The 60,948-nt window shown below is 33.0% G+C and overlaps 1 protein-coding gene and 2 pseudogenes across 1 annotated transcript; all 3 read right to left on the bottom strand.

Annotated features, from left to right (window-relative positions):
• Positions 1-4,798: 4,798 nt before the first annotated feature.
• Positions 4,799-15,445, bottom strand: LOC116423633 (olfactory receptor 10R2-like; the record flags this gene model as incomplete). Its single annotated transcript, XM_031968680.1, is given in 3 exon segments — positions 4,799-5,764; positions 15,372-15,413; positions 15,416-15,445. Coding segments are annotated over 3 exon segments (1,038 nt in total), but the record flags the coding sequence as incomplete, so codon positions are not given.
• Positions 15,446-31,183: 15,738 nt separating this feature from the next.
• On the bottom strand, positions 31,184-41,169 carry LOC100929235 (annotated as a pseudogene).
• A 16,767-nt stretch (positions 41,170-57,936) lies between these two features.
• Positions 57,937-60,948, bottom strand: part of LOC100929493 — a 9,438-nt pseudogene continuing 6,426 nt past the window's right edge.

The raw sequence follows: 60,948 nt of genomic DNA, 5'->3' as shown, positions 1-60,948 counted from the left end.
GTAAGAACCCATTGATCCACAAAAATTTTAAGGAAAACTGGAAATCAGTGCAGGAAAATTAGTTTTATTTTTGTGGTTTTTAAAGAGTTGAATATACATTTATATGCATATGTATGTTTGTATAGACAAATATATATGCTCAATATGAGTCTTATAAAATTAATATAATCTAATTTTTATTGTAATTAATGTGATATTTTGTTTATATGATTTCTAATACTGAACTAGTTTTGTATTCCTAATAAAAATCCAACACATTAGTATAAATTTTGTGATAATTTGCTATAGTATCTTTGCTGACATTTTATTTGTTTCCACACTCATTAATGATATTAGTTCACAGTTTTCTTTCCCTGTTTTAACATTCTAGGTTTAGATGTTAATATCATATTCTTATTATAGATGGAATTTCTCAAGTCACTTTACCCCCATTTTTTTTTTTTTTTTTTTGCTGAGGCAATTGGGGTCAAGTGACTTGCCCAGGGTCACACAGTTAGGAAATTTGAAGTGTCTGAGGCTGGATTTGAACTCAGTTCTTCCTGACTTCAGGGCTAGTGCTCTATCGACTATGCCATCTAGCTGTCCCTACTTTCCCATTTTTACAAAGAATTTATGTAACATTGGAATTAATGTTTTTTGAATCTTTGATAGAATTTGCTTATCAATACAACTGATCCAAAAAAGTTTCCCCCCCAACCTCACCTCTTCATTTGGTAACTCATTTATGACTTGTTTAAATTCTTTTTCTGAGTTTATTTAAATTCTCTCTTTATTCTATTAATCTATATATTTTATATTTTTATAAATATCCATTTCATCTAAATTGTTTATTAATTGACATATGTAAGCAAAATTGTTTCTAATATTTTGCTTATTTCTTCATTACTTGTTAATTCTTCTTTATATGTGTGATTCTAATACTTTGGGTTTTGTCGATTTAAAATTAATCTAGTCATTTATTAATTCCAGAAGATATTTTTGGTTTTTATTCCTATTATTACATTTTGATTTCCAAATTTCAATTTTGTTTTTAATTTGGGTTTTTAAAATTTATTAATTTTCTTATTTTTTTTTTTACTTTTGTCATTTGGTTTTATTTCTTTGATTAGTTGCATGCCCTAAGGACTTTGATTGCTTATCAAAGATACTGGAATGTTCTCATTTTTGATATTATCTTTAAAGAAATTTTCTCGTTTCATGATTTATTCTTCAACTCATCAATTCTTTAGAATTTATTTAGTTCCTATCATTTTAATTGTTTTTTCAATGGAACTTTATTGAATATACTTTTTTTGCATTGTCATCAATAAAGCATTTGTTTATTATTTCTGGTTTTCTATACTTGTTCATGAAGGTTTTATGCCTTAACACATAACCATTTTCTGTGTAAGTGTTAACAGCTGATAAATGTGTACACTCTTTTTCAGTTTTGTTCAGTAATCATTAGAGTTCTAAGAAATCTAATATTTTCAAAATTCTGATTCCCTATTTGTTTGAAAGTATTTCTGTATCAAATTGTGTGTGTGGGTGTGGGTCTGAGTTCATGCTGCATATATGTGTGTATGAGACAGAGACAGAGAGACAGAAAAAAAGAGACAGAGAGACACACAGAGACATAGAGACATACAGAGAATGGGGAAGAGAGTATATATATGCTTTCCCTTCCAACTCGTTCTTCATTTATTTATGTGTATCCATGTGTGTTCTTTATTTTTCTTTCCTAGTGTATCAATTTTCCTCCTTTTTCTTTTTTTTTTCTAGGATCATAAAAATATAACAAAGTCACTCCCAAGTTCTCTTTCATATTTAAGTGCATCTATGATTCCTGATGATATCAGGATTCTGCGGGCAGATTTGTATCATTTCTCTTATTAGAATATAAACATTTTGTCTTTGTTTAGTCCAAAGAGGCAGATAAGTGGCATAGTGAATAGCATACTCACTCTGGAGGCAGAAAGATCTGAGTTCAAATTTGACTTCCAACTCTCACTCATGATCTGCATGATCCTGGGCTACTTATTTTGCCTCTTTCTACCTGTTTTCTCAACTGTAAAATGAAACAATCATAGCACCTACCTCCCATGATTGTTATGAAAATCAAAAGAGATAATATTTGTGAAGTACTTAGCACAGTGCCTGCTACACAGTAGGTGCTTAATAAATGCTTGTTTCCTTTCTTCTCTTTCTTCCTTTTGTTTCTTTCTACTTTCCTTCTTTCTTTTTCTTCTTCCTTCCTTTTTTTCCATATCTTTCCCTGGGTGGTCTTCAAGTGGCATTCTGATCATCTCCATGACTGATAGCTGTCCTCTTGACCTAAGATCCTGATCCAGATCTGAGTCTAGGTGAAACAATAGAACGTTTACCCTCTGAGAGGAGAAATAACAGACAGTTGTTAATCCTGCTTCTTTAACTAGCTAGAAGATTCTGTAAATTTGAAATGACATCAATTCTGGACTGATCCTGGAGACTACATCTGAGAATTTAAGAACCCACTCTGAAATTAAAGTTACAAAACAAGTGGCTTGGCCTTGGTATGATGTTGAGATTTGAATCCTTGCTTCTTCTGTATGACTAAAAATATTAGCCCATCTTTCTTCCATAATTCCATTGAAGAAATAACAGTTTTGTTTTCAGTTCTTTGCTGTTACATAAAGGGAAATATTAGGCTTATCAATTTTTAACTATGGCTTCTATGTGTAATAGTGGGAACTCTGGGTTAAAATGTGTGTGTGTTTGGGTAACTTTTAAAAATTATAATTCTAAATTGGTTGGATCAATTCTTAACTTTACTAACAATAATTTAGTGTACCTACTTTTTCACAGCTCTTCCAGTTTGGATAATTTGCATCTTGTGGTTATCTTTGCCAACTTATTGGGTATGATATCAATCTTTAAAATTATTTTGATTTTCATTTCTTTTATTATTAATGATTTGGATTATTTTTAACATGATTATAAAAAGTTTATTGTTCTCTTAGAAACTGCACATGTCATTTGACTATTCTGGAGATTAACTCTTGCTTTTATATGTTTGAATTAGTTTTCAATACATATTTTATATTCAACCTTCATTACAACATTTAATATAACAATTTTTCCTCAATTGATGGATTGATTTGGCTTATTCAATAAATTCAATTAAAATTTTGGCTAATTAAGAACTTCTGTGATACTTCTATCCCATATTAAGCTAAGAATATTTTTCTAGATAGGAGTGATTCTGGTTCTGGTTCTCTTCAAGATTTTTTTTAATTGATAGGATCCTTAATATTAAGATTGTGTGACCATTTTTAATATATTGTGACACATGGCAAAAATTGAAAATCTAAACCAAACTGTTTTCCAGTTTCCTCAACAGTTCTTAGAAAACTGATACTTCTTTCCCAAGTAATTTATTGAATATTGGATCATTGAGATTAATTTATTTTGACTTTTCCTCGTCTAGTCTTTTCTGTTTTTCTATTTTTTAATGTGGACCAAATAGTTTTGAAAATTATTCAATTACAATATTATTTGAGACCTGGAAGTCTTATTTCTTCTTCATTTCTACTTTCCCCCCTATTAGTTCACTTGAGATTTTAGGTCTTTATTTCCTCTAAATGAATTTGTGTATACTTTTCTATTTCTATTAAATATTTCCTTCTTAGTTTAGTTAGCAAAATAATAACTTGTTAATTAATTTAGATAGGATCATAATTTTTATTTTATTTTCATGTATGAAGTATATGAACTGAAAAACTTTCCCCAGTATAGCTTACTTGAATCATCTTTTATTTTATTGAAGAGTGGTTTTATACTTGCATCTTTACAGGACTTGAGTGTACCTTTATGATTGATTCTCAGGTATTTTATTCATTTTTTACTTATTTTAAATTAAATTTCCTTTCTTATTGCTTTTCATTTTTATCTTTTTGAGTTTTGCTATTTTACTGAATTTCTTTGATGATTATTTAAGACTTTTTTTTTTAGTAAAGCATCTGTCTTCAATAAATAAGCATTACAGCTTTTCATCTTATATCTGTGATTTTAATTTGTTTTCTAATCTTGTTGCTCAATACTCTGGTTGTTAATCCTCTTTCCCTTCAAATATCTTGCTTATGTGTATCTGTTTACATGTATGATCCAAGAGAATGTAAGCTCCACAAAGATAAGATCCATATTGTTTTCTTTGTTGACTGGTTTGTTTTGTCTTTGAATCACTAGTGTTTAGCATAATGTTTTATTAACAATAAATGGGATGGGATGATTTGGGTTTAATTCAATTGACTGGCAAGGGAAACCTGGAAGTGTGTGTGTGTGTGTGTGTGTGTGTGTGTGTGTGTGTGTGTTTATGGATATCCACTCTCAAGATGACTGGTGTCTTATTGTGTAGTTGATACCATTCCTACATATCTAGATGCAGTTTTCTAGTAACAGTTAAGCCTATGATGAGAATGCCTTTCAAAGATAACTCCAATTATATTTGTGAAATATTATTTGCCCAGAACCTGCACTCCCTTGACATAAGAACATGTTTCACAAGAGAGCTAAAATTTAACAATCAGTTCTTAAAAGAGCATGCTAAGATCTTTCTGAGCTTAGTAGAGGGATTAGATGATTGAATATAATTTTTCCCATGTTAGCTCTGACAATATGAAATAAAATTTCCCCTATTACTTGGTCTTCACTATAGTAAGTGGTCAGGAAAAAATCCTCCACAGATTTAAGAAGCATCAAGACTAGATAATAGCACATGAACCAAAGCTATGTCTGTACTGGTAGCTTTTGTATCTTTGTGTACAGTTTTGAAATATCTAAATTATATGTTTTTAGGAGAAAATCCTCCCCAGCTTATCACCTTTCGAATGGCCATCTGAACATCCTTGTTCCTGAGGCTGTAAACTAAAGGATTCAGTAAGGGAGTGATGATGGTGTAAGTCACTGTCACCAGCCGATCCTTGCTAGATGTGTACTTGGATGAAGGCCTCAAGTAGACAAAAGATGCACAGCCATAGTGGACCACAACCACTGTGAGGTGGGAGGCGCAGGTAGAAAAAGCTTTCTTTTTCCCTTCAGTTGATGGGATCTTCAAGATAGTTCTGACAATGAAACCATAGGTGATACAGATGAAGGTCAAGGGGACCATGAGTATCACAACACCACCAATGAATATGATCACCTCATTGATATAGGGGTCCCCACAAGCAAGATGAATGACAGGTGCAATGTCACAGAAGTAGTGATTGACTCTGTTGGAATTGCAGAATGGTAGTGTGAAGACCAAAAATGTACCCACCATTGAAATCACAAAACCTGCCACACCACAAGTAGCTGCCATCAACTTGCATATCCACCAGCTCATGAGGACAGGGTACCGCAGAGGGTGACAGATGGCGGTGAAGCGATCATAACCCATCACACCCAACAACAGGCAGTTGGTTATTGCAAAGCCAAGAAAGAAGAACATTTGGGTAGCACAACTGATGAACGATATTGTCCTGAGAACAGATAGGAGGTTGAGGAGCATCTTGGGTAGGATAGTAAAGGTATAAAAGGTCTCAGAAAAAGAAAGGACACCCAAAAAGAAGTACATCGGGGTATGGAGGCTATGCTCTAGGTAGACTGTGGTGATAATTGTGATGTTTCCACTCAGGATGAGCAGATAGAGGCAGAGAATGACAGCAAAGAGAACAAACTGCATTTCTTGAAGGTCAGAAAATCCCAGCAATAGGAATTCAGTGATCATGGTGAGGTTCTCTACAGGAAGCTGCTTCCAGGGAATGACCTAGAATGAGGAAGGGGAAAAAAGTCTCAATTCTGTGCACTGAAGAATCTGGGGTTCATTCCTTCATTCTGAATAGCCTTGGTAAATCAATCTATCCTGGATTTCTTCAATAAAATTTTTTTAGAAGGCTTTTTTGCCTTTCTTTTTTGAAGGATGGTTAAAGAAGAGCAACTTAGAAGTGAGAGTAACCAGGATTGTGTTTATGACAGAAATTATTTGAATTTAGTCAGAAGGATTCTGGTCAACATGTGGGGGATATTTACAAGAAATTGGCCAAGATTCTAAGAAAGATTAAGTCATGCCATCAGCACATCAATTGAGACAACCAAGGATGTATTAATCTTGAAAGGAGAAGGAGGTGTGTTTATTACCTGGCATTTGAGGGACTAGTATAACTCTGAAACTTTAGAGGGCATTTAGTCTATACTCTTAGAACCCGCAGGAATACATTTTTACATATTTCTAACATGTAGCCATCAATTTTTTTTCTTTTTTCTTTTTCCTTTTTGCTGAGGCAACTGGGATTAAGTGATTTGTCCAGGGTCACTTGGGCTAGGAAGTGTTAAGTGTCTGAGATCAAATTTGAACCTAGGTCCTCCTGACTTCAGGACTGGTGCTCTATCTACTGTGCCACCTAGCTGCCCCCAATTTTTTTTTTAACATTTCCAGGGATCAGCATTTCAACATCTCCTTCAACCCCCAATGTAGTCCATCCAATTTTTATGCAGCTCAAAATTATAAGAAGTTTATTTTTAACTATTCAAAAAAATCTTCTTATAACTTGAAATTGTTAGTAATAGTTCTGTCTGTGTAGTCTCTGTGTTACATTTTTTCCTATCTTTGTCAGTGTTTTGGCATCTGATTTCTAAAAGAAATCCTTGAATTTCCTGCTTGCTTCACATGAAGCACATCTATCATTTTCCTCAATATGCTAAAGATTTGTGGAATTATTTTCATCTATTGCCCACACATTAGTATTATTCAGCCAGAGAAAACAAAGCCAACTGCACATTAGAGAGTTCACTATATTATCCTTTCTCCAATCTCTGATAAAAATATTCACTTGCAATCATCCCACCATGGATCCCTGAAAAGCCTCACTTTTCTTACATATTCCAGATCAATACCTTTTAAATCCTAATCACTCTTTCCTATTTTCAGTTAAGATGATCTCCCTGTACCAAACTAAACAATAATCTCTCATTTCCCTTGGAGCTTCTCTTTGTTAACTTTGATGCAGAATTGTGTCAAATAATTTTCAAAATTTCAAATAAATAATATTAATGAGCTTTTCCTAGAAATAGGCTTGTAAACTCCTAAGAACAATGATAGATTTTCTTCATCTAGGTAATACAATGAATAGAATACTGGACCTGGAGTCAGGAAGGCCTGAGATCAGTTCCAGACTCCCTATCTTAATAGCTATATGACTCTTAAAATCTGTCTGCTGTGTCACTTAAATTCTGTTTGCTTCAGCTTTCTCAACAATAACTTGGAATGTGTAACCTTTTAGTTCCCACTGAATCTTTTAGTTCTTCACTGAATCTTTTTCTTGGATGAGGACAAGAAGGCCTACAGAGAATCTGATAGTCCTGTAACTAAATGAAGACTGGTAGTAACAGATTGCTTATTTTAGCCAATGGTTTTATTTACAATTTTACTCTCACTTCATACCGCTACCATCTTATCCAAGTATTACTCCACATCTGCCCTATAGTTCAGGTCTGGGATATTCTCTTGACTGTTCAGATTTCAAAACAATTTAGGACTTCTAAGAAGACAATAAAGTTAAAGAAGTAAAAGGAATTAAGCTTCATATAACCAGAGCTAACAACAAAAACAAACAAACAAAATAAAACTACCACTAACAAAAACACAAGAAAAATTACAGAAAGAAAGAAAATTGTGCCCAACATCACACAGGTAATGAGTAGTGGAACTAAAACTAAAACCAAAGAGCTCTCACTCTAAATCCAGCCATCTTTTCTCTCTACTGTGCCAGTACCAAATTTCTGAGATTCAAGAAAATGTAAAATAGAGAAGAATTGAATTATTATATTTTAGTTATTCAAAAAAAATTTCCCAGAATATTATAAAAATGAAATAACAAATATGCATCTTTCACCTAATTGTCAAAAATATTTTTCTGAAAGTATATATATGTCTGACCATTTACTTACAATAAAATCTATGGTTCTCTATTCCTTCCAAGGCTAAACGCAATATCCTCTGACATTTGAAATTCTTTCCAAACTAGCCCTTTCTTACCTTTCCAGTCTCCTTACACATTACTCTCCTTGCATCTATGACCTGCAATCGCCTCTTTGTTAATCTTGACAAAACATTGCCTTAGCCTTGCTTTTTCCTCTTGGCTAGAATGTACTCCTTCCTCATTTCCACTTCACTTTTGCTGATTGTCCTTAAAAGTTAACTCAAATCCTATTTTCTGCAGGAGGCCTTTCCAATTCTGCTCCCTGGCAGTTAGTTGCTTCCCTTCTTTGAAACCTTTTCAGCTACTATGTATATACACACACATATACATATATAGTGTCTTACTCTGTCACCTGCTTCTTCCATTAAATTGTGAGCTCTTTGAAAGCAAGAATTATTTTGTTTTGTTTTTCTTTTCCTTACTTTGTATTTCTCAGACTTAACACAGTGTTTGACACATAATAAGCACTTGTTGACTGAAAAATTAATTAAATCCACAAAACTCTAAAAATTCAACTTCAAGAAACTTAATTTGCTGCATTACATAATCAAACTTCAGAACAATAGCAAATTACAATGAGAAAGAAAATGCTTTCAGTCACCAGATATACAATATATAATGTATGTATGTATATGTGTGTATATATAGACATAATACACATAGATGGACACATATATAATTTCCATGTCATAACATTTGTCCTTATTAGATATTTAATCTATTTATATTATATAGAGAGATTTTATTTGTGTTGCACATATATACTTAGATGTGTTATATATAAGATATCTATATAGCTTACATATAAAATATTTAAATGTAAGAAAATATTAGTTTTTCTCAATCATGGAGAATTAGAAAATATTTTATCAATCACTTAGAAAGAATTGGTGGTAAAATAAATGTACTTAATATTTGTAAGAAAAAAGATGTAACAGCAAAATAAATAAATCAAAATTTCAAAAAGAAACATGTTGAAAAATATTATAATAAAGTTATCTGATAAAAATTTAGCAGTTTCATCCTATAGCAATTAAAAAAATTTTTTTATCAATTTCTCAGTGGATAAATGGTCACAAGATATGAACATGTAATTTTAAAATGTGGGAATATTAAATAAGTTATTTTAAAATCATAAACATGAGTAAAAACAACTTTGAAACATTGTCATAAATCCATCAACTGGCCAGACAAAACTTTAAAATAATAGTCATGAAAATTGGTAGGATTATGAGGGAACAGGCATTCTATCATATCACATATCATAGCAATAGAGAGAGGAGTGTGAATTCCATTCATGGAATAATTTCTCAATAAAGAAAGCTGTTTCTTACAATGCAGGTTAATATGTTCTCTGCAATTTCATAATTTCAGAGAATACTAAGAGATTAAGTTATTTGTCTAGAGTCACACAACCACTTATGTGTCAAAGTGACAACTGAACCCAAGTTTTTGAGGCATCAAGGCAGCTCAATATATATATTATAGTAGGATTACAAAAAGGCAATCTTTTTGCAGGGCAATATAGCTATACACTAAGGTATAAATTGATCATATACCCCTACATCCAATGATTCTGTACTATTATATAGTATTATATCCTACACTATTACTAATACTATATCCTAAGGAAATTAGTAATCTCCAATACAGGATGTGGGTTTGCTACTGTTGGTTTTGGTGGTGCTGCTGATTGTGGTAGTGCTATTGCTGGTGTTAATGGTAGTGATATAAGTAATCCCTTTTCTGTTTCAGTTCAAAATTCCTCTCTAGAACATAATTTCAGAAGTTGCTGTAGTCAAAATTTCTTCATCCTATAAGTAACCTTTTGATTAGAAAGATCAGTCCTCAAATAATAAACATGCAGTCCATCGCGTAACTTTAATTTGAAGCAGCTCTAACTTCATAGACGTTATCAGAGATTGTGAAACTTCTTGGAACACAAGGTCATCTCCAGGCTACAACAAGGTAAATGGAGAGTATTTTATTTGAGGTAAAGTTAGAAAAAGAAATTATTAAAAGGGGTGAAAACCTCTTATATATCCAAAAATATTCCATTTTTAAGAATAAAAAAATTATTACAAATTGGTATGGTAAATGTTTAGACAATAGTTGGCAAAGTGGTAATTAGCTATTATTGTGCCATTGAAATGACAACTAGAGAGAATATGGGTAAATACATTAAGGTTTATGCACCTGAGCTATTGCAATAGCCTACTGGTGGGTCTGCTTGCCTCAAATCTTTCCCTTTCCAATCCATCTTTTGAAAAAAAATTTCCTAAAGCACAAATCCAACCACCTAACTCCCCCTATTTGATAAATCACAATAGTTCCTTATTGGTTCCAAGAATGAATACAAAACATTCTCTCTGGCATTCAAAGTTTTTACTAAATTGGCCCCTCCCACCTTTTCAGGCTACTAGTACTACAGCCTTCTCATTTATCCCAGCTCCAGCAAAACAAACAAACAAACAAAAAACAAACCTTTTTGAATGACTCTTGCCTCCTATTTCAATTTCACATATAAGACACTACAACTTTTTGCTCTGGTCATTTTCTCTGATTTCCATACCTTGAATATCCTCTCTACTCAACTTCTACTACCAAGTTCCCTTGTTGTTTTTAAGTTTCAACTAAAATCTCATCTTTTACAGTAAATATTTTCAAACCCTCTTAATTCTAGTGCTTTCCTTTTATTGTTTCCTATTTATCCTCTGCATAACTTTACATATATATATATATATATATATATATATATATATATATAATGTTGTCTCCCCCACTCCCCCATTTCTAATATTTTCAAAGGCAGAGACTGTCTTTTGCCTTTTTTTGTATCTCACACATTTGTCCCATAATAAGCAATTATGATATAATGAGCAATTGATTTTCTTCTAGTTGATTTAAAGGGCTTCATGTTGTTGGCTTTGTATTCACTTAAAAGATGTTCACTAAAAGATGTTTAAAAGATGTTTTAAAACCAAAAATTCTTTATTTTTTCTAAGATTTTCCTGCTATTTTGGGTCAACCTTTTAGGAAAATTTGGACCATCTTATCTTTTGATGTCCTTATGATGCAGGGAAAGATTCCAATCTTTGATTCCCAACCCCCCTAGTTAATGTAAATTACCCTTTGACTCACAAATTCTGGTCCTTTTGAATTCCAATAGAAGATTCGGACCTGTCCCAGCCACACCCGGATCTGAACCAACTTTGGGGCTATACCCCAAAGCCCCTCGAGCTAAGTCTCAGACTTAAAAGGTCCATGCTGGGAACCCCTCTTTGCAGAGATTGCAAACATGCCAGCCATGTGAGGACCCTCTGTTCACTGGACCCTCTGTCCAGTGCCCTCTTTATCTCTACCTTCACCTATTTCCTACTTCTAAACTCAATAATAAACCTCTTTTATCAATCTAGCTCTCCAGGCCAATAAATGCTTTTATTGGGAATTTGCGCCGCTACTAGACCTCATATACTGCCGTATCCTTGTGCCGAATCCAAAGGGATTGCAGGGGAGCTCTGTTTGACTCCCTGTACCCCAAACCTGCCACTAGACCTTAACTAAACCCTAATTTCATTTAGGTACCCCAAATCTAGATCTCAACATTTGGTCTACACCCCAACACTTATCCCTTTATAATCTATTCTATAGCACCATCTTTCCATTGTCCAGTAACAGATGTCCAGATACTTTCTGGAATCTTGAAATGCTAGAATTGAATGAAACCTTATAGATCTTCTGCATCAATCATTGCCTAACCAATAAATTTCTTCTATTTCATTCCTAGAATTGCAGACTCTAAATGTATACTTCCAGTGAGAAGAATGTCTACCCCATAAAGTAGAACAATCCATGTTTATATAATTTTCATTGTTAGGAATTTCTTCCTTACATTGAGCAAAATTATGTCTACAATTTCTACCCTTAATTATACCTTAATTATAATATTATTATATATAAGGTATAACTATACCTTAATTATAGCTCTATATAATTATAACTATATAATTATACAATTTCAAGCTGTGATGGTATAAACTTTCTTCCCTATAATAGTCCTTTAAATATTGAAGACATTTAAAACCACTCAACTCTACCCCTAACTTTCTAGTCTTCTCTAGACCAGGGCTTCTTAAACTTCGCTACTCCTGACCCTTTTTCACTGCCGCCCCCCCCAATTTTTACATGATCCAAGACATTTGGAGGTATAAAACAGGTATACAAACTAAACATCTCCTGATATTAAATCATAATTTTACAATCCTCACATTCAGTTACAAGACCTCATAGAGGTCTTGATCAAAGAAGGATCACATCTCTCAGTTTAAGAAGCTAAACTCTAGGCTATCTCCAGTTCCTTCTTTCAATACACAGAATAAAAAATTCTCATCACTGGATTGGATCAGAAACTGAACAAGAATCCCTACAATAATATCCTGCCAATATATGTAACTAACTTATATTCAAGACTTCCAGGGAGGGACAATTCATTATTTCCTGAAAAAGCCCACTACAGTGTGCTACAATCCTAATTGTTTGGAAAGTATATTTTCAATTACACTAAGAATAAATCTGCCGCCTTGCAAATTTCATTCATTTTGCATAGTTTTATCCCCTAGATTCAATCAAGACAAATATAACCTATTTTCAATCTTGCAGCTCTGCTAATTCTTGAAGAATATTATTTTTGCATGTTGGACTTAATTCATTATACATCTTAATCTGTTGTCTCCATAATGCTGTCCTTTGGTATCTGACAATTTTTTCCCTCATGGAATGTATTTCTTCCCTGTATCTCCCCTGTGAAAATTTCACTGTCTGACAAAACCCAGTTCTAATGCTACCTCTTCAACATGGCAATTGTTCAACTCTCTGACAGAGAGGGAATGATCTCTTCTTCCTCTGAACTCCTAAAATACTTTGTTTTCATATCTTTTGTAGCATTTGCTTTGTATTTTTCCATATTGTATATAATATTTACTTCTAGATTTTAAGCAGTGATTGTGTCTGCATTTTCTTTGTATGTCCAGTGCATTCAGAAATATTGTTGGATGAATTAATGTATATTTACATTTTGAAAAGAAGGCAGATCAATAACTTGTCAAAATGTGGAACAAAATGTTAGTATTTTAAGCAACAAGATATCCAAGAATTTGGTGAGGGTCACGTATTTTGGGGGAGTACTCAAAACCCATCACAAAAGAAATTCCTCTTTTATATACTTATTGAATTTAAGGTTCTCACTTGAGCTGTCCCTTTTTCTGCCTTTTCACAGCATAAATTTTTCTTATTTTCCCAATTGGACAATAGACTTTTTCTCCTAGTCTGGTTTTCTGGCACTTAGGTCAAAGAATAGAACTTGACTCTTGCAGAGTATGATGTTTGTCCAGAGCTATGGTTTTTCTGGCATAAGAAATGCTTTCTCCCAAAACATATCAACTGGTGTTCTGCTATATCTTGTTTTGGAAAAATGCTTGGAGGAATTAAGAGGCTAATTGAGTTCTCATTAGTCAAACATCTAGTATGTGTCAGTGATGAAATTTGAATTCATATTTTCTAGACTTTGAGGCTAGACCTCTATTTATTTTTGCAAAGCTGCCTCAGTTGATTTGAATAAATAATGCCATTTTCTCTTCATTTGCATCCATATTTTCCCAGTACATCTCTTGGATTTATTGAGACACAATTTGTTATAGTGAATTAGGCATTGGGGGGATTTGGAGTTGAGTGTCCATTCTGCCATTATTAATTATGTTTCCTCATTTGGAAAACAGGAGTGATGATGCTTATAGTACATGTCTCAACAAATTGTAATAAGGAAAGTGATGAGAACTACAGCTGTGATTTTCTTGAAATACGCATTTCTTGGGGCAGCTAGGTGGCACAGTGGATAGAGCATCAGTCCTGAAGTCAGGAGGATCTGAGCCTCAGACACTTAACACTTCCTAGCTGTGTGACCCTGGGCAGGTCACTTAACTCCAATTGTCCCAGAAAAAAAAGAAAGAATATACATTTTCTGAATGAAGAAGTTATTATCTCTAGTAATATGGATCAGCTCCCTCTCTGTAACATTCTGTCTTGGTGTATAGTTTTGGACAGTTGTCTAGTGTTGAGAGATTGAATTGGCCAAGGTTACCCAACCAGTTAGCATGAGAAGGACTTCTCAAGTTTTCCAGAATCAGAGCTCAATTCTATATCCACTATGCTATGGATGACAATCAGTAAAAGAAACAACTCTACTAATACTGTAAAGTAATCCTATTATTATTATTATTCTAGGTTTTCTTTTTCTCACCAATATGAAAACCTTATTTACATCAGGATGGTTTTTATAAGGTTACTCAAAAGAATAAATTTCTTAACCAGATTTATTAATTAATCAAGATTTAGAATAGCACATATCTTTTCCAAGTGAGATCCAGATTTGATTATTCTAAGTAGCAGTCAGATATAATATGGAGATTCACTAAAAGACAGTAAGATGTAGTAGAAAGAATGCTTAATCTGGAGCAAAAAGATGAATTTGAATCTAGGTCTGCTTCTTATTAGCTTGTGACCTTGAACAAATCTCTAAATCACTCTCTCAATTTCATCCTTTACAAAAAGGGGGTTGTACTAGACAATCTCTATAATAGTTTCCATTTCTCCCACTTATCCATTCCTTACTTTGTTTAGTATGTAGAATGATGATGTCATTCTAGGTGGAGAGAACCAAAGGCCCTCTCTCCTTGTCTTCCTAATATAATAGATATAAAACACTTTACATATTTCATGACACATAGTAGGTATTTAATAATTGCTTCTTTTCTTCTTTCATCTTTTCCTTTTTCCTTCCTTCCTTCCTTTCTACTTTCTTTCAATGACTAGTTCCATACATAAGAGATACATCTTTTAAAGCAGATCATATAATCTCTAGGAATAGGGGAAAGGTTTTGTATTCCTTTTGTTTTTCCCATCATTACCCTCAATATTGAATAATAAGAATATCTTGCACAGATATGTACTTGACAGATTTTTCAAAGCACTTTTTAATCCATTAACTAACTGGATTCTTGTAACAATCCTACTGTTTTTTATAACACAAGTGTTATTTCTCTCAATATATAGATAATGATGTTGAGGCCTTAGAAGCTCTTGTCTAAGTCACTTGCCAAAGTTTAGACAGATGCTAATAGGTGGAAACAGCTTCTTGATTCCTAATTCAATGCTTTTTCCACTTCCATCCCAAAATGGAACCAGAGCTATTCGTTGAGTCAGCACAGTCCCACTGTGTTCTGTGCCCAAAGAAGTTAAAATCCATGCTGCTGCTGGATGAATGATAAAATCACTGACTGAGAAAAAAGTTGATATATCAGGTACTAATATGATTTTCCTTAGCCCACTGGGCTCCCTTACCTCATCAGTGATCTGATTCTTCATCTCTGCCATTGAGTCAGTAGTAAATTCATTCCCAGATTTATACGGGAAAGTCAGATTCAAGAACAACATGGTTTTCTAGAATAAAACATTCATGTTACAAATTTACTTCACTATTTTCTTGAATATTTTTTCAATTACACATTAGAACTCTGAGGCCACTTCCCTTTGTCATTAAAAGAATCATAATGAGTAGAGAATTACTGGGGGAAATGCATTTCACAGAAGCTTGAATAAAGCATTGCTTCTCACAAAACTTAGGAAGTCTTACTAAAAGAGGCATGTTTAGAAAAGATATTTATAAGATTAGGAAGAAAGAATGTCATAGAAGATAAAGATCTGGCCATGAAGTTATGAATGCAAAGTATCAACTAGCAACTATGAATGTCAACTAGCCATGACATTGGCTAGAACATATTGCTTACTTTCTCAATGACCCAACTGAATTATTTAAGATTTTAATTTACAGACTTGTTGCCAATTTGCTTTTATGGAGAGAATTTCCACACTGGGATTTCCCCCAAAATTCATGTCAGCAACACATACACACATTTAAGATGTGAAGAAAAACACTTTCTCTTAGAAGAGAAATGCAAGTATATACAGAGGTTGGGGGAAATTTTTTGGAGAGAAGAAATTGAGTAATAAAAGAAGGTAATGAGGCATTTTGTATGAGAAGTTGATGGGGCAGGTAAAATAAAGAAACTTACAGTTCTCTTCAATAGAAAAATTTTCAAGGGACTGAAAAGCTAAGAGTAATGAAAGTAAAGTTGTAAGCTATTTCTAATGGCCTTAAAAACTTCACTCACTAGTTCAACATTAACAATTTTGCCCTCCTTCCAAGCTACTTTCTTATTGTCCATCTCCATAAGCTTTGTACCTATTATCTCTTTTCCCCTCATCCCTTCCTTTCCATTAGCAGCTTGTTTCTGAAGGAGCAACTGACTACCCACTTCCCCAACTGCTTAACTTGTTGCCATGTCTCAGCCATAATCCAATCAAGGAAGTTTAATAGGCACTGGTTCAGGAAAGAACCATGAAATAAAATGAATAAAATAACTTTAAGTCACGGAACTAATTTTCCTATTTATTAGTGGTTGGCAATTCCCAATGTGTTAAGGGCCCTAAAATCCTTAAGAAACCTACAACTTCAACTTTATTCCCTGAGAAATAAGTCCAAGACTTCTAGGTAAACATGTCCCAGGTCCACACAAATATGGGTATGTGATTACAATGAATCCTGAGTATGTCTCTCTGCTCCAGATCACTCCCATATAAAATTTCCTAAACTATCTAGTTCTTCTGTTTCCCTCGTTATACTCAGAAATCCCATAGCTGAATGAAAGCAATTTAGCTTTTTCTGTTGTTATTCTGTTCTACTATTCTCACCTCACTCCTTTGCATAGTCCCCAACTAGCCTCCTCTCCAAGGACATTCCTCTAAGCAGTGTACCAGTGAGTATCTTCAATGTTATCTTCTTCTTTTGTCAACAGTGATCCCTACACCCTGAACAGTAATTGTGTCACCATAACTCTAGGGAGTCATTATCAGCCAGGTCCTTTTTTTTCATTAATGAGTGACTAGAATTCAATGGGAATTACAAATGATGAAACTATGAATACTAAAGATCTGTGGTCAAATTGGGAAAAGACATTTAGAAGGAGAATTTCTTAGCTGCTTCTCATAGGTTTCTTTGGTTCTCACTAGGTAGCTGGCTCTTACAGAATACCATATGTGAAGGCAACAAGTCTCTGCCAGTTCCCCCAGGAGATTTTCCTGTTTCCTGGTTCTTACTTTCTCAAATTATGAGATCCTGGATCAAGCTCAGCAATCCACATCTCTATTTCTCTGCTTCCTCTTAGAATGATAGCTGAGCATAATGAGTAGGGCACTGAAATTGGAATCAGATCTGACCAGTTAGAATTTGATCTCACTATAAGCACTTATTATCTGGGTGACCCTTAATTAGTCACTTAACCTCTCTCTGTATTTCAATTTCCTTATCTGTGAAATTAGGAATTTGTATTCTATGGCATCAAACATCCCTTCTCCCTTCAAATATATGAACTTTTTGTGCTAGAACTGACAGAATTAGAGCTTAAAGAGATAGTAATAACGAGCAAGTTGGCAACAGAGAGGAGTGGGGCTTGTGTAAGATTGTTTTGCAAAATCATACTAAAGTTATTATTCAGTTTTCTTTCTAGCTTCAGGGAACTAATATATCTCTAGGTTGAGGGCAGGGAAAATCTCAAAATTAGCTAGATAGGTAGCAGCAGGCAGATTTGCAAAATGGGCTTAGATAGCCTTTCTAGGTAACCAGTCTTCATAGCCTCAGCTTCATCTCAGTTTGAAGAGGAGAGTCACTAACACTGCATCCAGGAATGTCAATCAAGGCTCACAATCATGAAAGAAAGCTTGAATGATGTTTAAGAGAAGGCTGTATTCAGGAAATAAAAGGTTGAGTATTATGGGGCCCTAATAATTTTGGACAGAAAGGCTCAGTTTTGCAACAGTAGAACCAGATATTCTGTGTAGTTGATTAGGACACCACAATGTGGGGAAAATAATACTGGTTATGGAGTCAGAAATGTTCAGGTAGAGTCTAAACTCTGACACTAACTAGATTGCTTGACCCTAAATTAGCCACTTAAGTATCTCTTAGCTTCAGATTTCTCATCCATAAAATGGAGATAATAATATATTACCTATCTCATAAGTTTGTGATGAAGTATTGTGGGTATATTTGATTTTATCATTACATAAATGTGGTTTTTCATGAGCATTATTCTGATCATCAAGGACATTTTTTGCTTGTATTGGTGTCCTAGGTTTTTACTTCCTATTTCACTGATAGGAGATAAAGCTACCAAAATCCCCATGCATGTCCTCTGGTATGGTTTGTTCATCGTTTTCTTTTATGGTCAGATCCCAGGATAGTACCCAGATACCTTGTGATTACCCAGATTTCACAGTCAGCTTCTGTACCTAGAATCTCAGATTCTGAAGGTGCTTTAAAAGTCAAATAATCCAAACCATGTCTTAACAAGAATCCTCACTACAAATCGCCTGAAATGTAGTCATCTAACATGTACTCACAAAGACATATGAAGGGTGGAGGAGGAAAAAGAATAAAACATTACCTCCCAAGAGAAACCATTCTATTTTTTGGCAGTTCTTTGAGAGAAAACTCTCCTTTCCTGCTCTCTTAAGATGTGTTTTTAGCTTTGTAAACGAGGAAAATAGAAAAACAAACAGAAAGAAATGTCTTCAAGAAGCTTACATTCTAGAGAGGAAATATCTCTTTTAGTATAGCATAAAAATTAGGTGCTCTTAATGCCAAGGAATGAAAAAGAAATAAGAAAAATAAAATTATTGTGTCACTTTTAAAATAATGTGAAATCTCAGAAAATGCTAAATATTGAAAAGCTGAAGATCATTTACTAGGAATCTATACATTTCAATATGAAAGAGCATGAATTCTAAGAGGGTCAGGTCTACCAAAGCTACTCATCATTCATATGAACTATTGGAATCTAATTAAAAGAAACTGCCTAAGGGAGTAATTCTGTTGGGGTTTGGTCCTATGTAGTTGTGGAATCTCATATACAAATCGTAATAGCAATGAAAGATTCATCTATTAATTTATCCAATAACAACACCATTATGGTATTTTCTTATTATTTAGTACATAGTTATTGTATCTAAAAATATATTTATACCTAAAAAAGTGGAGGATGCCATAATTCAATATTGTACCTGAGGAAAAGACTTCATTTAATGATAGAGTGGGGTTACATATTATAGCCTTGTGCAGCATTGTATTGACTCTCATATATTTTCCCTCTTTTTGTGATTTTGATGCAAATCCATGATTTTCTTACTCTTTTTTTTTGTTAATTGTAAAATTGGTCAGTCTTTCTTTAGAAACCTAAGAAGAGAACAATGTGGGATGTATAAAAACATATTGTAACTGCTGTCATCTAGTGCTATTGAAATGACTTAAAAAATTCTAGTTCATTTGATAAAAATTGCTAAGAAAACTGGAAAATAATGTCAGAAACTTGGCACAGACCTACATCTTATACCTTGTACCAACATAAAATAAAAGAGCCAGGGATAGTACTTACCAGATCTTTGGAGAAAGAAAGAATTTATGACCAAAGAACAACTAGAGAACATTTTGAAAGGCAAAATGGACAACTTTGATTACATTGATTTAAAAAGATTTTGCACAAACAAAACCAACAGAAATAAGATTAAAAGGGAAATACTAAGCTGGGAAAAAAATCTTTACAGACAGTTTTTCTGAAAAAGGTCTCGTTTCTAAAACATATAAAGGATTTTCTCAAATTTATAAAAATACAAGTCACTCCCCTATTGATAAATGATCAAAAGATATGAACAGATAATTTTTGGATGATGAAATTTAAGCTATCTATAGTCATATGAAAAATTGCTCTAAATCACTATTAGAGAAACACAAATTAAATCAACTCTGAAGTACAACCTTACAGAAGAAAAAAATAATGAAAAGATGATTAACAATCTTCTAAAAGAAGTACAAAAAATATTGAAGAAAATAACATTAAAAAACAGAAATGGCCAAATGGAAAAATTGTACAAATTATCAATGAAGAATTGGCAAGTGGAAGTTATTGACTCCATGAAATATCAAGAAATAATAAAACAAAGTTAAAAGAATGAGGAGGGAAAAGAAAATATGAAAAATCCATGGGAAAAACAGTTCAACTGGAAAATACATCAAAGAAAGATAATTTAAGAATTTTTGGATTACCTGAAAATCATGAAGAAAAAAGAGTTTAAACATCATATTTCAAGAATTATCAAGCAAAACTACTCTGAATCTTAAAAGTAGAGGATAAAATAGAAACTGAAAGAATTCACCAATCACAACCTGAAAGGGATGCCAAAATGAAAACTCCCAGAAACATTACAATCAAATATTAGAACTTCCAGCAGTCATAAAGAATTCATTCATATATCATAAAAGTATCGTATTCGTATACGATACATTCAGTATCGTATAAGAGTTAGCAGTTAAACAAGGACTAGGATTTCTATATCATATGCTGGAAGACAAAAGAATTGGAATTACACCAAGAATAAGTACCCAGCAAAAGTGAATATAATACTTCAAAGAGGAAAATGAATACTTAATGAAATAAAGAACTTTCAAGCATTCCTGCTGAAAAGACTAAATAAAACATTTTGATAACAAGACTCAAAGAAGGATAAAAAGGTAAAAATGAAAGATAAATCATAAAGTATTCAAAAAGGTAGAACTGTTTATTTTATTATATGGGAAGATAATGTAAGTCTCTTCAAAGAAATTTATCATTTGGCAGCCATTTACAAACATTCTACATAAAACAGTGTGGGAGTGGCTTATATTAGGGTGTAAAAACTAATTTTAAAAAAGGATTGCTTTGATAGAAGGGGTGAAAGAGGGGAAGAAAGTGAAAAGTTATATTACATAAAAAAGGCATTTAAGGAAGAACTTTTGGTAATGAGTAGACAATATTTGAATACATGTAACTATATATGTGTGAATATATTCAAACATACATATACTCAATTTGTAATAGAACTCTAACTTATCAAACAGAGAAGTATGAGGGGAAGGAAACAAAAAAAGGGGATGTTATAAAAGGGGCGTTAAATAAAAGAAGACAGTAAACAGAAGCAAAATTGACTTGGTGGGGGGAGGAGACAGAATAATAAAAAAAGTGAAGACAAACAGAAGAAAATAGCTTGAAATGAAATAGTCAATAATCATAACTGAGAATGTGTATGGGATTAATTTACCCATAAAATGAAAGTGACTAAAAGAATATATCAGGAAATAGAATCCAACAACATGTTCTTTACAAGAGACACACTTGAAAGAGGGAAAGACATATAGAGTGGATGGAGCAGAATCTGTTACGTTTCAGCTGAAGTAACAAAGGTATAGGTAACATTTAAAATTTCAGATAAAGCAGAAGTAAAAATAAGACATAAGCAACAAGATAACACACACACATATATGTATATGTGTGCATATGTGTACATGTATAACATATGTATTTATGTGTATATGTATGCACCAAATGACATAGAATCCAAATTTTTAATGAGAAAAGTTACAGGAGGAATTACAGGAGGAAATAAATAATATTTATTTAATAAATAATAAAAGTTATAAGAGGAAATAAAAACTATGCTAGTGAGGAACCTCATATTTCTCCTCTAAGAACTAAATAAATCCATCCATTAAAAAAAGAGAAAGAAATCAAGAAGATAAATACACTCTCTAAAAAGTTACATATGTTGGAAATTTGGATAAAACTAAATGGGAATGAGAATTATTAGGACTTTTTATCAGCCATTTATGACACTTCACATGAATTGATCATATATTAGAACATAAAAATTTTACAACCAAATGCAAAAAGGCAGAAATGTTAAATGGACTTTTTCAAATCATAATGCAATGAAAATTACAATTAGAAATAAGATAATGTAATCCTGAAGAATGAGTGCATCAAAGAATGAATGGAAATAGTCAATAATTTCACTGAAGAGAATGGCAATTGTGAAAAAATATTTCAAAATTTGTGGGATGCAAACCAAGCATATATATCAATAAAAGAGAAAGAACAGATCAATGAATTGGGTATGGAACTAAAAAAAAAGCAAGAAAAAAACATTTTTAATCACCAATTAAACAATAAAATGCATATTCTGAAAATCAAAGAAAAAATTAATAACACTGTAAAATTATTTAACTAATAAATAATGCAATTAGCAGATTTTATGGGGGAAGATAAATCATTTGTTAATTTTCCTTTAAAAAATAAAGAAAACCAAATTACTAATATCAAAAATAAAAAAGGTGAAGGCTCCAATGAAAATGAAATTAAAACAATTTTAGGAATTATTTTATACAATTATGTAATAACGAAGTTGACAGTCTTAGTGAAATGGATGAATATTCACAAAAATATAAAATTCCTAGATTAATAGAAAAGGAAATAGAATGGTTAAATAACCTTATTTTAGAAAAAAATTAATTGAATGGGGCATCATTGAATTCCCTAAGAAAAAATTTCCAGGACAAAATATATTTACAAGTGAATTCTACCAAACATGTAAGGAACGATTAACCTCAATATTACATAAACTATTCAGGTAAAAAATAGGTAAAGGAATTCTATTAAGTTCCTTTTATGATACAAATATCAATTTGATGCCTAAACCAGGAAAGCAAAAACAGAGAAAGAAAAAACAATTTTCTTAATGAATATCAATACAAAAATTTAAACAGGATATTAGCAAATGGCTTATAGAAACATGTCACAAATCACACATTATGATGAGCCAAGATTAGAAATGTAAGACCAGTTCAACATTTTTAAAAAGTATCAGCATAATTGGCTACATGAATAACAACAACAACAAAAATCACATGGCAATTCTATCAGCAGATGCAGAAAAAACTTTTGAAGAAATACACCTTGCCTTGTTTAAAAAAAAAAAAAAAAACAACTCTAGAAATCATAGGAATTGATGGAGCTTTTTTTTTTTTAAATGATAAATAGAATCTCTCTAATAGAAAGAGCACGCATTATATATAACAGGCATAAATTTGAAGTCTTTCAATATAATGAAAAGTGAAGCAAATATATCCATTATCACCATTATTGGTGGTGGAAAATCTTCAATATTGTACTAGAAATGCTAACCATAGGAATAAGACCAAAAAAAAAAAAAATTAAAGGAATAAAAATAGACAATGAGGAAAGAAAACAACCACTCTTTGCAGATGATATGATTGTATACTTAAAGAACCCTAGAAATCAACCAATTAACAATTTTAGCAAAATTGTAGGACATAAAATAAACCCACATAAAGCATTTTCATTTCTGTATACTACGAACAAAACCCAGTTGGAAGTGATAGAAAGACTACTTCTATTTAAAACAACTATAAATAATATCAAACACTGCAAAACCTATTTGCCAAGGCAAACCCAGGGATTTTATGAACATAATTTCAAAATTTTTCATACAAATGAAGAACTAAAGACAAATCTAAACAAATGGAGAAATATTAATTTGCTCATGATTAGACTGAGCCAATGTTAAGTTTCTTACTTATTCAAAGTCATATCAGTCAGACCACCAAAGAGTTATTTTATACAGCAAGAAAAAAATAATAAAATTCATCTGGAAAAATAAAAGGTCAAGAGTATCAAGGGCATCTCTAAAAATATTGTTAAGGAAGGCAGCCTAGGGGTTTCAGATTTCAAATTATATTACAAAGTGGTAATCATCAAAACAATTTGATACTGGCTAAGAAATAGAGTGGTGAATCAGTGGAATAGAATATGTATACAATACACAATAATTTGGGGGTGTACATGATATTCAGGGAATAGTAGCACTTTTGGTATGAGGACTTGCCAAACCCTTTTCTAGACAATTCATTCATCTTTGGTGTCATTTTGCCCAGTTTTTACTTGTGGCTCCAAGAAACCATAACATATACAATGGTCATACCCCAATAAAACTGTTTCAGCAGATAGGTTTGATGTACCTGATAGGTTTTAAAACTAAGGATGCACAAAAATATGCAAGTGATCATAGTAATCTAATATTTGATGAACCCAAAGATTCAACTTTTTGGGGTTAAAACTCAACATTTGAAAAAATTATTTGAAAAACTGGAAAGTAACTTGGCAGAAATAAAAATAGAGCAACAACTCATACCAAAGAACAGGATAAGGTCAAAATAGATAATGAATTATGTATAAAAATGTATAAAATATGTATAACCCTTTATACATAGAATATACATAGTATTAGGGTCTAATGGAAAAACATGCATGTCATTTCTATGGATAAGAGATTATGAATATAATAAACTTATTACTAAATATGATAGAGAATTACAGAAAGTAAAATAGATCATTCTGATTACATGACATTAAGCTTTTATAGAAGCACAACTCATGCCCTCAAAATTAAAAGGAAAACAAGAAATTAAAGGAAATTTTTTATAAATTTCTCTTCCAAAGTCTAATTTTTCAAATGTGCAAATAAATGAGCTAAATTTATAAAAATGAGGATCATTCCCCAGTTGATAAATGGTCAAAGGATACAAACAATTTTCAGAAAAAATCAAAACTAATAATAGTCATATTAAAATGATCTAAAAGAAACTGTAGAAAAATGTACATTAAAACAATTCTGAGACACCACCTAACACCTATCAGATTATCTAACATGATAGGAAAAAAATGACAAATTCTGGAGAGAATATGGAATAAATGGGATACAGTGCATTATTCATGATTGAAGTTGTGAACTAGTCCAACCATTCTAAAGAACAATTTGGAATTATGTTCAAAGAGCTATTAAACTGCACTTTGCACAGCACTATCAGTACTAGATCTGTATTTCAAAGAGATCAAAGAAAAGGGAAAAAAACTTATTTGTACATAAATATTTATAGCAAGTCTTTTCATGATATCAAAGAATTGGAAAAATGAGGAAATTGCTCAATTGGAAAATGACTTAATAAGCTGTGATATATGATTGTGATGGAATATCACTGGGCTATAAGACATAGCAAGCAAGGTGATTTCAGAAAAATCTGCAAAGACTTATATGAACTCATGCAAAGTGAAGTGTGTAGAATCAAGAGAACATTGTATACAGTAACATTAGTATGGTAAGCATGATCAGTTAGGAAAGATTTAGCTATTCTGATCAAGATAATAATCTAAGAAAATTCCAATGAATTCATGATGAAAAATTCTATTCATCTCCAGAGAAAGAATTGGAATTCTGAATGAAGATTGAAGCTTGTATATACTTTATTATTTTTGCTTTATTTTGTTTGTATTTTCTTTTATAACGTGCCTAATATAGAAATATATTTTGCATGACTTCATATATACAATTGATATCAAATGATTCACCTTCTCAAAGAGTGGTAAGGCACAGGAGAGACAGAGAAAATTTGGAACTTGAAATTATAAAATGATTAGTTACAAATTTACATGCAATTGGGAAATATTTAACAAAATAAATAAAAATAAATTGTAAAAAAATTTTGAAGAATAAGAGGATGCTCCAAAATTCTGTTTTAGCTGTGAAAAGCCCTCCTTCCCTGCAAACACTGAAAAAACATGAGTAATTCTTTGTGGAATTGATCAAGCTTATCTCCTATATAACTCCATATATTAGAAAGTATAGAATCCACGTCTGGATGTGTCAGTACCCTTGATCCATGCTCTATGCCCATCTATAATTTCATGCACAATTTGCCCATTCAAGTATATTCACTCATTTATTTCAAAGACCAGTGGAACTACACATCATAATCTAATGAAATGCTTCACTTCTGTTTTCCAGAAGAGGCTTGTATAGATGAAGGAAAAGAAAGAAGATAAGTTGTAAAAGAGAAATAAAAGGAATTATGAAGGTGATTTAGAATCATGAAAGCTTAGGAAATGTGAAAAGGGTCAATAATGACTTGGGTAGAAGTTCAAGGAGGAAAAAGAAAAATAGAAGAATTTGGGTGAAAGGAGAAAGATTCAATCATTATGGAATGAAGAGCAAATGTTGCAGTAAGTTTCAATGAGTGTGTGACATTTGCCTTCCGGACATATCCAACAATAACTATCTATGTTCCAAGTGTCTTTCTTAGAAGAAGATTGGGGGAAAAACACCTCTCTATTACCTTGGTTATCAAGGATAATGAAGTATGTGCCTTACCTCCACTCCACCCCTTAAAATGGAAAAATGATTTCTTTTTTATGTTTTATTTATTTATTTATAATCTTTGCAAATTACAGACTCCTTAAGATAGACAAGATACTTATTTTTTTACACATTCAAATAGAAGTATATTTTATTTAAAAGTAATTCTATTTTCTCATAAAAATAGTTTAACATACATGGTTTTTATGTTGAAACATGAATCAGAATATTTGAAAATTTTCCCAAAAATGTGGGAGTTTTTCCCAAAAAAGGGAAAATTATCTAGCTGTGTGACCCTGGGCAAGTCACTTAAACCCAATTGCCTCAGGAAAAAAAAAGGAATATTATCAATAATTAACTTAAAAGACCAGAGATCACTGGATAAAAATGATTAAATACATCACAACAAATTGTTACCCACTAAGAAATATAATTCTATAATGTATTTTAGCCAATATCTTTCATATTTCATTTCAAAGACTACATTCTGGCAATGAAAACATACTGGATGTATCCAACATATATTCTTTGTTTTAATGCCAGTATCATGAAAATTGTGCAACAGAAAAATTACAAAAACAATAACGGGAAAGAATATTCCTTTTGGGTCCTTTGAAATTAAAAGGCAACTTATATTGTCTCAACTTTGAAAAAAATCCTCTATTTCATTTCCTATCTCCCCACGCCTTTATCTTTCATTCTTTCAGTATAATAATGTTGTAGCATTTTATTTCAAATTTTGCATACATACATATATACAAACATACATGTAGACATGTACATATATATTCATTCAATGATTATATTCAATTATATAAAATGTGTGCATATAAATTCATATGTGTCCAAATGAAACACTTAATTCAACCTTTTATGTAGCCACTTGCTTCTCTTATATTTTTTTTAATCAAAAGATACCAAGATTAAACTAAGTTTTCTTTTTCTGAGGAGGATTTCAATGAGAAACCAAAAATAGAAACAGTTTGTTTTCTATAAAGGGCTGCCCCTTTCATATTTGAAGAGTATCATTCATGGAAAAGAGAACAAACAGATAGAACATTTAAGAGGGAAGCCCTCAGAGAGAAGTATTTGAGGAGAAACAATTACTCTGAGGACCTGAAAAGAAACAGAACCTCAGATAAAAATGCTGAGAGGACCCAAGAGAAAAAAAATTTCCTAAAGGCAAAAGTACTTATGAAAGGCAAAAATTATTCAAGTGTCTAAAACACTTACATTTGACTGTTATGAGCAATTTGAAATTGAAAACTGAAATTCTGATAACCAGTACTTTCTAATAATATATAAACATGTATATATGTATATAAATATATAAATTGATGTGGGATGTAGGATTCTCTGGTGTGAGAGCTGCCAAGCCCTTTTCAGTTTTAGATGGATTCATCCAACTCTATCCTGGGGTTCCAGGAAGTTGGACAACCTGATAAACTATTTTGGCAGAGAGATTGGCTGTAACCACATCCCAGTAAAATTGTTTCAGCAGATAGGTTGAACCACTTTGAGTGTAAATAAGGGATCTCAAACCTGTCAGTGAGTTAGGAGTGATATCTAACTTAAATGTGAAGATTTCCCCTGATGCTATGGAAGGATGACAAAATTTTTTTCCAATGGCTACGGAGGCAGCAGAAGCAGGTATTATGGAGTGCTTAGACCTTTGATAGATATTTAGGATGCCAAAGTCAACTTGAGCAATCAACAATTATCTTGATGTTTATCTTATCACTAGACTCAATGACCTTCAATGAATCTGGAAGAAATAATCAGGCTTATGTCTCTGAGAAATTCTGACTCACTGATTCCATTTTATTTATGCACAAGTCAAAAATCATCATCTGTACCATTTTACTATCAACACTAAAGGGGAAGGAGAGTTGGGACATGACATTTTACTCACAGATGATTGTAGGCTCAGTGCAGCTCTGAGCCTGAAATGCAACTGTACTGCTGAAGAAACTGAGACAAGATAGAGATTAGAGAGTTTTTAATATTTTATTTGAAAGGAAGAGATTGTACTGGGGGCATATCATCCCTAGGGCTGATGTCTCAAAGCATCCAGCAGCAAATGTGCATTCTCAATGACATATATATAAATATAGACTGAGGAAAGGGTGAAATCAGAGCACTGAGAGCAGGAATGGACTATGATCCAGTTCTAACAGGGTGATGGGAGGCACTGGACATTCTGATAAGTTGGGATCAAGAAGAACAATGACAGAATGAGGGAGGCACTGGACATTCTGATAAGTAGGGAAGGTCTGGGGTCATGATGTCTAAGACAGAAGGTTTTTCTCCTTATCTGAATTAAACATTTACAATTTATAATCTTAGCGTAGCCAGCCCTAAATTATATCAGTTCTAATGATCAGGAGGGAAGGGTGGTGATTGAGGCCGAACAATTAGGAATTGAGGCAGAACAATGTAAGGGAAACTGAATCAAGACAATTGGAAGGGAACTGTGGTACAACATTCCACACTCCCTCTTCTAAATATTCAAATAATTGAATTACCTTCCTCTAGATAACTGGAAGATTTTAGCACCATAATTTTGACCAACCCTAGGTGAACTAAATAACCCAAAATAAAACTAGAAAAATGCAAGGACTTATGGCAAGGACAAGTCTCTCCCTGATAACCCCAGAGTTAATCAGCAATACAAAGGCTCCCTATTGCAAGCATGTCAGGTCCTCTGTAGTTTGATCTGAGTTAAGTCTGTGATCATTTGTGCACTCAACTCAACATACTAAGAACTGCCAGTCAGGAATGATGTGGTACTAAAGTGATTCCAGCCTGAACTCTACTATGACGGGAAGGAATGGAAAACACATCTCTGTCTGATAGACTCCAGGGGAAAAAATGGGACCGAAAGTGGCTCTATCCATATCTGGGAGAACAGACAGACTGGGAAACACCGCTACCAGGATACAGAAAGGATCCAGATTTCTGAGCAGAGTTATCAGAGTATGCACAGTTAGACCACCAAGGCAGGGAAACCCCAAACTTTTGGAGTCCTGACATCAAACTGCAATGTCCTTTGAGAATGCTGAAATAGATCACAGGACTGGAGACTGGCAAGTCCTAAGACAGGTGTCTGTATCTTGGGGATTTCCTAAAAACAGACCCCAAAACTGAGTCTGCCAGTGTAATTCCAACAAAATAAAGGGTTTCAAAGTTAAAGCATCATCAGCAGTCACATCCCAGTAGGTTTTTAAAAGGAAAAAGGACAGAAATGCCTGACTCAAAGTGAACAGAAAACTAGGAGTTCCCATTCTTTCAGGTATTTTGAGAAAAATCTATCAGTTTGCCCAAATCCCTATATCTCTTCCTTCCTTTTTTGTTTAGGCAAATGGAATCATTCAAAGAAAAGCAAATAAATTATCAAATAACCATATAAATCCTGAGAGTAAAGTAAAACAGAAGGGTTTCTTTAAAATCCCACAAATATAACAGCAATAGTTACACAATTGTAATAATTTCCAACCTAAATCTTAACCACACAGTAATACAGTTCCATCCCTAATCTCAAACACACAGTAATAGATGATCCTGTCAGAGTTTAACAGTCATTCAACAACCATTCCCAAGTTCCCCATATCAGTCCAAAGTACATTAAGAGCAGGGTCAATAGTCTTTACCCAAGCTGCTTCAGGCCGAGAATGGGTGGAGAACTGGCTCTTAGTCCAAATTCAGTCCAAGTCCAAGCATCAAAGGATGAGTGTGGTGTGCTGAAAACAATCAAAGCTGACCCCAGAAGCTCAATATAGCTATAATTTAGCTATCTAGAGCAAAAAACAAATCTAACAAATAAAGGTTAGAACAGATTGATACATAATGTGAAGAGACCAGTATGAATTGGTCAGCAGCTTAACAGGTTTGCTTCAAGGAGCAAATGGTTGTCAGCTATAGTCCCAATAAAAACAGCAGTTAGGTCTCACACACCACTGCTAATTGCCCTCTCATTATTTAGAAAATTAAAATTATTGTCATTGTCTTGGATGAAATTGTTAATTGTATCTATAATTTGCTGTTTCACCTATTCATTCTTTAGTTTCTAGTTACTTTTTGGTCTATTTTCTCCTGGCCTTATATTGCATGTGACTTTTATTCTATCACGATCTGAAAAAAATTCATTTACTTTTTCTGTCTTTTGGCATTTGATTTTGAAGTTTTTATACACTAACACACAGTCAATTTCTGTATAAGTTCCATGAGTTGCTGAGAAAAAAGTAAACTCTTTTGTGACTTCATTTAATTTTTTCCAAAGATCTATCATACCTAACTTTTCTAACATTTTGTCTAACTTTTCTAACATTTTGTTTGTCCCTTACTTCTTTGTTATTTATTTTGTGGTTTGATTTATCTAGTTCTCAGAGAGCAAGGTTGAGATCCCCCACTAGTATAGTTTTGCTGTCTATTTCTTTTTGCATCTCTCTTAACTTCTCTTCTAGGAATTTCCATTCTATGCCACTTGATGTATATATGTTTAATATTGATATTGCTTCATTATCTATGGTATCCTTTAGTAAGATATAGTTTCCTTCCTTATCTCTTTTAATTAGATCTATCTTTACTTTTAGTCTGGTGTCTTATTATATAGTTGATACAATTCCTACATATCGAGGGGCAGTATTCCAATAACAGTTAAGCCTATGATGAGAATGCCTTTCAAAGATAACTCCAGTTTTATTTTGAAATATTTGCTCAGAGCCCACACTCCCTTGACATAAGGACATGTTTCACAAGAGAGCTAAAATTTAACAATCCGTTCTTAAAAGACCAGGCTAAGATCTTTCTAGATTTGATGGTTGAACATAATTTTTTGCATATTAGCTCTGACAATATATGATGAACTTTCCCCTATTATTTAATCCTCACTGTAGTAGGTGGTCAGGAAAAAAATTCTACACTGGTTTAAGAAGCATCAAGAGCAAATAATAGCACATGAACTATAACTAGATCTATACCAGTAGTTTATATATATTTGTGTACAGTTCTGAATATCTAAATTATATGTTTTTAAGAGAAAAATTTCCCCAGTTTATCACCTTCTGAATGGCCATCTGAACATCCTTGTTCCTGAGGCTGTAAAGTAAAGGATTCAATAAGGGAGTGATGATGGTGTAAGTCACTGTTACCAGGCAATCCTTGCTGGATCTGTACTTGGATGAAGGTTTACGTAGACAAAAAATGCACAGCCATAGTGGACCGCAACCATTTTGAGGTGGGTGGCACAGGTAGAAAAAGCTTTCTTTTTCCCTTCAGTTGATGGGATCCTCATGATAGTTCTGACAATGAAACCATAGGTGATACAGACAAAAGTCAAAGGGACCATGAGTGTCACAACCCCACCAATGAATATGATCACTTCATTGATATAGAAGTTCCCACAAGCAAGATGAATGACAGGTGCATTGTCACAGAAGTAGTGATCAACCCTATTGGAGTTGCAGAACGGCAAGCTGAAGACCAGAAATGTACCCAGCAATGAAATCATAAAACCTGTTATACCACAAGCTGCTGCCATCAACTTGCATATCCACCAGCTGGTGAGAACTGGGTAGCGCAGACAGTGACAGATGGCAGCAAAGTGATCATAACCCATCAAACCCAACAACAGGCAGTTGTTGATCGCAAATCCAAGAAAAAAGAACATTTAGATGGCACAACTGATGAACAATATTGTCCTGAGAACAGATAGGAGGTTGAGGAGCATCTTGGGTAGGATAGTAAATGTATAAAAGGTCTCAGAAAAAGAAAGGACACCCAAAAAGAAGTACATCGGGGTATGGAGGCTATGCTCTAGGCGGACTGTGATGATAATGGTGATGTTTCCACCCAGGATTGAGCAGATAGAGGCAGAAAAAGATAGCAATGAGAACAAACTGCATTTCCTGAAAGTCAGAAAATCCCAGCAATAGGAATTCAATGACCATGGTTTGGTTCTCTAAAGGAAGCTGGTTCCAAGGAATGACCTAGAATGAGGAAGGGTTAAAAAAAGGTTCAATTCTTTGCACTGAGAAATCTGGGATTCATTCATTCATTCTAAATAGCCTTGGTAATTCATTCTACCCAGAATTTCTTCAATAAATATTTTGTTAGAAGGTAAAAAAGGAAGGATGATTAAAGAAGAGTAGCTCACAAGTGAGGTTAACCAAGACTGTGTTTGTGATAGAAATTATTTGCATCCAATCAGAGAGATTCTGGTCATATTGTTAAGCATATTCCCAAGAAATTGGTCAAGATTCTAAGAAAGTGCAAGTCATACCCTCAGAACATCAATCGAAACAACTAAGGATGTTTTAGTCTTGAAAGAAGGAGGCTTGTTTATTATCAGCCATTTGAGGGATTAGTATAACTCTGAAAGCTTAGAGGGCATCTAGTCTATGCTCTTAGGACACATAGGAATATATTTTCTAATGTTTCTAACACACAGCCATCAATTTTTTTTAACATTTCCAGGGATTTGCATTTCAACTTGTCCTTCAAGCCCTAATGTTTTAGAAAGTTCATTCTTAACTATTCTTAAATATCTTCCCATAACTTCAAATTATTAATAATAGTTCTGTCTGTATACTTTCTGTGTTATATTTTTTTCCTACCTTTCCCATCTTTGTCAAATGTTTTGTCATCTGATTTCTAAATCAAGTCCTTGAATCTCCTGTTTGCTTCACATCAAACACTTTTACCCTATTCCTCAGCATGCTACAAATTTGTGAAATGATTTTCACCTATTGCCTGCACATGGGTATTCTTCAGCCAGGGAAAACAAAGCCAACTGCAAATTAGAGATTTCGCTATATTATCCATCCTCCCATCACTGAGAAAAATATTCATTTGTAATCATCCCAGCATGGGATGCATCCTGAGAAGCCTCACTTTTCTTATTTATTCCAGATCAGTATCTTTTAAATCCTAACCACTGTTTCCTATTTTCAGTTAGGATATGTCCCCATCCTAATCCAAACAGCAATCCCTGATTTCCTTTGGAGTTTCTCCTTGTTAACTTTGACATATATTTGTATCAAGTAATTTTTAAAAGTTCAGATAAATAACATTAATGAGCTCTTTCTAGAAACAGACTTACAAACTCCTTCCTAAGAACAATAATAGATTTTCTTCATCTAGGTAGTGAAGTGAATAGAGTACTGGACCTGGAGTCCGGAAGGCCTGAGTTCAAATCCAGAATCAGACTTTTAATAGCTGTAAGACCCTTAAGATCTGTTTGCTACATTACTTAAATTCTGTTTGTTTCAGTTTTCTCAATAATCAAATGGAATATATAACCTATATCAGATTGCTGTCTTGGGAAGTGTGGGGAGTAAGGGAGAAGGAGGAAAAATCTGGAACTCAAAATCTTACAGAAATGAATGTTGAAATTTATATATGTAATTGGAAAAATAAAATACTATTGAAATTAAAAAACTATAAAATAGAAATCATAACAGAATCTATATCACAAGGTTGTGATGAAGAACTAATGAGATATCTGAAAAGTATTTACCACAGTGTCTGACAAATACTAGGTTGTTCCTACTATTGTTTGTTCCTTTTCTTCCCCATGTAGCAACCATATTGACTTTTCCCAATCTTTTATACTTCTATGCTTAAGGATCATATATGTTTAGAAATTCCTAATTTTATATAGTTCATCCCAATCTACAATTTCCAGTATCTTCCCTGAAGCTTTTTCTTGGATGAGGACAAGAAGATCTAGAGAGTATCTGATAGTCCTGCAACAAAATGGATATTGGTAATAGCAGGTTACTTATTTTAGCCAATGGTTTTACAGTTTTACTCTCACTTTATACTGATACCATCTTATGCAAGTATTACTCCACATCTGCCCCACAGTTCAGGTCTGGGATATTCTCTTGACTGTTCAGATTTCAAAACAATTTAGGACTTCTAAGAAGACAACAAAATTAAAGATGTAAAAGGAATTAAGCTTCATATAACCAAAAGTAAAAACAAAAACAAACAAACAAAAACCTTCCACTAACAAAAACACACGAAAAATTACAGAAAGAAACTTGTGCCCAACATCACACAGGTAGTTAGTGGTGGAGCTAAAACTGAAACCTAAGGCCTCTCACTACAAATCCAGCCATCTTTTTCTCTCTACCATGCCAGCACCAAATTTTTGAGATTCAGGAAAATGCAAATAGAGAAGAATTTAATTATTATATTTTAATTATTGAAGAAAATTTCCTAGAATGTTATAAAAATGAAACAACAAATATGCATCTTTCATTTAACTGCCAAAAATATTTTTTATAATTATATTATGTCTGTGTCCATTTACTTAGAATAAAATATATGGTTCTCTATTATTTCCAAGGTTAAATTCAATATCCTCTATTTGACATTCCAGTCTCCTTATATATTACTCTCTTTCATGCATCTATGACCTACAGTCACCTCTTTGTTGATCTACAGACAACACATAGTCTTAGCACTGCTTTTTCTTGATGGCTAGAATATACTTCCTCATCTCTATTTCACTTTTCTTGACTGTCCTTAAGAATCAATTCAAATGCTAATTTCTGCCTAAAGCCTTTCTAATCCTCTTCCCTGCTAGTTAATGGCTTCTGAGAAACTTTTTTAGCTACTACACACACACACACACACACACACACACACACAGTATCTGCCCAATTACTTGCTGCTTCCTCCATTAAAATGTGAGCTCTTTGAAGGCAAGAACTATTTTGTTTTATTTTTCTTTTCCTTAATTTGTATTTCTAGGACTTAACATAGTGCCTGACACATAATAAACACTCAATAAATACTTGTTGACTGAAAAAAAATTCAATCCACAAAACTCTTACAATTGAAATTCAAGAAACTTAAAAATCAATTCACTACATTAATCATCAAACTTCAGAACAATAGCACACTACAATGAGAAAAAAAACACTCAGTCACCAGAAATAAGATACATAATGTATATATGTATATGCATGTATATATATATATATTGTATATATACATACACAAACATATAATACACATAGATGAATACATATAATCTGCATGTCATAACATCTATCTATATTAGATATATAATCTATCTATATTATATAGAGATTTTATTTACATGCTACATATATATAGACATAGACATATATTATGTATAAGATATCTATATAGCTCATATATCAAAATATTAAAATGTAAGAAAAATAATAATTATATCTCATTAATGGAGAATTAGAAAATATTTTATCTATTACATGTATAAAGAATCATTGGCAAAATAAATTGATTTAATATTTGTAAAAAAGAACAACTATGTCACAGAAAAATAACTAAACCAAAATTTCAAAAAGAAACAGTTGAAAAATTTTATTATTATAATAAATTATCTGATAAAAATCTAATATTTTCATTCTCTAGAGACAATAAAAAATTTTAAGTGATTTATCACAAATTTGGTCACAAAATATGAACAAGTAATTTTAAATGTGGGAATATAAATTTCATTCTTTTTAAATGGCTTAAATTGTCTTAAAATCATAGATATGAATAAAAAACAACTTTGAAACACTGTCTTAAACCCATCAACTGGCTAGACAAAACTTTAAAATGGCAGTAATGAAAGTTGGTAGGATTATAAGGAAACAGGGATTCTATCACATCACATATCATAGAAAGTGAGAGAGGAGTATGAATTCCATTCATGGAATCCATGATTCCCTTAGTTTAAGGAAGAGCTCAATAAAGAAAGCTGTCTCTTAACAATGCAGGTTAGTATCTTCTCTGCAATTTCATAATTTCAGAGAGTACTGAGAGATTAAACTATTTGTTTAGACTCACATAAGTACTTATATGTGAAAGACAAAACTGAACTCAAGTTTTTGAGGCCAATATGACATGTTATATGTAATATAGTACAGTATGATTTTATATATATATATATATATATATATATAACATAGTAGGATTACAAAAAGACAATCTTTTTGGAGTGCAACACAACTATATACTAAGTTATAAAGTGATTATATATTCTTATATCCAGTAATTCTATTACTAGGACTGTATCCTAAAAAAAGTTTGTAATCTCCAATGCAGGATATGGGTTTGCTACTTTTGGTTTTGGTGATGCTGCTGATTGGGATAGTGCTACTGTTGCTGTTAATGGTGGTGACATGAGCAATCCCTTTTCTATTTCAGCTCAAAATTCCTCTCTAGATGACAATTTCAAAAGTTGATGCAGTCAAAATTTCTTCATCCTCTGGGCAATCTTTTTGATTAGAAAGATCTGTCCTCAAATAATAAAGATATAGTCCATAACTTAATTTTTACTTGAAGCAGCTCTAACTTCATAGATTCTATCAGAGATTGTGAGACCTCCTGGAACACAGGGTCACCTCCAGGTGACAATGAGATAAATGGAGAATAATTCATTTGAGGTGCAGTTAGGAAAGAAAATTACTTAAAAGGCTAAAAAACTCACAAGTCAAAGAAATTCTATTTTTAATAATAAAAAGTTATCAACAATTGGTATGGTAAAATGTCTGGACAATAGTTGAAAAAGTGGTAATTAACTATTATTGTGCCATTGAAATGACAACTAGAGAGACTATGGGTAAATAACTTAAAGTTTATGCACCTGAACTATTGCAATAGCTTGCTGGTGGATCTGCTTGCCTCAATTCTTTCCCTTTCCCATGCTCCAATCTGTCTTTGAATCAGCTAAAAAAAGAAAAAAAAAGTTTCCTAAAGCACAAATCCAACTGTCTCACTCCCGCTATTTAATAAATCACAATAATTCCCTATTGCTTCCAGGAATGAATACAAAATGTTGTCTGGCATTCAAAATTCTTACTAAACTGGACTCTCCTACCTTTCCAGTCTACTTATACTACACCCTCTTCCCTTCTTCCTGTCTCCCTTTTTTCCATAAAAAAAGAAAATGAAAACCCCATCTCTTTGATCCAGTGACTCTAGTCTCCTATTTCAATTTCACAAATAAGACACTATATCGTTTTGCTCTGGACATTTTCTCTGCTGGGCTTCCATGCCTTAAATGCTCTCTCTCCTCAACTTCTACTACCAAGTTCCTTCTTTTAAGTTTCAAGTAAAATCTCATCTTTTACAATGAATATTATCAAACTCTCTTAATTCTAATGCTTTCCTTCTGTTAATTGCTTTCTATTTATCCTATCCATAGGTTGCTTTATGTATATATTTTTGCATGTTGTCTCCCCCATTTTTAAGCTTTTTGAAGGCAAGGACTGTCTTTTGCCTCTTTTTGTATCCCAAACGTTTATCACATAATAAATGTATACTGAGCAATTGACTCTCTACTAGTCTATTTAAAGGCCTTCAGATAGTTGGCTTTGAATTCACTTTAAAATGTTTTAAAAACAAAAATTCTTTATTTTTGCTGAGTTTTTCCTGCTGTTTTGGGTCAACCTTTAGCAAAATTTTGGAATTTCTCATCTTTTGATATCCTTACCCTTTTATAATCTATTCTATAACACCATCTTTCCATTGTCCAGTAGTGGATTTCTAGATACTTTCTGGAATCTTGGAATGTTGGAATTGAATGAGATCTTAGAGATCTTCTGCACGACTCATTGTGTAAACTAAATTTTTTCTGTTGCAGACTCTAAATGCATACATACATACATACATACAGAGAAGAATCTCTGTATCCCATAAAGCAGAACAATCAATGTTTATTTAGTTCTCATTGTTAAGAATTTCTTCCTTATACTGAGCAAAATTATGTCTGTAATTTGTACCCTTAATTGTACCTCCAAGGTTCAAGGTATGATAGTATAAACTCTTTTCCCTATAATAGCCCTTTATATAGTTGAAGATATTTATAATGACTCAGCTCTATCCCTAATACTGTCCTCTCAGGGCTTCTTAAACTTTTGCTACTTCTGAACTTTTTTTGCCAAAGAAATTTTTGCATGAACCAAGGCATATGGGGATACAAAATAGGTATACAAACTAAACATCTACAGATAATAAACCATCATTTCACAATCCTCAAATTCAATTACAAAACCCCATAGAAAGGTCACAACTCTCAGTTTAAGAAGCTAAACTTTAGGCTAAATATCTCCATTTCCTTCTTTCAATACATAGAATAAAAAAATTCTAATAATTGAATTGGATAAAAAACTGACCAAGAATCCTCACAATAACATCTTGCAAATATATGTAACTAACCTATATTAAAGACATTCAGGGAGGGGGAACTCATTAGTTCCTGAGGAAGCCCACCACACTGTGCTACAATGCTAATTGTTGGGAAAGTGTTTTTTTAATTACATTAAGACTAAATCTGCCTCTTGTAACTTTCATCTATTTTGCATAGTTTTACCACCTAGACTCAATCAAGACAAGTCTAACCTATTTTCAACCTTGTACCTCTGTTAATTCTGGAATAATATTTTTGCATGTTGAATTGAATTCATTATGCATCTTTATCTGTTGTCTCCATAATGCTGTCATTTAGTGTCTCACAATTTTTTTCTTCATAGAATATACTTCTTCCCTATATCTCTCCTGTCAAAATGTCACTGTTTTCCAAAATCCAATTCTAATGCTACTTCTTCTACAAGGCAATTGTTCAACTCTCTATCAAAGAGGGAATCCTCTTTTCCTCCTAAAATATTTCGTTTACACATTTTTTCTAGCATTTACTTTTTATTGCTTCATATTGCATATAATCTTTATTTCTGGAATTTAAGCAATGATTGTGTTTTCTAAATCTTTTTATGCCCAATGGATAACATTCAGAAATATTGTTGAATGAATGAATGGATATTTATATTTTGAAAAGAAGACAGGTCAATATCTTGTAAAAAGTGTGAAATAAAAAGTTAGAATTTCAAGCAACTAGGTATCCAGGACCCTTCTATTACTACTCAAAACCCACCACGAAAGAAATTACTCATTTACATACTTACTGGATTTCTGGTTCTCACTTGAGCAGTCTTCTTTTTTTTCCTTTTCCCAGCATAATTTTTTTTTTCATATTTTCCCAATTGGACACAGGCCTTTTTCTCCTAGTCCGGTTTTCTAGAGCTTAGGTCAAAGAATAACATTTGACTCTTGTAGAGTATGATGTTTGTTCAGAGCTGTAGTTTTCCTGGCATAAGAAATTCCCTCTCCTAAAACATATCAACTGCTCTTCTGCTATATCTTGTTTTGGGAAAATGCCTGAAGGCATTGAGAAGTTAATTGACTTGTCACTAGTCAAACATCCAGTATGTGTCAGTGTTTAATTTTGAATTCATATCTCCTTGACTGTGAGGCTAGACTTCTATTTATTTTTTGTCTCAGTTGATTTGAATAAATAATATCATTTTCTTTTCATTTGCATCCATATTTTCCCTGGATTTATTGCGACATGATTTGTTATAGTAGAATAAGCATTGGGGGAATTTGAAGTTCAGTATCCATCCTGCCAATATTAACTATGGGACCAATTTCCTCATTTGTAAAATATGAGTGATAATGCTTATACTAAACTGTAATAAGGAAAGAGATAGGAGCTACAGCTGTGATTTCATTGAAATACACATGTCCTGGATGAAGAAGTAATTATTTTTATCAATAAGGGTCAGCTCCCTCTCTGTAACATTCTGTCTTGGTGTATATTTTTGGACAGTTGTCTAGTGTTGTGAGATTGAATTGGCCAAGGTTACCTAACCAGTTAGCATGAGAAGAAGAACTTCATCTCAAGTCTTCCAGAATCAGAGCTCAATTCTATATCTACTATGCTATGGATGATGATCAGTAAAAGAAACAAACAACTCTGTAAATAATGTAAATTGATTCTATTATTATTGTTGTTGTTATTGTTATTATTATAGGTTTTCTTTTTCTCACTAATATGAAAAACTTATTCACATTAGGATGGTTTTTATAAGGTGGCTCACAGGAATAAATTTCTTTACCAGATTTATTTATTAGTCAGAATTAAAAGTAGCATGTATCTTTTCCTAGTGAGATCCAGAACTGATTATTCTAAGTAGCAGTCAGGTATAATATGAAGACTTACTAAAAGACAGGAGGATGTAGTGGATAGAATGCTGAATCTGGAGCAAGCAGATGAATTTGAATCTAAGTCTGCTTCTTACTATCTTTGTGACCTTGAATAAATCACACCTCAGTTTCTCCCTTACAAAAAAGGGGTTGCATTAGATAATCTCTATAGTAGCTTCCAATTTTCCAATTCATCCATTCCTTACCTTGTTTGGTAGGCAGGGTGATGATGTCAATCTAGGTGGAGAGAACCAAAAGCTCTTTCTCCTTGTCTTCCTGATAAAATAGATATAAAACACTTTGCATATTGCTCGACATATAGTAGGTATTTAAAAATTGCTTCTTTTCTTCTTTGATTTTTTTCCTTTTTCCTTCCTTCCTTCTTTCAATGACCAGTTCTATGGATAAAACATATTATCTTTTAAAGTAGATTATAAACTCTCTAGCAATAGTCAATAGGTTTCTATTCATTTTGTTTCTCCCACCATTACCCTTAATACTGGATAATAAGATTTTCTTACACAGATATAGTACTTGACAGATTTTTCAAAGGACTTTTTAATCCATTAACTAATTGGATTCTTGTAACAATCATACAAGTTTTTACAACACAAGTGTTATTTCTCCCAATATATAGATAATGAAATTAAGGCCTTAGATGTTCTTATCTAAGTCAGTTGCCAAAGTTTAGACAGATGCTGGTAGGTAGAACCAACTTCTCAATTCCCAGTTCAGTGCTTTTTCCACTTCTATCCCAAACTGAAACCAGAGCTATTTGTTGAGAGAGCATGGTCCCACTGTGATTTGTGCCCAAAGAGGTTAAAATCCATGCTGCTGCTGGATGAATGAGAAACAGGTTGATATATCAGGTAGTAATATGATTTTTCTTAGCCCATTAGGCTCCCTTACTTCATCAGTGATCTAATTCTTCATCTCTGATATTGAGTCTCGGTGGTAAATTCATTCCCAGATTTATATGGGAAATTCAGATTCAAGAACACAAGGTTTTCTAGATTAAAACAGTCATGTTACAAATTTACTTCATCATTATTTTCTTGAACATTTTTAAAAAATTATACATTAGAGCTCTGAGGCCACTTCCCTTTGTCATGAAAGAGTGATAAGAGAAGAGAAGTGGAAATGCATTTCACAGAAGCTTGAATAAAACATAGCTTCTCATAAGAATTTAGGAAGTCTTCCTAAAAGAGGCATGTTTTGAAAAGATGTTTAAAAGATTAGGAAGAAAGAATAGCATAGGAGATAAAGGTCTGGACATGAAATTATGAATGTCAAATACCAACTAGCAACTATGAATGCCAACTAGCCTTGTGTCAAGGACAAGTTGCCTAACTTCTCAGTGACAAAACTGAATTGTCTAAGATTTTAATTTACAGACTTCCTGCCAATTTGCTTCTGTGGAGAGAATTTCCACACTGGGATTTCCTTCCAAATTTATGTCAGCAACACATGCACACACGCACACACACACATTTAATATGTGAAGAACAAAAGTTATAACTTTTGACTTAGAAGAGCAATGCAAATATATTGAAGGTTTGGGGGAAAATTTTTGGAGAGAAGAGATTGAGTAATAAAAGAGGACAATGAGACATTTTGTATGAGAAGTAGATGGGGCAAGTAAGATAAAGAGACAAACAGTTCTCTTCAATAGAAAATTTTTCAAGGGACTTAAAAAGCTAGGAGTAATTAAAATGAAGTTGTTAGCTATTTCTATTGGCCACAAAGACCTCACTAACTAGTTCAACATTGTCTGTTCTGTCCTCTTTCCAAGCTGCTTCCTTATTGTCCCTCTTCTTAAGCCTTGTACCCATTATCTCCTTTCCCCTCTTCCCTTGCTTTCCAGTAACAGCTTGTTTCTGTCTCAACAACTCATTCTCCGCTTCTCCAACTGCTTAACTTGTTGCCATATCTCACCCATAATCCAATCAAGGAAGTTCAATAAACATTGGTTTAGGAAAGAGCCATGAAATGAAATGAATAAAACTGCTTTAAGTCATGAAGCTAATTTTTCTATTTATTAGTGTTTGGCAAGTCCTAATGTGTTAAGGGTCCTAAAATCCTTAAGAAACCTATATCTTCGATTTTATGCCCTGAGAAATAATCTAAGACTTCTAGGTAAACATGTCTCAGGTGCTCACAAATATAAGTACTTGGTTACAATGGATCATGAGTATGTCTCTTTTTCTGCTCCAGATCACTCCCAAATGAGATTGCCCAAACTATTCCCACTTTCTAACTCTTCTGTTTTCCCCTGTCATACTTAGAAATCCTATAGTTGAGTGAAAGAGACATCTTTTTCTGCTGTTGCTCTGTTCTACTCTTCTCACCTCATTCCCTTGCACAGCACTCAACTAGCCTCCTCTCCAAGGATATTCTTCTAAGCAGTGTCCCAATGAGTATCTTCAATGTTGTTTTCTTTTTTTTTTTTTTTTTTTTTTTTTTGGTCAACAGTGAACCCTTCAGCCTGAGCAATAATTGTGTCACCATAACTCTAGGGAGCCATTATCAACCAGGTCCTTTTTTTCCTTAATGAGTAAAGAATTCAGTGGAGATTACAAATGATGAAGCAATGAACACCAAAGATCTGTGGTCAAATTGGGAAAAGAAAACACTTAGAAGGAGAATTTCTTGGCTTCTTCTCATAGGTTTCTTTGGTTCTCAGTAGGGAGCTGGCTCTTATTGAACACTATGAGTGAAGAAAACAACTACTCTATGTCAGTTTCTCTAGGAGATTTTTCTGTTTCCTGGTTCTTACTTTCTCAGATTATGAGATCTTGGTTCAAGTTTGGTAATCCTGATCTCCAATTTTTTGCTTCCTCCTAGAATGGTAGCTAAGCATAATGAGCAGGGTACTAAAGTTGGAATCAGATCTGATCAGTTGGAATGTGATTTCATCATGAGCACTAATTATCTGGGTGACCTTTATCCAGTCATTTAAACTTTCTCTGTATTTCAAATTCCTTCTCTGTGACATTAGTAGTTTGGATTCTAAGGCACCAAGGGTCACTCCACTCTCCAAATATATGAACCTATTGTGCTAGAACTGACAGAATTAGACCCTAAAAAATAGCCATAATGAGTAAGTGGGTAACAAAGAGAAGTGCAGCTTGTCTAAGATCAGTTTGCAAAATGATAGCAAAGTTGTTGTTTAGTTTTCTTTGTAGCTTCAGAGAGCTAATATATCTCTATGTTGATTGCAGGGAGAGGAGGGCAAAACCTCAAAATTAGCTAGGTAGGTAGCAGCAGACAGATTTTCAAAGTGGGCTCTGACATCCTTTCTAGGTAACTAGTCTTCACAGCCTCAGTTTCATCTGAGAATAAAGAGGAGAGACACTAACACTGCATCCAGGAATGCCAATCAGGGCTCACAGGCATATTCATGAAAAAAAGTTTGAATTACATTCAAAGGAAGGCTGTCTTTAGGAAATAAAAGGTTGAGTATTATAAGCCCTAATAATTTCAGACGTAAAGGTGCAGTTCTGAACCACTAGAACCAGATATACTGTGCACTTGATTAGGATGTCACAATATGGGGAAACAGTACTATTTGTGAAGTCAGAAATTCTCAGGTAGAGTCTAAATTTTGACACTAACTAGCTTGCTTGACCCTATTAGCTACCTAAATATCTTTTAGTTTCAGATTTCTCATCCACAAAAGGAGGTTAATAATGCATCACATATTCATAACATTGAGAATAAAGTAATGTGATTATATTTGTTTTTTTCATTACACTAATATGATTTTTCATGAGTATTATTCTGATCATCAAGGACATTTTTTGCTTGTGTTGGTATCCTGGATTTTTACTTCCTATATAACTGTAAATAGAACAAGCTGCCAAAATACCCATGCATGCCCTCTGGTATGGTTTATTCGTGGTTTTCTTTTATTGTCAGATCCCAGTACAGTATCCAGATGCCTTGTGACCACTCAGATTTCACAGTCAGGCCCCCTCCCCAAGGAACCACTTCTGTACCTAGAATCTCAAGAGTCTGAAGATACTTTAGAAGTCAGATAATCCAACCCATACCTTAACAAGAATCCTCAATACAATTCCCCTGAAATATAGTCATCTAACATGTACTCACAAAGACTTATGAGGGTGGAGTAGGAAAGAAAATAAAACCATTACCTCCCAAGAGAAATCATTCTACATTTTGGCAGGTATTTGAGGAAGACTTCTTTCCTCCTCTCCTGTTCCCTCAAGATAAGTGCTTTTGTTTTTGTAAACAAGGAGAATCGAAAAACAAACAAAGAAATATGACTTCAAGAAGCTTACATTCTAGAGAGAAAAGTTGTCTCTTTATATGTAGCATAAAAGTTAGGACTCTTAATGCCAAGGAATGAAAAGAAACAATAAAAATAAAATTACTATTTCTGATTTGAAATAATATGAAATCTCAGAAATGGCTAAACATTCAAAAACTGAAGATCAGTTACTAGGAAGCTATATATTTCAATATGAAGAAGAGTGCATGAATTCTAAGAGAGTCAGATCTACCAAAGCTATTAGTCATACATACGAACTATTGGAATCCATTTAAAAGAAGCTGCTTGGGGGAGTAATTCAGTTGGAGTTTAGTCCTGTGTAGAAATGGGGATCTCATACAAATTGTAATAGCAATGAGAGATTTGTCTAATAATTTATCCAATAACAACTCCATTGTGGTATTTTCTTATTATTTAGTACATAATTACCATATTCAGTTATTACCTAAATGTCAAAGTGGGGGATACCATAATTTAATACTGTACTTGAGGAAAAGACTTCATTTAATGATAGAATGGGGTTACACATTATAACTTTGTGTAACATTGTATTGACCCTCTTATATCTTCCTTCTTTCTGTTATTTTGTTCCAAAACATGATTTTTTAAACTTCTTTTGTTGTTAATTATAAAACTGGTCAATTTTTCTTTGTATAAATACATATTGTAACCACTCTTATCTAATGATATTTAAATGACTTAAAAAATTCTAGTTCATTTGACAAAAATTACAGAAAACTGGAAAATAATATTTCAGAAACTTGGCATAGACCTACATCTCACACCTTGTACCAACATGACATAAAAATTGGTACATAATTTGGGCATATACTACTTAGGGAAGCAAGGAATAATACCTATCAGATGTTTGGAGAAAGGAGGGATTTTATAACCAAAGAAGAACTAGAGAACATTATGAAAGGCAAGATGGACAACTTTGATTACATTAAATTTAAAAGATTTTGCACAAACAAAACTAACAGAAATAAGATTAAAAGGGAAGTACAAAACTGGGAAAAAATCTTTTTCAGACTGTTTCTGAAAAGTCTCATTTCCAAAATATATAAAGGACAGTCTCAAATTTATAAGAGTACAAGTCATTCCCCTATTAACAAATGGTCAAAGGATATGAACAGACAATTTTTAGATGATGAAATTAAAGCTCTCTATAGTCATATGAAAAAATGCTCTAAATTGCTATTGATTGGAGAAACACAAATTAAAATAACTCTGAGATACAAACTTACAGAAGAAAAAAATCATGAAAAGATGATTAACAGCCTTTTAATAGAAACACAAAAAATACTGAAGAAAATAACATATTAAAAAACAGAAATGGCCAAATGGAAAAATTGAATAAATTATCATGGAAGAATTGGGCAAGTGGAAGTTATTGACTCCATGAAATATCAAAAAACAATAAAGCAAAGTTAAAAGAATGAGGGAAAAATGTGAACAATCCATGGGAAAAACAGTTTAACTAGAAATCTATCAAGGAAAGATAATTTAAGAATTTTTAGATTATCTGAAAGTCATAAATAAAGAAAGAGTTTGGACATCATATTTCAAGAATTATCAAGGAAAATTATCCTGGTATCTTAGAATCATATGGTAACATAGAAATTGAAAGAATTCACCAATTACAACCTGAAAGAGATCCCAAAAGGAAAACTCCCAGAAATAGTACAGTCAAATATCAGAACTTCCAGATCAAAGATAAGAAGCTTCTAGCAGTCATAAAGAAATCATTCATATATCATGAAGGCACATTCAATATCATATAAGAATTAGAGTTAACCTACATTAAAGGACTAGGACTAGTATGATATGCTGGAAGGTAAAAGAGTTAAGATTATAACCAAGAATAGGTACCCAGCAAAAAATGAATATAATATTTCAAATGGGAAAATGGATATTTAATGAAATAGAGAACTTTCAAGCATTCCTGTTGAAAAAATTAAATAAAAAATTTTGATGACAAAATTGTGATGACAAAAAAATGACAAGACTAAAGAGAAGGATAAAAGGGTAAAAATGAAAGATAAATCAAAAAGGTTTCAATAAGTTTTTTTTTAATTGTAAATTTTTATTGACAGAACATATGTCTGGGTAATTTGTTACAACATTATCCCTTACCCTCACTTCTGTCCCGACTTTTCCCTTTCCTCCCTCCATCCCCGTCCCCTAGATGGCAGGCAGTCTTATACATGTTAAATATGTTATAGTATATCCTAGATACAATATATGTGTGCAGAACCAAACAGTTCTCTTGTTGCACAGGAAGAATTGGATTCAGAAGGTAAAAATAACCCGAGAAGAAAAACAAAAAAGCAAACAGTTTACACTCATTTCCCAGTGTTTTTTCTTTGGGTGTAGTTGCTTCTGTCCATCATTTATCAACTGGAATTGAATTAGATCTTCTCTTTGTCAAAGATATCCACTTCCATTAGAATATATACTCATACAGTATCGTTGTGGAAGTGTATAATGATTTCCTGGTTCTGCTCATTTCACTTAGCATCAGTTCATGCAAGTCTCTCCAAGCCTCTCTGTGGTCATTTCTTACAGAACAACAATATTCCATAACATTCATATACCACAATTTACCCAATCATTCTCCAATTGATGGGCATCCATTCATTTTCCAGTTTCTGGCCACTATAAACAGGGCTGCCACAAACATTTTGGCACATACAGGACCTTTTTCCTTCTTTATGATCTCTTTGGGATATAAGCCCAGTAGTAGCACTGCTGGATCAAAGGGTACGCACAGTTTGATAACTTTTTGGGCATAATTCCAGATTGCTCTCCAGAATGGTTGGATTTGTTCACAACTCCACCAACAATGCATCAGGGTCCCAGTTTTCCCGCATCCCCTGCAACATTCATCATTATTTTTTCCTGTCATCTTAGCCACTTTGAAAGGTGTGTGGTAGTATCTCAGAGTTGTTTTAATTTTTATTTCTCTGATCAATAATGATTTGGAACACTATTTCATATGAGTGGAAATAGTTTCAATTTCATCAATTCTCTATATATTTTGGAAATGAGGTCTTTATCAGAACCTTTAACTATAAAAATGTTTTCCCAATTTGTTGCTTCCCTTCTAATTTTGTTTGCATTAGTTTTGTTTGTACAAAGGATTTTTAATTTGATGTAATCAAAATTTTCTATTTTATGATTAATAATGATCTCTAGTTCACCTTTGGTCATAAATTCCTTCCTCCTCCACAAGTCTGAGAGGTAAACTATACTATATTCCTCTAGTTTATTTATGATCTCATTCTTTATACCTAAATCATGGATCCATTTTGATCTTATCTTGGTATATGGTGTTAAGTGTGGGTCCATGCCTAATTTCTGCTATACTAATTTCTGGTTTTCCAGCAGTTTTTGTCAAATAATGAATTCTTATCCCAAAAGTTAGGATCTTTGGGTTTGTTAAACACTAGATTGCTATAATTATTGACTATTTTGTCTTGTGAACCTAACCTATTCCACTGATCAACTAATCTATTTCTTAGTCAATACCAAATGGTTTTTGTGACTGCTGCTTTATAATATAGTTTTAGATGAGGTACAGCTAGGCCACCTTCATTTGATTTTTTTTTCATTAATTCCCTTGAAATTCTTGACCTTTTGTTCTTCCATGTGAATTTTATTGTTATTTTTTCTAGGTCATTAAAAGGGACCTTTTAATGTCCCTTTTTGGGGAGTCTTGGGAATCTGATTGGTATAGCACTAAATAAATAGTTTAGGGAATATTGTCATCTTTATTATATTTGCTCAGTCTATCCAAGAGCACTTAATATTTTTCCAATTATTTAAATCTGACTTTATTTGTGTGGAAAGTTTTTTTGTAATTTTGCTCATATAATTCCTGACTTTCTTTTGGTAGATAGATTCCCAAATATTTTATGCTATCAACAGTTATTTTGAATGGAATTTCTCTTTGTATGTCTTGCTATTGAATTTTGTTGGTGATGTATAAAAATGCTGAGGATTTATGTGGATTTATTTTGTATCCTGCAACTTTGCTTAAGTTATGAATTATTTCTAATAGCTTTTAGTAGAATCTCTGGGGTTTTCTAAGTATACCATGGTATCATCTGCAAAGAGTGATAGTTTGGTTTCCTCATTACCTACTCTGATTCCTTTAATCTCTTTCTTGACTCTTATTGCCGAGGCTAGCATTTCTAATATATTGAATAATAATGTTGATAGTGGGCAACCTTGTTTCACTTCTGATCTTACTGGGAAAGGTTCCAGTTTTTCCCCATTACATATGATGCTTACTGACAGGTTGAAATATATGCTCCTGACTATTTTAAGGAAAAGTCCACTTATTCCTATACTCGCAAATATTTTTATTAGGAATAGATGTTGGATTTTATCAAATGCTTTTTCTGCATCTATTGAGATGATCATATGGTTTTGTTAATTTGGTTATTGATATAGTCAATTATGCTAATAGTTTTCCTAATATTGAACCAGTCCTGCATTCCTGGTATAAATCCTACTTGGTCGTAGTGTATTATCCTGGGGATGATTTTCTGTAATCTTTTTGCCAATGTTTTATTTAAGATTTTAGCATCAATATTCATTAGGAAGATTGGTCTATAATTTTCTTTCTCTGTTTTCAACCTACCTGGTTTAGATATCAGTACCATGTCTGTGTCATAAAAGGAATTTGGTAGGACTCCTTTAATCCCTATTCTTTCAAATAGGTTATATAGCATTGGAGTTAATTGTTCTTTAAATGTTTGGTAGAATTCACATGTAATTCAATTCCACTGGTCTTGGGGATTTTTTCTTAGGGAATTGGTTAATAGCTTGTTCTATTTCTTTTTTCTAAAATGGGACTATTTAATCTATTTACTTCTTCCTCTGTTAATCTGGGCAAGCTATATTTTTGAAGGTATTCTTCCATTTCATTTAAATTATTGAATTTATTGGCATAAAGTTGGGCAAAATAACTCCTAATTATTGTTCTAATTTCCTCTTCATTAATGGCGAGTTCTCCCTTTTCATTTTTAGGACTAACAATTTGATTTTCCTCTTTCCTTTTTAAAATCAGATTTACTAAGGGCTTGTCTATTTTGTTGGGTTTTTTTCATAGAACCAACTCTTAGTTTTATTAATTAATTCAATAGTTTTTTTACTTTCAATTTTATTGAACTTTCCTTTTATTTTTAGAATTTCAAGTTTAGTGTTTGAATGGGGGTTTTAATTTGTTCCTTTTCTAGCATTTTTAGTTGCAAGCCCAATTCATTGACCTCTTTCTCTATTTTATGCAAGTAGGCTTCTAGAGATATGAAATTTCCCCTTATTACCACTTTGGCTGCATCCCACACATTTTGATATGATGTCTCATTATTGTCATTTTCTTGGGTGAAGTTTTGAATTATGTCTGTGATTTACTGTTTCACCCTATCATTCTTTAGTATGAGATTATTTCGTTTCCAATTATTTTTTGGTCTATTTTCCCCTGGCTTTTTATTGAATGTAATTTTCATTGCATTGTGGTCTGAAAAGAATGTATTTACTATTTCTGCCTTACTGCATTTGAGTTTGAGGTTTTTATGTCCTAATATAGGATCAATTTTTGTATAGGTTACATGAACTGGTGAGAAGAAAGTGTACTCCTTTCTGTCTCCGTTTAGTTTTCTCAAGAGATCTATCATATCTAATGTTTCTAGTATTCTATTTACCTCTTTGACTTCTTTCTTATTTATTTTGTGGTTTGATTTATCCAATTCTGATAGTGCAAGGTTGAGATCTTCCACTATCATAGTATTGCTGTCTACTTCTTCTTGCAGCTCTCTTAATTTCTCTTTTAAGAATTTAAACGCTATACCACTTGGTGCATATATGTTTAACATTGATATTGCTTCATTATTTATGCTACCCTTTAGCAAGATATAATGCCCTTCCTTATCTCTTTTAATTAGATCAACTTTTGCTTTTGCTGGATCTGAGATGAGGATGGCTACCCCTGCTTTTTTTACTTCATCTGAAGCATAGTAGATTCTGGTCCAACCTTTTACCTTTACTCTGTATGTATCAACCTGCTTCAGGTGTGTCTCCTGTAAACAACATATTGTAGGATTCTGGCTTTTAATTCATTCTGCTAATCGCTTCCTCTTTATGGGGGAGTTTATCCCATTCACATTTATGGTTTAAATTCCCAGTTCTGTATTACTTGCCATCTTCTTAACTCCTGTTTATGCTTTTCTCCTTTCCTTTCCCCTTATCCCCTTCCCTAGTATTAAACTTGTGATCACCACTTGCTTCTCACAGCCCTCCCTTTTTACTATCCCTCTCCTCACCTTAGAGTTCCTCCCCATATCTTACTCCTTTTCCTCACAGTTTCTGGATTCCCTTCCACTTAGCTTATTCCTTCCCTTTTCCCCTTCCACTTTTCAATGAGGTGGGAGAAGTTTCACCATAAATCGAATATGTCTAATATTTTTCTCTTTAAGCCAATTCTGATGGTAGTAAGATACACACTATATTCATCCCCCTCCATTCTTTCTCTCAGAAATGATAGGTTTCCTTTGCCTCTTCGTGAGATATAGTACCCTCACTTTACCCTTTTCTGGGTACAATTTCCTTTCCACCTCTAGTTTCTAGAACAAAGTATACATGTGTTCTTTATATCTCTTTATAGCAGAAATATAGTTCCCAAGATTTCTTTTTTCCTTTTTAGGTTTCTCTTGAGTTCTATATTTGTAGATCAAACTTTTTGTTTAGTTACAGTTTTTTCATCAAAAATAGGTGAAATTCACTTATTTTGTTGAATGTCCATCTTCTTCCCTGGAAAAAGATGTTCATTTTAGCTGGATAAGTTATTTTTGGTTGCATACCAAGTTCCTTAGCCTTTTGGAATATTATATTCCATGCTCTTCGATCCTTTAATGTGGATGCTGATAGATCCTGTAGTAATCCTTATTGTGGCTCCTCTATATTTGAATTGATTTTTTCTAGCACCTTGCAGTATTTTTTCCTTCTTCTAATAGTTCTGGCATTTGACCACTATATTTCTTGGTGTTTTGATTTTAGGATCCTTTTCAGTAGGTAATTGATGAATTCTTTCAATTTCTATTTTATCCTCTGTTCCTATAACTTCTAGGCAGTTCTCTTTGATAATTTCCTGGAAAATAGTGTCCAGTCTCTTTTTTTCATCATATTTTTCAGGGAGTCCAATAATTCTCAGATTGTCTCTCCTAGATCTATTTTCCAGGTCTGTTGTTTTCCCAAGAAGGTATTTGACATTCTTTTCCATTGTTTCATTTTTTTTTTTTTTTTTTGGTTTTGCTTGACTGATTCTTGGTGTCTCCTCATGTCATTCAATTCCATTTATTTGATTCTGATTTTCAATGAAGTATTTTCTTCACTCACTTTTTAAATATCTTTTTCTAATTGTCCAATTGAGTTCTTAAGTAAGTTGTTTTGTTCTATGGATTTTTTTTCCCATTTCACCAATTTTATTTTTTAAAGAGCTATTTTCTTTTTCCAGTTCACTAATTCTGTTTTTTGAGGATTTGATTTCTTTATCCACTCTATCTTTAAATGAGTGGGATGACTTATCTAGACTCTCTTGCCAAGCTGCCCTTTCCTTTTCTCATTTTTCTTTTAACTCTCTTGTGAGAGCCTTTTTAATTTCTTCTATGAGAGTCTCACATGTTGAGGACCAGATCATATCCCCTTTTGGGGATTCATCTGGAGACTGTCTGTTTTTAGTCTCCTCAGGGTTTAAAGTCTGCTTTCTATCCATATAGAAGCTATCAATGGTTAAGGTCTGTTTAAATTTCTTGCGCATTTTGTCAGAGAAGAATCAAAGAAGATGAACTAGCAGAAAAAAAAAACCAAATGCAGTCTGCTTTTTTTTTGGGGGGGGGGGAGCTGGATGGTGTTACCAAGCTTCCTCTACAGATTCTGAGACTCTGAGAGCATGCTGAGGCACTGTGGATCAGTGTGGCCAGGTCTTGAGAAACGCTAGTCTTTTGGGGTTATAGTTTTCACTCCTTGTGTTTTTAGCTTTTCTGCTTGTCTACTGGCTTGCTGCCAGGGCAAAGTAATCAATACTGTAGTAAAGCTCTCCCTGCAGAGATGGCTGAGATCACATCCCAGCCCCCTCCAGTCTGTTCAGTGTGAGTGGCAGTTCTCATTGCCGCTGCTTGCCCTCAGCCTGTGCCCATTCTAACCATTCCCGCCCTCGAGCAAAAACAGACCTTTTCTGGAGAATTTCAAGGATGTCTTCTGTTGGTAATTATTTGTGGGGGGTTTTTTCTGACTCACTAATTCTGAGAGAAAATGCGGAGCTTAAGTAGATGTGTGCCTTCTTGGCCAGAAGTCAGTCTCAATAAGTTTTAACTGTCTATCCTATTATGTGAGAAGATGACAAAAGTTTCTTCAAAACATGTTATCATTTGGAGCACTCAGAAAGATTCTACATAAAACAGCATAGGAGGGATTCATATTAATATATATATATATAGTCTATGAAACATCAACAACTAGGTGGCAACATAGTATATAGAGTGCCAGGTCTGAAGTGAAGAAGACTCATCTTCCTGAATTCAAATTTGACTGTACTTCTGTGTAACTCTGCCCAAATCTCTTAACCCTGTTTGTCTCAGTTCTTCATCTGTAAAAAAAGATGGAGAAGGAAATGGTAAACTATCCCAGTATTTTTTTGCCAAGAAAATGTCATCATGAAGAATCACAAGTGACTAAAACAATTGATTAACAACATCTATGAAACATATTAGGTACTTCATGTACAGACACAAACAAATGTAGTAACCTATTATTTTATAAACTTAGAGACACCTAGTTACTGGGATAAGGACCTATTGATCCACAAAAATTTTAAGGAAAACTGAAAATCAGTGTAGGAAAAATTAGTTTTATTTTTATGATTTTATAAATAGTAAAACATATATTTATGTGTATATATAGTTGTATGGACACATATATAATATATGTTCAATATGAGTCATAAAAATTAGCATAATCTAAATTGTTTTGTAATTAATGTGGCATGTTATATTTATAGTACTAATACTGAACTAGTTTTGTATTTCTAATAAAAATCAAACCTGGCTAAAATGTATAAATTTTATGATAATTTGCTATAGTATCTTTGCTGACATTTTATTTATTTGTGTCCATACTCATTAATGATATTAGTTCATATTTTTCTTTCTCTGTTTTGACATTTTAGGCTTAGATATTAATATAATATTCTTATTATAGATGGAATTACTTAAGGTCACTTTCCCCCTATTTTTGTAAAGAATTTATGTAATTTTGGAATTAATTGTTCTTTTTACCTTTGATAGAATTTTCTTATCAATACAACTGATCCAAAAAAAAAAAAATCCCCCCTTCACCTCTTTATCTGGTAACTCATTTATGACTTGTTTAATTTCTTTTTCTGAGGTTATTTAAATTCTCTCTTTATTCTATTAATCTGGGCATTTTATATTTTTCTCAATATTCATTTCATCTAAGTTGTTTGTTTAATTGACATATATGGGGCAAAATAGTTTCTAATGTTTTCCTTATTTCTTCATTACTTGTTTATTCTTCTTTATATCTGTGATTCTAATACTTTGGGTTTTGTTGATTTCACATTAATCTAGTCATTTATTAATTCAAGAAGGTCATTTTTGGCTTTTGCTTTTATTATTGCCTTTCTGATTTTCAGATTTGAATTTGATTTTTAGTTTGTTTTTTTTCTCATTTCTGTTACTTTTGTCATTTTGTTTTATTTCTTTGATTAGTTGCATGTCCTAAGAACTTTGACTGCATATCAAAAATATTGGATAATTCTTATTTTTGAGATTATAAAGAAATTTTCTCTTATTTCCATCACTTATCCTTTGACTCACCAATGTTTTAGAATTTATTTAGTTCCTATCAATTTTAATTGTTTCTTCAATGGACCTTCATTAAATTTTTTTCATTGTTATCAATAAAGGATATGTTTAATATTTCTGGTTTTCTGCATTTGTTCATAAAGTTTCTTATGCCTTAACACATAATCACTTTCTATGAGAGTGTTACCAGATGATAAATGTGTACATTCTTTTCATTTTTGTTCAGTAATAATTCACATTCTATGAAATCTAATATTTTCACAATTCTGATTTCCCTATTTGAATCTGAATTTGAAGTTGAAGAGAAAGTAATTCTGTATTAAATCATGTAAGAGAGAGAGAGAGAGAGAGATACACATGGAAAGAGAAAGAGACAGAGAGTAAGATAGACAGAGACAGAGTGAAAGAGAGACACAGAAAGAAAAAGACAGAAAGAGAAAGAGAGAGAGAGATAGAGAGACAGGGGGGCAGGAGGGAAAGATATGTAGTCTTTCCCTTCCAACTCCCTCTTCATTTATCTATATGTATCCCACTAGGTTCCTTCACCCTTTCTTTATTTTTCTTTCTCAGCATATCACTTTTTCTCCCTTTTCTTCTTTTTCTAAGATCATAAAACATAACAAAGTCACTCCCAAGTTTTCTGTCTTATTTAAGTGCAACTATGATTCCTGATAAATGTCAAAGTTTTAGGGGCAGAACTGTGCAATTTCTCTCATTAGAATGTAAACATTTTTTCTTTGTTTAGTCCAAAGAGGTAGGTAAGGAGCAGAGTGAATAGTGTACTCACTCTGCAGGCAGAAAGACCTGAGTTCTAGTCTCACTTCCAACACTCTCTCTGTGATCCTAGACAAGTTACTTTGCCTCTTTATACCTGTTTCCTCAACTGTAACATGAAACAATCATAGCACCTACTTCCCATGTTTGTTATGAAAATCAAAAGAGATAACATTTGTAAAGTGTTTAGCACAGTGCCTGCTACACAGTAGGTGCTTAATAAATGCTTGTTTCCTTTCTTCTCTTTCTTTTTTTCTTTCTAATTTCCTTCTTTCGCTTTCTTTTTCCTTCCTTTTTTTCCATATCTTTCTCTAGGTGGTCTTCAAGTCACATTCTGATTAAAAATATGGCTGATAGTTGTCCTCTTGAACTAAAATCCTGATCCACATTTGGGTCTAGATGAAACAATGGAACATTTACCCTTTGCGTGGAGATATAGCATACAGTTGTTAATGCTGGTTCTTGTTAACTAGCTAGAAGATTTTGTAAATTTGAAATGACTTCAATTCTGGTCTGAGCCTGGAAACTACATCTGAGAACTTAAGAACCTACTCTGAAATTAGAGTTACAAAACAGTTGGCTTGGCCACTTGGTATGATGGTGAAGTTTGAATTCTTGCTTTTTCTATATTATTAAAAGAGGTAGCCCATCTTTCTTCCACAATTCCTTTGAAGAAATAGCAATTTTGTTTTCAGTTTTTTGCTGTTACATAATGGTAGAAATTAGACTTATCCATTTTTAACCATGGCTTATATGCCTACTAGTGGGATCTCTGGATTAAAGTGTGTGAATATTTGGGTAACTTTTAAAAATTATAATTCTAAATTGGTTGGATCAATTATTAACTTTACCAACAATACGTTAGTGTACCTATACTTCCATAGCTCTTCCAATTCTGACAATTTGCATCTTGTGGTCATCTTTGCCAATTTATTGGATATGGGATCAACCTTCAAAATTATTTTAATTTTCATTTCTTTTATTCTTGGTGATTTGGATTGTTCTTTAACAAGATTATTAAAAGTTCACAATTCTTTTAGGAACTGCACATATCAGTTGACAATTCTAGAAATTAACTTTTGCTCTTACATGTTTGAATTAGTTTTCGATACATATTTAATATCAAATCTTCATTGGCAATATTTAATATAAAGATTTTTCCTCAATCAATGGTTTTGATTTGATTTATTCAATAACATTAGAATTTTGGATAATCAAGATTATTTTTTTATTTCCTGTGATTACTTCTACCTCATACTAAGCAAAGAATTTTCTTCTAGATATGAGATGTTCTGGATCTGATTCTCTTCAATGATTTTTTAAAAATTGAGGTGACTTTAATATTCAGACTGTATGACTATTTTAATATATTCTGATATATGGCAAAATTTGAAATTTTAAATAAAATTTTCCAGTTTCTTCAGTAGTTCTTAGAAAATTGATATTTCTTCCCCAAGTAATTTATTAAACAGTGGATCATTGAGATTAATTTCTTTTGACTTTTTCTCATCTATCCTTTTTTGACTTTGATATTTTTTAATGTGGACCAAATAGTTTTAAAGATTTTTCAGTTACACTATTACTATTATTCTTCCTCATGCCTACTTTCCCCCCTATTAGTTCACTTGAAAATTTAGGTCTTTTGTTTCTCTAAATGAATTTTTGTATAATTTTCTATTTCTATTAAATATTCCCTTCTTTGTTTGGGAAGCAAAATACTAAACTTGTAAATTAATCTAGGAAGGATCATCATTTCTATTTTATTTTCACATAACAATGGGCACTGGAAATCTTCCCCCAGTACAGCTTACTTTAATCAACCTTTATTTCATTGAAGAGTGTTTTATACTTGCATCTCTATGGGAATCAAATGTATTTTTTGTGATGGATTCTCAGATATTGTGTTCATTTTTAAGTTATTTTAAATGAAATTTCTTTTCCTATTTTTTTCTTGCTGGATATACAGAGATGCTGTTCATTTTTATCTTTTTGAGTCTTGCATTTTACTGAATTTCTTTATTATTTAAATCTTTCTTAGTAAAACATCTGTCTTCAATAAATATAGATTATAGCTTTTCATCTTATATTCATGATTTTAATTTCTTTGCTCCTATTTTTGCTCATTACTCTGTTTGTGTATCTTTTTATATGTATGATCCAAGAGAATGTAAGCTTCACAAAGATAGGATCCATATTTTTCCTTGCTTGTTGACTGGTTTGTATTGTCTTCAAATCTCTAGTGCTTGGCATAAAGTTTTACTCAAAATAAATGTGAAGATTTAAATTTAATTAGATTGACTGGCAAGGGAAAGCTGGAAGTGTGTGTGTGTGTGTGTGTGTGTGTGTGTGTGTGTGTGTGTGTTTATGAATATCCACTCCCAAGATGTCTGGTGTCTTATTGTATAGTTGATACAGTTCCTACATATCTAGGTTCAGTTTTCCAGTAACAGTTAAGCCTAGGATGAGAATGCCTTTCAAAGATAACTCCAATTTATTTATGAAATAATATTTGCCCAGAACCTGTATTCCCTTGACATAAGGACATGTTTCACAAGAGAACTAAAATTTAACAATCAGTTCTTAAAAGACCATACTAAGTTTTTTATGAGCTTAGTGTAGAGAACTAACTCTTCCCATATTGGCTCTGACAATATGTGGTGAATTTAGTAGGTGGTCAGGAAAAAGAATCCTACACAGATTTAAGAAGCATCAACACCAGATAATGGAACATGGATGATATCTATGGCTATACTGAGAGTTTTTTTTTTTAAATTTGTGTACAGTTCTGAAATATCTAAATTATATGTTTTTTAGGAGAAAATCCTCCCCAGCTTATCACCTTTCGAATGGCCATCTGAACATCCTTGTTCCTGAGGCTGTAAACTAAAGGATTCAGTAAGGGAGTGATGATGGTGTAAGTCGCTGTCACCAGACGATCCTTGCTAGATGTGTACTTGGATGAAGGCCTCAAGTAGACAAAAGATGCACAGCCATAGTGGATCACAACCACTGTGAGGTGGGAGGCACAGGTAGAAAAGGCTTTCTTTTTCCCTTCAGTTGATGGGATCTTCAAGATAGTTCTGACAATGAAACCATAGGTGATACAGATGAAAGTCATGGGGACCATGAGTGTCAGCACCCCACCAAAGAATATGATCGCCTCATTGATATAGGGGTTCCCACAAGCGAGATGAATGACAGGTGCAATGTCACAGAAGTAGTGATTGACTCTGTTGGAATTGCAGAATGGGAGGCTGAAGACTAAAAATGTACCCACCAATGAAATCACAAAACCTGCCACACCACAGTAGCTGCCATCAACTTGCATATCCACCAGCTCATGAGGACCGGGTACCGCAGAGGGTGACAGATGGCGGTGAAGCGATCATAACCCATCACACCCAACAACAGGCAGTTGGTTGTTGCAAAGCCAAGAAAGAAGAACATTTGGGTAGCACAACTGATGAACGATATTGTCCTGAGCACAGATAGGAGGTTGAGGAGCATCTTGGGTAGGATGGTAAAGGTATAACAGGTCTCAGAAAAAGAAAGGACACCCAAGAAGAAGTACATCAGGGTATGGAGGCTATGCTCTAGGCGGACTGTGGTGATAATTGTGATGTTTCCACCCAGGATGAGCAGATAGAGGCAGAGAATGACAGCAAAGAGAACAAATTGCATTTCCTGAAGGTCAGAAAATCCCAGCAATAGGAATTCAGTGACCATGGTGAGGTTCTCTACAGGAAGCTGCTTCCAGGGAATGACCTAGAATAAGGAAGGGGGCAAAAAATTCAATTTTGTTCATTGAAGCATCTGGGGTTCATTCATTCATTCTGAATAACCTTAATTTCAGTTGATTTCTTCAATAAATATATTGTTAGAAGGTTAAAAAGGGAGGATGGTTAAAGAAGAGTAACTCAGAATGTGAGGGTAACCAGAATTGTGTTTATGACAGAAATTATTTGAGTTCAGTCAGATGGCTTCTGGTCAACTTGTGGAGCATATTCCCAAGAAATTTTTTCAAGATTCTAAGAAAACCTAAATCATCCCATCAGAATATCAATTGAAACAATTAAAGATGTTTTAATCTTGAAAGGAGAAGGAGGAGGCTTGTTTATTATCTGGAATTTGAAGTACTAGTATAACTCTGAAGCATTAGAGGATATCTGGTCTATGCTCTTTGGATGGACCCACAGGAATACATTTTCTAGTATTTCTAAGAGGTAGCCATCAAATTTTTAAAAACATTTTCAAGGATCACCATTTCATTACCTCCTACAACTACCAATGTAGCCCATTCTATTTTTATAGAGCTTTAAGATTTAGGAAGTTTATTTTCAACTATTTTTAAAAATCTTCCTATAACTTCAAATTATTTATAATAGTTTTTTCCGTGTTGTGTTTTTTCCTACCTTTCCTATCTTTGTCAGATGTTTTGGCATCTGATTTCTAAATCAATTCCTTGAATGTCCTGCTTGCTTCTCATGAAGCATATCTACCATTTTCTTCAGCATGCCACAGATTTGTGAAATTATTTTCATCTATTGCACACACATTAGTATTCTTCAGCCAGGGAAAACAAAGCCTACTTCAAATTAAAGATTTCACTATATTATCCTTTCTCCAATCACTGAGAAAAATATTCATTGGCAACTATCCCAGTATGGATCCCTGGGAAGCCCCTTGCTTTTCTTATTTATTCTAGATCAGTACCTTTTAAATTCTAACCATGATATCTCCCGGTCCTAAACCAAAGAGCAATCCTTCATTTCCTTTGGAGTTTCTCTTTGTTAACATTGACAGAATTGTGCCAAATAATTTTCAAAATTTCAAATAAATAATATTAATGAGCTCTTCCTAGAAATAGGCTTGAAAACTCTATCGAGAACAATAATAGATTTCCTTCATCTAGGTAGTGGAGTGAATAGAGTACTGGACTTGGAGTCAGAAAGGCCTGAGTTCAAATCCATACTCAGATTCTTAATAGCTTTATTACCCTTATGATCTATTTGCTGTGTCACCTAAATTCTGTTGCTTCAGTTTTCTCAACAATTAAAGGTAATATATAACCTATATCAGATTGTTATTTTGGGAATGGTGGAGAGTAAGGGAGAGGGGAAAATCTGTAACTCAAAATCTTACATAAATAAATGTTGAAAATTATCTTTATATGTAATTAGAAAAATAAAATATTACTGAAAATTTAAAAAACCCAATAAAATGGACATTATAACAGCATCTATATCACAAGGTTGTGATTAAGAACAAATGATGTATTTGTAAAGCTTTTAGCACAGTGTCTGACAAATAGTTATTGCTTAATAAATGCTGCTCCCTTCCCCATGTAGCAACCATATTGATTTTTCCCAGTCTTTTATGCTTCAATGAATAAAGATTATATATGTTTAGAAATTCCTAATTGTATATAGTTCATCACCATCTACAATTCCCAAAATCTTCACTGAATCTTTTTCTTGGATGAGAAAAGAAGTCCTACAGAGAATTTGACAGTCCTGCAATTAAATGGAGATTGGTAACAGCAGGTTACTTATTTTAGCTAATGGTTTTACAGTTTTACTCTTACTTCATACTGATCTCATCTTATCCAAGTATTACTCCACATCTGCCCTACAGTTCAGATCTGGGATATTCTCTAGACTATCCAGATTTCAAAACAATTTAGGACTCCTAAGAAGACAACAAAATTAAAGAAATAAAAGGAATTGAGCTTCATATAACCAAAGGCAACAACAAAAACAAACAAAAAAACAACTACTGACAAAAACACAAGAACAATTACAGAAAG

This window comes from Sarcophilus harrisii, chromosome 4 (genome assembly GCF_902635505.1).
Source record: "Sarcophilus harrisii chromosome 4, mSarHar1.11, whole genome shotgun sequence".
In the NCBI taxonomy this organism is placed as follows: domain Eukaryota; kingdom Metazoa; phylum Chordata; class Mammalia; order Dasyuromorphia; family Dasyuridae; genus Sarcophilus; species Sarcophilus harrisii.
The sequence above is the reverse complement of the archived record's forward strand: the minus strand, read 5'-3'. Positions and strand labels throughout refer to the sequence as shown.